The sequence below is a fragment of the Rousettus aegyptiacus genome, unplaced genomic scaffold (assembly GCF_014176215.1).
Source record: "Rousettus aegyptiacus isolate mRouAeg1 unplaced genomic scaffold, mRouAeg1.p scaffold_m13_p_6, whole genome shotgun sequence".
In the NCBI taxonomy this organism is placed as follows: domain Eukaryota; kingdom Metazoa; phylum Chordata; class Mammalia; order Chiroptera; family Pteropodidae; genus Rousettus; species Rousettus aegyptiacus.
In genome coordinates, this window is record NW_023416309.1 from 63,357,080 (window position 1) to 63,428,844 (window position 71,765).

A 71,765-nucleotide genomic window follows, 5' to 3' on the forward strand; every position below is an offset into this window, starting at 1 on the left:
CTAATCCAAAGTCTAGCCCTTAGACTAACCTTAACCCTATAACCGAAATCCTACTTTAAACCCAAAACCTAACATGAAAGCTAACTCTAAACCTAACCCTAACCTTTCACTGAATCATGAACTTAATGCTAATCATAACTCAAACCTTAATTAAACCCAAACTCTCACCTCGAAGTTTAACTCTAATGCTAATGTAGCCCCAATCATAATTTCAACCCTGACCATAACTCTAACCATAACCCCCACTCTAATCCTCTGCCTAAACCTAACCCTTACACAAAACCTAAACCAAAACTAGCCACAAACTTGACCCCTACCCTAGCCTTTGCCTAAACTCTAAACTAAATCTAATTATAAATTCAACACAAACCCTAACCTCAAAACTAAGTCTGATCCTCACCCTAAAACTAACCATAATTATAAACTCAACTCTAAATCAAACCCTATCCCTTAGTCTCACACTAACACTACCCTAACTTAACACTACCTGTAGCCTTATCTTAACTCTAAAAATAACCGTACCCCTAACTTACACCCACACTCTAACCTGAGCTAAATTTAACCCTAATCCTAGACTAAAACCTTATCATAAAATCAAATTTAACCTTATCCCTAACCTTAACTTTAACCTTAACCCAAAACTCCAACTAAAAACCTAGGCCTAACCCTAACCCTAAACTAATCCTAAACTCTATTCAAAGCCTAAAATTAACCCTTACTGTAAGCCTAACCTTAGAAATTAACTCAACCCTAACCCAAACACTAACTCTATCCTAACCTTAAACACAAACTAACCCTAAGCCTAACCTCAAATATAAACCTCGATTCAACCCTAACCCTCAACCTAACCCTAACTCTAATCCTAAACTCAACCAAAACCTTAACCCTGACACAAACCCTAACCCTAATCTCAAACTCGATCCTAAACTAACTTCAGCTTTAACCCTAATTTAAAACTCAACCCTAAAACCTAATCAATAACCTGAACCGGAACATAATTCTAACCTTAAACCAAACACTAATCTTAACATTCACTATCACCCTAATAATAAACTCAAAAATAACCCTAACCCTAATCTCAAACCATGCCCAGCCCAAAAAGTAATTCTATCTAGACTGCAACCTCTATCCTATCCTAACTTTAACACTAATGTCAACCCTAATCCTTACCTCAGTGCTAACAACCCCAAAGGTAATTCTAACCACAACCTCAGCCTTAACCTTAACATTAACACTAACCTTAATTCTACCCTCAACACAAACCCTAAACCTATCCCAAAACTAACCCCAGCACTAACTGCATCCCTGATCCTACCTTAACCCTAAGGTAGGATATAAACCTAACTTCAACCCTGACCCTAACCTCTAACCTACCCTTAACATTAACACTAACCCAAATCCTACCCTCAACCCAAATCCTAAACTTAACTGTACCCCTAACCCTAATTATATCCCCATCCCTAGCCATAACCTCAACTTGAACCCTAATTCGAATGTCAACCCAAACTCTAACCCTAACGCTAAGCCTAAACCTATACCAATCCAAACCCTAACACTAAACGTTAAGCCTAAACCTAAACCTAAATTTAAACTTAACCTTAACCCTAATTCTAACCATGACTGCAAAATTTTCCATCACCCTAAATCTAACTCTAATCCTGCCTCAATTCTAACCTTCCTGGTATCTGACTGATTAGTCAAAAAAATATGTATGTCTCTAAAATACTAACAAGTTATTTCCAAACAGTGTTGTTCCTCACACTTGCCTCTCAGCAAACGGAAACAAAATGTATTCTCTAACCCTGTGGTCTTTAAAAAAGTTGTCCAAAAGATGCTTTAGACACCAAGTAGCACACTGAGATAGCAACAACAGTCTGTTCAGAACACTGCTTAGACAGAAAATGAAATTCATATTTATCTTTTATGTCTATGACTAAGATTATGATGTGACTGTTTTCAGTACTATTGTAATAGGCTAGTTGAAAACACTATTTAGAACAGTGGTTTCTTATTCTTCAAAGTCTTACACACTGTGAAAGTGATTAGTTAAAACTAAGCTCTTACTTGTTGTAAATTCATACCAAACTAGATACTTTCCAAAACGTATCACAGCCTGTTTATTTGGTAAACAGACCCAAAAGCTTTCTGTAATACATGTGGTACTTTTTTAAATACGACATATACTTTCTATATCATAAAAAGTTACTTGCGAACTTTGTTGATCAAGTCTTGTTCTCAGCAAATGGAAGCTGAACATATTCTCTAATCATATGGCCTGTGACCAACGTGTCCAAAAGACATTTTCACAAAGGCCTGATATAGTATATGAGAACCAAGACTGCACTCCAAACAGTGTTTCATCAGAGAATAGATATCACTTACGAGTAATGCGGATAGTAAAGCATTCGACTTGAACACACTATATCCCGCAGGGTTCATTCTCAAAGTGGAACTCAAACACCTCTCATGCATGCAGCTAAGTTTATGATGTGACTGGTTATTGAACTTTTTCTAAACAGGCAGTTATTAAAAGCCTCTAGAATATTGGTCTTTCATCATTAAACACATACACATTGCATAATACGATTAGTTAAATATGTGATTTCATTGGTTTATAATTCGTACCAAATGGGAGAGTTGCAAAAAGTGTTTTTCATAGTGTTTATTTGGTGAATTGATCTAAAACTCTTTCTATAATACAGGTGCTGCTGTGTTTAAATATGATGTGTACTTTGTATGTCATTTTTAAAAAAAGGCACTTGCAAACTTTGCTCATCACTATTTTCTCTCAGCATAAGGAAACTGAACTCATAATCTAATGGATGTAATCTGTGACCAACGTATCCAAAAGATCTTTTGAACAAAGTCCTAACATACTGTGTGAACACCAAGACTGCACTCAGTAGTGGTTACTTAGAGAATGGGTATCACACTCACCTGTAATGTATGTACATAGTAAAGCCTTTGACTTGAGCACACTTTAGTCAACATGGTTCTTTCTTTGATGGGAACTCAAACACATGCTGTCATGCCTAAATCTATGTTTAGAACTAGGGTTAAAATTAGGTTTAGGGTTAGGGTTACTCATGGTGTTAGGGTAAGAGTTGGAGAAGGGTCAGTGTTTAGGTTAGGGTTAGGTTTAGCTTTATTATATGTGTTGATGTCAGGATAAGTGTTGGGATTATTTTTATGCATGTTTATGTTGAGGTTAGGATTAGGGTTAATATTAGGTTTAGGGTTAGGATTAAAGTTATGGTTAGATTTATGATATGGTTTAAAATTAGGGTCAAAGTTAAGTTTAGAGTTAAAATTATGGCTTGAGTTGAGGTCAGTGTTTCCTATGAGGTTCAATATAGGATTGGGGTTAAGTTTACAGTTAGAGTGTGTGTCATAGTAAGTGTTTAGGGTTAGTAATGAGTCTAGGGATAATGGTCAGGGTTAGCTCTAATTTCAGGGCTAAGGTTTGGGTTAAAGTTAATATTAGGGTTTAAATTAGGAATAGGATTAGAATTAGGGTTAAGGTTTCATTCGAAGTTAAGATTAATGTTAGGTTTAATATTGGGTTATGGTTAGAGTTGAGGTTAGTGTGTGGTATGAGGTTAGGTTTAGGATTGGGATTAAAAGAGTTTCTAAAGAGAAGGTTCAACTTGCCTGTTAGAAAGGTACTGATAAGAAGTCACATTATTAGCTTTGCTACATATGGGACTGGATGAGTTGGAGTTCCATTTTACAAAAGAATCCTCCTGACTATAGTGAGCTCGAGTCAAACCCTTTATTACAGGCATTGCAGAAAACCGTGATTTCCATTCACTAAGCACTTTTCTGAACACAGTATGCTAGTACTTGTCTAAAACATCTTTTTGAAAAGATGGTAAAACCAAAGACACCCGAGAATACATTTAGTTTCCAGTCCCTGACAGATAAAAGTGATGCACGGTTTACAAGTAATTTGTTGGTAACATAGAGATTACATATTGTATTTCAACACAGTACTCTCTACATTCATTACAGAATGGCATCAGTTTGATTCACCTAACAAACACTGTGCTGAACTCAGTTGGCAATGATCCCATTTGGTAAAACTAAGTACAAGTTGGTGCCACCCACTTTACTATCTGCTTGTGTAGGAGTTTAATGACTAAAAGACCACTGCTATAACACGAAATCAAATCCTAACCCCAACCTAACTCAAAACCCAAACCTAATCTTGATCCTCAGGCTAAATTTCAACCTAACCCTAAACCTAACACTAATTAAACACAAACCCTAAACTCAAAGCTATCTCTAACCATATTGTTAACCTTAATCCTAACACGAGATCTATTCCCAACCATAACCTGAAACTATCTTTTATGTGACAGTAACCCTAACACTAATGCAACCATCACCTCAAAGGTACTTTAACACTAACCCTAACCAAATCACATACAAAATACTAAACTTAACTCTAATCCTAATTTACATTAAACTCTCACTCCTAACCATAAACCTACCCTAACTCAAAAGCTAACACTAACCCTATTATCCTAAATTTAGCCCTAACCCTAACCCTTACCCTAACCCTAACACTATCCCAACAGCTTAACCTATTTTAACCCAAATGCTAACCTCAAAGATAACTCTAACCCTAATTGTAAGTGTTAACTCAACCCTAATATTAACCTAACCCTAACACTAACTCTAAATCTAACTCAAAACTTAACCCTTCCACTAACCTTAAATCTAACCCTAACCCTAACTAAAGATCTAAACCTAAACCTAACCCTAATCTTAAAGTTAACCAAACCTAGTCCTTACCCTAAATCTAACCCTAACAAGAACCTTTTTGAAAATGCAACCCTTAAGCTCAAATCTAACTCTAACCTTATTGTAAACCCAAAACTAAACTTCAATATAACCCTAACCTACACCTTAATCTAATCATAAACTCAGCCCAAACCCTAACCCTAACACTAACCTTAACTATAGACCTACCGCAAAACCTAAACCTTCCTCAAAACTAACCCTAACTCTAATCCTAGACTTGCTCTAACCCCAACCCTAATACCATCTCTAATTTAAACCCAAACTCTGCCTTCAAAGCTCACCTTACACCTACACCTAACCCTAACAATTAACCTTAATGTAGCCCTTAACCCAATTCTAACCAAACCCCAATCCTATTTTAAACCCAACCCTAATTTCAAAGCTGATTTTAACCCAAACCCTAACTCTATTTCTAAAGTTAGCCTCTGTGGTCGGAACTCCTAGTCACTCAGGACACTTGTCTCAGTGCTGGGCCAACCCATGGGCCCCTCCTTGGAAGGAGTTGAGCTCATGGACCCTACACACACAAGGCTGGTTACAGAGTTCACTACTGCACCTTTAACACCTGCCCATCTGGCCCCAGAGGCTGAGCCCAGCTGTTCTTCCAAGGAGGAAAGGGCATGTAGGGCCTTATTCTGTTGGCCTAAGATGGGGTTATGAGCACCTGTTTGTGCTGAGAGATTCCTGGGAGGGCCAGAGCCCATGGCTGGCAGCCTTGCCAGTGTCTTTAAATGGGGGGTAGGGGGAAGTGTCTTGATGTCACATTCGCCTCGCCTGCCACCCACATCAGTGAGGCCCCCACCTCACACCAGGTGTCCCCCCCTCAACTCACCCCTTCAGTCACCAGTTATCTTCTTCCTCCCCAGCCAGCCCAGCCTCCATGCCCTTCTGCCTTTCCTAGAAGGCTCTGCCCACGAAGTGATGGCTCCCAATGGTGGCTGACTAAAAGGACAGGACATTGTAGCCTTGGGCAAGTCACTCAGCCCCAAATTTCAGCTGCAAAATCCACTCTCTCCTCATCAGAACATGTGATCAGAGGACCTCCCCTCATCAGACCCTCCCTCCTGATCCAGGTGCTGCCTATTTTCTGAGCCCAAATGCAGTCATAGGAAAGTTCTCTCTCAGTACTCAGTCACTGGCTCACCTGTACTCAACAGAAAACCACTGTCCTGATTTCTATCCCCATAGATTAATGTCTATTCTAGAACTTTACATGGATAGACTTCAACATGAACCCTTTTGTATCTGGATCCTTTCATTCAATGCTGTGTCTGTGAGGTTCATCCACATTGTTGCATGCATCAGGGAACTGTTCTTTTCCATGGCTGTGTAATATTCCATACATTGTTTATATACTTGTGTTTGTATACATTTTAGGTATTTGCCCATATATTTGGGGAGCAGGTGTGTATGTTGTGCTGGTATGAGGCTGCACCACCCTTTCAAACTCTTTATAGCCAGTCAGTGGGTTCACAAAAAGTTTTTGGTGTCTGTAGAAGCAGCCCCCATCTGGACCACCTCCTCTGCCATCCCATACTGCATGTTCCACATGTGCCATGGATCCCTCCCCACTGAGCCCACGTGCAACTCCTCCCTGGAGCCCTGAAGCAGTGAGGAAAGGTATGAAACTTCAGAGGTTACCACTGCTGTGATGATTGTGTAGGTTGTCAATGGAAACCTTGAGGTTGTGCAGTATACAACCTGTGCTACTGCCTTGCTCCAGAACCTGGTCTGGGGCCCCTGTCCTGTCCCAAGGCTAAGGTCTCAGAACTATAACTCAGCCTCTGTGCCAAGCCTCAGCAGAGAGTGAGAACAGTCCCAGGCATAAGCATTGACCTCAGCATTGATCCAGGAAAGGAAAGGAAAGGAAGAGTCCTCTTAACACCTGGGCCCACACAGCCTGGTCCAGCACTCAGAACCCTCAAAGAACATCATTCCTCCTATGTTGGATTATATATCGGGAAACTGAGGCCCAGAGAGGGGCTGAAGCTGGCAGAGACAGGGAGGATGGACCTAGGCACAAGGTCACTGATTCACTCCTTTTAGTCCAGACTGATTCTCTGGCAGCCTCCATGTAGTTTCCCAATGGACTTCAGGGTCCTGGGGTAGGAAGCCCAGGTACAACCTAAGTGAACATCTCCCAGGTCCTCCGCTGAGTTCTCCACTTGTGGAAATAGTTTGAACAAAGGAAAGCATTTTTTCTCTGTGGGTCTCTGCCAAAAGGCCATTGAAATCCCAGAGACTGAACCCTTAGTACAGATGAAATTATTTTTTCCCTCAAAATAGGCCTTGTGCATCTTCCTTCCTGCACATGCTGTTACCCCTGCCAGCAGCACTCGTGTGCCCTCCGTCCCCCCACCTTATCTGTCCCAGCTTTTACAGCGGTGAGAACTCCAGCTGCTATCTTGCTGGGGACCTCCCCTAGCATTAAGGGTTCCAGAGTGGGCCTCTAGTCTCCTGCATATGGGAGGTGCGGGTCCAAAGAGATCAAAGCAGTGGTCGAGGTCACACAGCTGGGGAGGTATGACATCCAGTCGTAGTGGGTGGTCTGCAACACTCAGGCAGTGGGAGAGGGTGTGCAGTCATAGGAGAATGAGGGCATGTGTGCTGGCTGAAAGAGAAGCCAGAATCTATGAGGAAGCTGTGTTCTGTCCCCTCTCCCCAAGCTGCTGCCATGTCCCACCCCCACTCTCAAAAGCCCCTATGTCCATCACTGCAGGACACGGATGGCTAATGGAGCATAAGAATGGCTAGCATATTCTGGAGCCAAGTGGGGCCTTTCAAACACACATATAAACATGGTAGCACTCAAAGAGATCAAAATTTACTTAATCTGATCTAGTCTCATGGCCTATATCTTTAGATATTGCTATGTATTGAAAATAACATGAAAATTCTCCAGTTTTGCCATTTAAAATATATTTGACATTCTGTGGCCTCAAGCAGGGCAGACATTCCTTTGCAGGGGCCTCCTTCCCACCAGGGTCCCCAACCCCCACCAGGACCCTTGAGTAGGTAGGGACTGGGAGGCACAGCACCAGTGGGGCACAGGAGGAGGCATGCAAGGGTGCACACACAGACACACCATTCCTTGACATTTGTGTGCACAATTCTCAGGACCTGCACATACTCACACACATATACACTGCCCCCAGCAGCCAGGCACCATCTCCGCTCATGGAAACTGGCACAGCTGCCACACAAATGCACCACACACATGTAATGTACATGTTCACATGGACAAACACGAACATGGCATTCTGCCCACAATCACTTACTGCTGGAAGCCAAGGACTCAAATACATGTGTGTAGATATTACCTCATACACACACACACACACACACACACGGCTTACTCTGGTACACGTACTCTACACAGTCTATATGGACATGATCAGGGCAGAGGGCCAGTGGGACTACTGAGTTTATCTATGCTGATATCCATCGCTGGTGTCCATCCTGAGCAGGGTGTGCCTAGCCTTACAACTTGGTGAATATTTAAATCAACACCCACATATAAAACACGCACACGTAAAGATACCTATGGATAATAAATACATAATTGTGTGTGTGTAAATATACACACACACATACATATCACATATATATGGAGATCATCATATGCATACATCCGTACAACAGTCTCACACATGATGAATCCACATGGCCATGCACTTACAGGCAAAGCCATAATTGAATGTTTCATTCAAACATAGACGAGAATTCCACAAATAAATCCACATACTTGGTACTCGCATTCTCACAGTCACACACACACTGCCAGTACAGCCCACATAAGCAGCTAAATGTCTCAGGGCAGAGAGTGCCAGAGGCCACATTCTTAGCCCACTCTCAACCTCTGGCCTTCCTAGTTCAGGCTATTGAGAAACTTCTTGGAAGCCCCACTGCCTAAGAGGGTGAGGCAGGGAGCAGGTTGGAACACATACCTGCATGTCACACGGACCACACATGACACTCATATACTTGCAGACACACACTCATCACACACCACATGCACACACATGCACGAGCATGCCCCACTCACCTGTGCACAGCACAATCAGTGGGTTAACTAGGTCTCCACACATCGTACATGGGCATACATGCCCCAACACGCACCTCTCAGGGCTCATGTGATCCTTGCTTGGTATACACACAGCTCCTCCTCCCATCCACCCTCCCATTTCAAGTGCATTAAAGAGAGAGACTGTTTTGGTCTTTAGCACAGGCAATAAATAAATACAGGAAAGGAAAAGAAAAGGGCAGAAGAGTTTGTAAATGCAGCATCTGCCTTTGGCAGGGAATGAAAGGCAGCATGGAGTTGCTTGCCCACAGGATCTGGGGGCTGACCTGGGAGGGGACAGCCATGAAAGGAGGTATACCAGGCCACCAGAGATTGCCAGAGCCTTGGGGGTCTGGGGTTCCTGGGCTCTGCTCTAGATAGAGTGAGTGGAAGTCTGGTCCACCCTGCCCTGGAAGGATTTCCAGTTCCTGGGCAGATCTGAGCACTGGCCCCTATGCTGCCCTGATTGTCTAGGGCCACCTTATCCCTCCCTGGCTCAGCCTGACAATCTAGGCAGGGGTGAGTAGGTAAGTGCTCCTATATCAGCTCTACCCTTACCCTCAGCTAAAGCTGAGAACACCAGCCAGGCTCAGGGCAGGGGGCCATGCCAGGCTGGAAGGAGCCCCTCCAGCAGATTCTGAGAGGAAAGAGCTGCCTCCAATTCTTTGAGCTGAATCTTCTTGGCCAGAAGTTGTGGGGAGGTCTGAGGCTAGGACAGGATATGGGGAGTCAGGTCTACCTCAGGCCATGGACTGCTGGGGTGTCTCTGGGTAGGAGCTGATAGTCTATGCCCAGGGCCCTCCACGGCCCCTGACCTCAGGTTGGGTTTCCAGCTACCATGAGGATTGGTGGAGGAGAGAAGAGGCAGAAGACCGCACCCAGGCCCCGGCCTCTCTGTGTCTCTCAAGTACCATCCCCTATTTGCATGACTTTACACTCTGTCTCAGTTTCTCCACTTGGGCCAGAGTCTCTGGTGCCTTTAGGTTGTGAGCTGTCTTGGGGACACAGATTGGAGAGGCCTGGTAAGGCAGGCTGAAGAGACACAGTATATTTCTAATACTGACTTCCTTATGGGCCTGGTCATTTAGAAGGGCAGCATTCTTAGCTGTCCTGGGAAAGGTTCCCAGCTCCATCCCTGCCAGCTATCAGAACATTCCCACATTGGGGCCTGCTTTGGGGCCAGTAGGGCCAACAACCTCTTCCCCAAGAGGGTGCTTGGATGCGTGTCCCACTCCCAGTGACCTCAGCTGACAATTCCATGCCTTTCTTACAATTGCTTTTCTGCCATTCAGGCAGGATATATGCAGGCTGCCACCCACCTGGACTCACCTGTGCTGCCCCAGGTGCAGGGAGAGTACCTGGTCAGTCCAGCTTCTGTAGACAAAAGGGCTAGCAGGGACTTTGTGGTGGAGTCAGGGCAGTGGGAGCGGACAGTGGAGTTTGATGAAAACAGAAACAACTGGGGCCAGACCACTCAGAGTCTCTAAGGCACAATTCACATGGGGGCCCCATTCAGGACGGGGCTGATCCATTTCCTCCTAGTCTGGGAACTGAGCTTCCCTTCCCACAGAGCCACCCAGTCCTGCATTTCCCAACTGCCCGTCACCACGAAAAGGGTGGAGGCCACTGGCCAGAAAAGGAGAAATAAACAAACCCGGAGAATCCGGTGCATTGGGAGAAAGGGGATGCTCCATGGCAGGCAGGTCTCATATCTGGCCCTGAGATACCTCTAAGGTACAAAGTCAAACTCAGAAATCTCAAACTAGTTGTTTCCCAGCCCTTACTCCCACCTATGACATTGGAAAGCTTTTATTATGATCATTAACATGAGCTTGGTTTTTCTATCACAAATGGAATCTAATCCACTCATGCGCATAAAGAACCATGGTGAGCACTGTGCTTGCTGTCACTGCACCACCTGCACACGCCTGGCCTTTGCAGAGGAGAGGCCCGTCCAGCCTTAGAGAGCCTTTTGGAGCCTTGACCAAGCTGCCTGCATCCTGGCAGATCAATGGAATTCTAATTGTCCTTAAAAATTTTTTTAATCATGTTAATTTTTTTTTTTTGTAAACAGTCTTACTCAAGTTAAGATTGAGAAAGCCAAAATCCATTGTTTCTCCCCAAGTTAAAAATCAGCAAGGTGCCCTGTAGCCTGCCAGCTTTCGCCCAAAGCCTGGGCAGCTACTGAGCCCTTTCTGGGCAGGCTACAGCGCTTTCCTCAGGCAGAAGCCCCTAACTCCCATGGCCCGGCCCCCAGGAGGCCACCTCCTTGCCCCTGAGCCTGCTTTGGCCTTTGAGGCCGGGGGCTACCAGCTCCAGCTGCCCACTTCCCCACCAAACTTCCAAGGCCATCACGAAGAACATAAAACATCTAAAGTGCTACTGAGTCTGCAACTGGGACACCTGGCCCATTCTGCTCAAAACCAGAGCCGTCACAGGATGTGGGCCTCTCCTTGGCTGAGTGGATGCTGCATCTTGGCCAACAGAGGCTCAGATCTCAGACTCTCGTCTGTAGGGCCGCTGCTCAAGGGCACCCCCACCAGCTTGGAGTCTGTCAAAGTCATGCCTGGCCTGTGGGCTACTGCTATCCTGGTCTTCATCTGCTTCATCATCCTCATCACGGCTTAGGAAGGCCAGCTCATTCTCATAGCAGAAGGAGTTGGCGCTGGGCAGTAGAAACTTGTTCTCCACCAGGTCCTTGGCACTGCAGCGGGGCGTGGAGGGCACCTCGTAGGTCTTGTGGAAATGTGAGTAATCGATCTTGTACTGGTTTTTCTCCTCAAAGAGGACAGGCTCAAAGCGGTGACCCCACAGGATCTCGTTGGCCAGGTAGGAGCTTCGGGCCTGTGTAGTCATGGCAGTAGCCTCCACCATGCCCTCCAGAATAACTACAATTTCGAAGTCATCTGTCTCCAGGTCCTGCTGGCTAATGCCAAACAGTGGGCTGGCCTCATCGATCTCATGCAGGATGGTGATGGGTGACACCAGGAAGATGCGGTCAAGGCCCTTGTCAAAGCCAACATCAATGTCAATCTGGTCCAGTGGGATATACTCACCCTCCTCCGTGACCCTTGGCTTGATAAGCTGAGCCCTCACATGGGCCTCCACAATGTGGCTCTTACGCAGGTTGCCCACACGCCACATGAGGCAGAGTTTGCCATCACGCAGCGCCACAACAGCATTGTGGCTGAACAGTAGCGTCTGTGCCCGCTTCTTGGGCCTGGCCATCTTGGCCATGATGGCACCAATCATAAAGGAGTCGATGATGCAGCCCACAATGGACTGAGCCACCACCATGAAGACAGCCACTGGGCACTCCTCCGTCACACAGCGCAGCCCGTAGCCGATGGTGGTCTGCGTCTCAATGGAGAAGAGGAATGCTGCCATGAAGCCATGGACCTGCATCACACAGGGCGTGCGACCACGGTCCTCAGCTGGCTCCAGGTCGCCATGGACCACAGCGATGACCCAAAAGATAACTCCAAATAGTAGCCAGGAGGCAAGAAAGGCCAGTGAGAAGATGAGCAGCATGTAGCGCCAGCGGATATCCACGCAGGTGGTAAACATGTCAGCCAGGTAGCGCTGTGACTTCTCATCCATGTTGGCAAACTCAATGTTGCACTGGCCGTTCTTCTTGACAAAGCGGTTTCGGCACCTGCGCCGCGTGTGCACCTTGCCATTGCCAAAGCCATTGGTGCCCGACATGGTAACCAGGTGTAGTCCGTCCTCCTCTGATGACACAATGCTGTAGGGATTGGCCCGGCCGGCAGTGGTCATCCCGGGGATGGGGTGGGCAAGCCAGGCCAGCTCCGGGTGGGATGGCTCCTGCAACAGATAGGACAGCAAGTGTCCCACACTCACCCATGCCTCTGCCCCCACCCAGAGCTCTCAGATGTGGCCGGCCAACATTTGACCCTAATTTACCCATAACCAAGCTCCTGATCTTCCTTCTCACCTTAAGCCAGCTCTTTACCCTCCTTTTCAGATTGGAAAATGGCCACTCCATCCTCCCAGCACCTCCAGCCAAAACCCTTGGATTCATCTTCAACTTCTTTTAACCCCACACCAAGGGCTCTGCTTTGAAAATATATTTAGGATCCAACCCCTTCTCCCACGCTCACGACCTGAGTCCCCATCATCACCCACCTGGATCAGCATGGTAGCCACCTCAGCAATCTTCCTACTCCTGCTCCCACCCAACCTCAGTTCAGCAGCAGCCAGGGGAAGCCTGTCCATCATCTGCTCAAAGCTAGAGTCCCTACTGGCACCTGCAGGGCCTGCATGAGCAGAGCCCAGGACCCCTCAGATCTCACCTTCCAGACTCCTCCCCACTCGCCCTGCTATAGCCCACCATTCCTTAAACCCACCCTGGACTCTCTCTTCCCATTTTCCTACCACCTCCCTCTTTCAGGTCTTGACTTTCATGCCACAAAAACATCTCCAGAGGTCTCCCTGTGCCTTCAGAAGATGATACACCCCTCCTAGGTCCCCACTGTAACCCCGCGGCCCTGACCTCTGACCTAATAATGGTAGTAATAACAACAGCAATGATGCACACGGGGTTGCACCTGGCCGCCATCCCTACCATGAGACTGTTGGCCACCTGAGCACAAATGGCTTGCTGTTTCGCTCAATACTGTCTCACCCCCAGGGCCTAAAAACAGCTCTGTTCCCAAGGACATCCCAAGCTGGGCCCTAGCCACCCTCCTGATGCTCTTTGCCTTAGGTACCCACTCAGCACTCATGTCTCCTGTCACCAGCAGCAGCTAGGAGGGGACCACTGAGTCAGTGCCCAGAGGGGTCATTGACTGGCTGACCTCAGTCCTAAAGCCTCCCCACTCCCACCTTCCTCAGCTCTAAAGAGTACATTAGGAGCACTCAGAAGTGTCACCGTCCTTCGTCTACTCAGGGGACCATCTGGTTGGCCTGCTGCATACACACATACACATACTGGACCATCTCAGCGCATGCCCCATGGCACTGCATCCTCACCAGACAAACACTGCTCCCATGGCTGGTGGTATGTGTCCAGTACCTAGACACACAGGCCAGTGCCACCCCTTCTCCAATGCCCTGCTGGCTCCCAAACAGCCTGCTGATGCCAGCCTGAGGCATCTGCAGGCTGGGGGCCATGGTACCACCTGGCCCTGTGGGCACTAAGACAATCTGGCCATTAGCTTCAGGGCTTTGGATGCTCAGGACCTCAACCTGTCTCAGCAGGGCTGGCCTGAAAGGAGGGGAAGACCCCTGGCCTGTTGGCCTGGCCAGGGCACTGAGGAGTTTGGCCTGTTCCTCCCCACAAGCAGGAGCCCCACACACCCCTAATCCCTACCTAGTCATAGCTAGACAAGGCTGGGAGCCCTTGAGCGCCCAGGAGACAATGAGGCCCCAGAAGAGAAGGCCCCTGGGTGACTGCGCCAGATGCAGGGAGGCAGGCAGCTGGGCACCCACTAGAGGCTTGGAAACTGGAAGTGATATAGCCAGGAGGTAGCAATGCTAGGATTCTGCCCTCATCTGTGTGACCAGGTACAGCCAGAGCCTCAGAGGAGCAATGACCTCTGACCTCTGCTCCAAACATCTGGGAGACAAGTGAGGATGGAGCCCTCAGGCTACAAGGCTGCAAGGCCTCTCAGGGTCTGTCTTGGTCACCAGGTGCTACTGAATCCCCAGAGTTGGCATGTACAAGATGCTCACATGGCACTTACTGCCTGAGTGAACCAGCTCCTCAAACCACAGGTAAAGCAGGTCAAACACATAAGCAAATGCTCTTAAATCATCTGGACAATAGCTCAAGGAGGTAGGTACTATCCTTACCTCTAGCCTCTGGATGCAGATCCAGAAAGGTAAAGTAACTTCCCCAAATCCGCACAGCCAATTAGCAGGAGTGCTGAGATTTGAATCATTTTTGTCAAACACAAGGTCTCTCATTATGGAGACCCAGGCTCTGCAGGGGCTTCTCTTCGCACTCCATCCTCACCCCACAGGTGCTCCAGCTGACCACCTCACCATGGGTCTGAGAGCTGAGGCTGGAGGCCGTAATGAAGAATGCTAATTCTGCCTGGGCCAGGAGGCAGGGAGTTGGCAGTGGTGAGGACCCCAAGGACTTTGCCAAAAGATGGCTCAGACCCAGATTCCTGGATCCTCCAGAAGGAGGTGGTCAGAGCTGAGGTACTCAGGTGCTGGCAGGAGGCTGCCAGATTGCAGGGGGTGGGTTTGTGTGGTCTGGAGGCCTTGAGAGATGTCCAGTGGGTCATGGCTGCTGGGCACCCACTAGAGGCTTGGAAACTGCTCTGCTCTGTATAATACAGAATTATAATAATCAAAGGCCAGAGAGCCCAGCCTGGTGCACTGCTCCTGGCAGCTGGGCAGCCTCACACCTACCTGGCCAGCTCCCAGGTAGATGGGGCTGCTGCAGTGACTCCTGGCATATCTTGAGTTCCAGACTGTGTAACACAAGCATGGGAACTACCTCTTCTGTTGACATTACTCCTAAAATTAACAAGGTCATGTTCACACTCACTCCCCCTTTTCTCAGAGCTGGAAACTTGAGACTCAGAACAAAGTCACTTGTCCAAAGTCACCCAGAAACTAAAGAACACAGAGTTGGAATCCTGTGTACTAATCCAGTCTTCAGCCTCTCATGCCCTCACTGTGCTGTGCGTGTGCACACACTCATGTGTATGTGCATGTGCATGTGTGTATGTGTGTGTGAGATGCTCAGAGTGTAGGGAGCCCCTCATAGACTCTTAGAGAATATATAGCACCGCATAGAAAGACCCAGAAGAGGACCCATGAGTAGAAACCCCAGTACCACAAACTTGCCAATGTCCCAAGGATACTCCTCACACACAAACACAGTCATAGCAAGAAGGCTACACAGCTCTGCAGTATTTAAGGACTCAATATCCTCAACCAGGGATATACAAACCTGATTGACTCTTACTCTTACATATGGTTAAATCAGATAAGAAATGGAATTAGATTTGTTTTCCTAGAAGAGGCCTTAGCAAGCAAAGAGGCCAGCTCCCCTTTTTTATAGATGAGAAAATTGAGGCTGAGGCTTATCCCAGGTCACAAAGCAACTTGTAGACAGGGGTGAGATGGTAAAGATAACAGGACCATCATCAGCAGATGCCCAGATTGGCCAACAGGGGTCCTGAGCATTGCTGGGAGGTAAAAGAAAAGAAGCAATGGGGTGCACAACCTGAGCTAGAAAAGGCCAGAGACAGCAACAAAACAAGCCAACAGGCAGAGAATGGGCAGTGGAGAACAGGGACCCAGAGACCCCGAGAGGTAGCAAAGCTGTCCCTGCTGGCCCCAGTTGCTGTGGACACAGCCTCCTGGCACCCAGCATGTTCAGAACACTGGTCAGGCCTGCGCTAGGAGCTCTTAGAGAGGCAGCTACCACATGACCAGTGGGAGGGGCTTGAAAGTCCCTGGGAGGGGCCTCTTGATAGAGCTGGACACCCCATGCCCAGTCCACTGAGGCTCTGGATACCTCAGGTTTCGATGACTTCCGGGTAAAGAACAGGGCAAAGCCTTGCTCATATTCCCAGATGTCAAAAAAAGCAGTGCCTAGAAGGGCCAGTGGAGGGGGCTCCAAGGGAACAGGACTAAAAGTTGCCTTCCACCAATGCACAGACAGCCTCTGCCCACAGTGAACACCCATGGCCTGCAAACATGCAGAGCAGGCTCTCTGTGCCAAGGCCATGCTAGGCCTGAGGAGAGAAAAGCAACGGCACATTGATATGTGCTGGGGGTGAGGTGTGATCAGTTTGCCATCAATTCCCCAGGCTCTTACCACTCCAGGGCCCACTGCCCAATTTCCAACCACCAACACCAGTCTTTTATGCCAAAAGCTCTCTCCAGTCGCTGAAGAATGCTCTGCCCATGCATTGAGCAGGCAAGGGAATGAATGCCCCAGAAACAGCCTTCAGTCAGTGATCAGCTTCCTGTCCCCCACAGGCACACTCTGGGGACACATTCTGGGGTACCTGCTCTACATTGCCTCCCCAGGTTCCTTGGTCAGACTGAGCTCCAGTTGCCCCCAGCAGGGACTGTCAAAAATACACCCAACAGTGGCTCCTTCCCTTCCTGGTCTCACCGACCACTAAACTACCTGCTCAGAACGTTGTCCCTTGGGCCTCCCTCACAGGCCTCAGGTGGCCTCTCCATGGCAAAGGTTCCTGAACTGGAGCCTTCTCTCCCAGATGACTCACAACACCACATGGCCAATATGGTTCCTCCTCTTCTTCCATATTTCTTTCTCCCCTTTTCCCTCCCTCACCTCTTCTCCTCCCCCTCTTTCTCACCTCCTCCATACCCTCCTCTTCTTCTCACCCTCACTTTCCCCTCCTTCCACTCTTCATGGGGTCAGTTGGCAGTCTTACCACTTCTTCAGTTGTCCCAGCCAGAAGCCTGGCCTTCTCCTTCTCCTTCAGCCCCCTATGTCTACTCCTTCACCAGGTCCTATGTATTTTACCTCCCGAATTCTCAAAGCCATCCAGCCATCTCCTTGCCCACAGCCACCCACCTTCCCAAGCCACTCCTGTCTGGACACAGCGACAGGCTCCTGATGGATTTCATTGTGATGATCCTCTGCCCCATGTGGTCCAACCCCCAAATCACAGCCAAAGGGAATCTTTTAAATCTTCCTATCCATTAGGGTTAAGCTGAAGGCCACTACTTCCATGAAGTCCTTTTGGATTCTCTGGCCCTGGGTTTCTCCTTTTAGGGCCAGGAGCTACTCTATCTTGTATAAGACTTGACCTTGCTCAGGCTCCATCTCTGGCCAACCTTAGAGGCCCAGAGGCTGATGTGGGCCTAGCACAGAGAGGGCATCCAGAAAAGGCTCACTGACCAGACGAAAGGATGAGAAAATAAGTAGCTGAATAGAGAAATGGGTGAGGAGATAGATGGATCAATAAATGAGTAGACAAATATATGTACAGATGGGTGGTCGAGCATAAGGATGGATAAACAGGACTGACAAATGCATGGATGGATGGATTGGTGGTGACCAGAGAGATGGATGGGTTAAGTGGGTGGAAAACTATTAGCTGGGTTGAATGGGTAGATTAGTGAGTGAATGAACAGATGGATGAATCAATGGATGGAAAAATGGATGGGTGGCTGGGTGAGTGGATAAAGGGCTGGGGAGTGGATGAATAGTTGGGACAAGAGTGATACATGGATAGAAAGATGGCTGCATGGATTGGATAGGTGGGTAGATTGGTAGGTGGATAGCAAATGGATGGGGGGAGGATATGTGGAACTAGTGGATAAATAATGGGTGAATGAGAGGTTGAATAAGTGGGTGGATGGGCGATTAGGTAAACGAATACATAGATGAGCGAGAAGGTGAGTACACAGATAAGTGGTTAAATATATGACAGATGCACATCGGTGACCTTAATCTTACCTCTTGAACCCTATCTTCTAAGTAACAGTGCTGAGCAGGCAAGTGGCTGTCTTCAAGGCTGCCTTAGCAGCAGCTGCCATTTCCCAGGCGCCAGTTAGAGAGGAATCAGTCACTAGAAGACCCTAAAATTAACAAAGCAAAGCCAAATTACTGCACAGTGTCACTCTCCTTGGAGGGGCTCAGAAGTCAGATATTTCCACATTAACCCACATTTCTGCTTCCCCCAGGGCTCCATGGGAGATGGAGGTGGCCTCTCATACTTCTGATGCCCCACACCTTCGCAGCCTGTGAGCCTGTTCATAACAAACTTTGAGAACCAGAGAAAGAAAGAACAAGATGGGTCCCCAAAGAAAATAACAGCTGATGATTAGCAATTGCCTACTGTATCCTAGACACTGTGGTAAGTGTTTTCCAGACATCAACTCATATAATGCTCACAACAACCTACAAGATTGGAACCATTGCTGTTCCCATTTCAGAGAGGTAGGTAATTTGGTAATTCTCCTAAGGTCACAGAGGAACTCAGGTCCCTAGCCTGTGCTTCCAACCATCACCTGCGGAGCCTTCCCAATGCCAATAACATTGTGGGTGGATGGATGGATGGATGGATGGATGGATGGATGGATGGATGCATGGATGGATACATGGATGCATGGATGCATGGATGGATGGATCGATTGCTTGATAAATGATGGATGGATGAGTGGGTGGATGAAAGGGTGATGGGTGGATAAATGAATGGATGTGGATACATGGATAGTTGGGTGAGTGGGTGGATGGATGGATGGATGGATGGATGGATGGTTAGTGGATTGGTAAATTATGAATGGTTGGGTGGATTATAGATGGAAAGATGATGAATGAGTATATGGATAGATAATGTATGGATGGCTGGGCGAATTATGGATGGGTTGGGTGGGTGTATAGTTGGGTAGATGGGTGGGTAGATGCACATGTGAATGAATGGATAAATAAATCAGGTGGTTGGGTGGGACAGATAGATAAATGAGTAGGCGAGCAGATGGATGACGACACAGATGGGTACACATCAGTAACTTGTCATAAATATACACTTACCATAAACATACACACATCCTATGTGGTCCCTGCAACCCCCAAGCCTATTATCCCATATATCAAAGGTGCTCCCAGCTTTCCCCTCCCATGTTCTGTGATCAGAAGAGAGTGTGTTGGCTAGGGATTCTGAGAACTTCCAGAGGTAAGCTGACTTGGGATGCCCTTCTCACCTTCCCCCACCTGTCAGCCACTGAGCCCATGGAGCCCACCCTTTTACAGCCAAGGCTATCTATAATCCACTGTCACACTGGATTCTCTGGCAGGGATTAAGGCAACTGTTGATGAGTCATCCACACATCATAAGCCTCTTGGAGCAGTCAACAGCAATGGATTTAGAAGCACGTAAAGCTGGATTCAAGTTCCAGCTATGCCCTTCACAAGCTGTGTGACCTTGGGTGAGTCACTTCCCTTCTCTGGGCCTCTGCTTACTCTGTAGGGAGATAGCCTGGTTGGTTCCTCTTCATCCTCTGAGTTCTCACCTCAAGACTCTCAGTCCTTACCTCCTGCTTTCCAATACCTCATCATTCCCTGAGCAGTTGCCATGTGCCCTACAGTGCCTCTCTTAGGTCTTTCGCTCTCAAAACTGATTGGGAAATTGAGGCTCAGGAAGGCTCCATCATAGACCACTACCCACAGCAAGGAACCTCCATAGCAAGGACTTGTAATCAGGTCTTTGATCTTATGCCTATCCCCTTGAGCGGGCCACATTGTGCCTAGCCCTGTGTGCTCCACTCCTGGCTTCAGTTATTCCAACCTTCACAGCCCCATCTTGACGGAAAGTTGATTGTCCCTACTGGAAAGACAGGGAAATTGAGGCTGAGAGAGGTTAAGTCACTTGCTCAGGGCCACCTAGAGCTGGAACTCTTAGAAGAGGAGGTGTCTATCACAGGGCAAGGGAGCTAAAGGCTAGAGAAAAGGCAGGTCCTGGACCAACACTGGAGGCTTCCTGCACCTTATCCCTCCTGCCCCACCCCCAGCAGAGCACCAATCTGTCAGCCAGGGCTAAAGCTAAAACTGCCAGGGGCACAGGGCAAGGCATTTCCCCTTCCTGAGGCCTAGCTTCCTCCTGTACAAAATGGGCTGATAACTGGCCTCCCAGAGGATGTGCCCATGAAATTTAATGTGGTGAGGGAGATATGTTCTGGGCACAGAGCCTGGCACAGCAGGGCTCTGGGAAGAGGCAGCTGTCATCATCCCCATTATGACATCAGCCATCACTGGAGGGGTGGGACAAGGGGCCAGCAAGTCTCCAGTCCTGCATTTGAGGCCTGGCCACTTCCCAGCTCACTGAAGGCCCTTCCATGGGCCTCATCCTCCTCATCTGCAAAATGGGTAGCCCCTGCATACTTCAGGAGACTGTCAAGAGGGTAAACTGAGGCCCTGTCTCAATGTGTGGCACAAAGAAGACCCACAGTAAGTGCCAGGTCCTCCCAATGTTCTCTGAGAAGGGTTTCCCAACTCTGACAAGCAACACAAGCAGCTCAAAGAAGAAATAGGAATTCCCAGTGGGGTCAAAGCTGGAGAATCCCTGACCCTTCCACACAGCCCCTAGTGATGTGCTCCCAATGCATCTCAACAGGCAACAAAGCAAAAGAGCCCTGAGCTCCACCCAGGCAGCAGCCTGGCTACCTTTCTCCTCTGTGCCTGGGATAATGCCAGCTGGCTGGCAGTGCTCTGTACATGCTGGCCATAGCATCCACAAGTGCCCATGACCCTTACATGGTCTGCAGACAGGGGCTGGACAAATGTTTCCAATCTCCTGAGGTAGGTGGGATCTACCCATTTTGCAGGTGAGGCTGAGGCCCAGGGAAGGGCCCACAGTGAGCTGGGGAGTGACTAGACCTCAAATGAAGGACTGGGGACTCACTAGCCCCTGGGTCCTATCCAATCCCCTGAGAGATAGGCTGCACCAAGTGGCTGGGAGGAACAGACATCTACCCTCTAAGTCCTGAAGGGAAGCCAGGGCAGGAGGTTCTGGCCTCCAGCGTGGATGACAGGTCGGACCAGGCACCAGAAAATGTTTCCGGTCAGTCAGGGCACCAGGGAATGTTTCTGAGGGTATTTTTATCTTGAGAACATCTTCTGCAGGGGGTGGGGACAAAAGGGAGACATGGTGTCCTTGGCCTCAGGCCTCTGGGAGCAGCTGAGGACAGAGTCCTCTGGGCACTCTCTTCTAGAATTGTCATTACAGGCAGTGCCTCATCCCTGGCTTTTGTTGGGTCCCAGGAGCAGGTGGGACCTGTAGGGTTTGGGGAGTTTCATGGAGCTCCCAGCTCTGCTCCAACCTGCTGTGTGACCTGGAGCAGGTCCCTGTCCTACTCTGGGGCTCCTTTTTATAGCCAACCTTTCCTAAGGGCCTACTAATACTGGTCTCAGCTGAGCACCAAGGACTTAGAGATGGACCATCAAGCACCTACCTGTGTAGCACCCCACCAGGAAGGGTTGACAGAGTAACCAGTAGCTATGACAAGCCTGGATCAAGGCCAAGGTCAGAGTCCTTGGAACCCAGAGGAGGTATCTAACCCAGTTGTGAGGCAGGAGGCCTTCCTGAAGGGAGCAGCAGGAGCAAAGAGAGCCCAGCATAAGACTGCCGTGTGATGAGGGGGACTCCAAGCTCCATGGACTGGAATACACATCTGGCTCTGTTCCTCACACACTGGGCCTTGGGCAAGGTCTTCCTGCCACTAAGCCTTACAGTTCCTATCTGCCATCAATGGGGCTGGCCCTTCCAAGCCTGACATTCCAGGATCCTAAGAGATTTGGGGTTGGGGTCAGGGAGAGTAGAGAAACAAGCAGGATTTCTCCTTGTCACCCTAATAACAGAGAAGAAGGTGTATTGAGTACCTTCATGCACAAGCATGGGAGCCATGGCATTACATTGACAGATGAAGAAACTAAGGCTCTGAGAGGCCCTAGATGAATATTAATGAGCTGGGACTTGATGCCAGAGGAGAGTTAGAAAATCTGAGTCAAATCTTGTCTCTGTCCCTTCCTGTGTGATCTTGGGCAAGTCATATAATCTCTCTGAGTCCCAGTTTTCTCACTTGTAAAATGGGATTAATAATGGTATCTGTCTCATGGGGTGATGATGGGTTTTCAGCAAGTTAATACATGGAGGTTACCCAACTGGAAATCTGTCCCCCTGCCACTCACTCCCATCATCACATCTCTGAGCCCAAACCCACAGTGGAAGGATCACAGGCCCTGGAGGCCTCAGCTGGATCTCATTCCAGGCAAAAAAGGAATGAGCAGATGGACAGAATGGAAAGGAACTCCAGAGGGAAGGACCCAGTGAGCAAATGCACCATAGTTTCTATTTTTCTTACAGCGGTAATTTCTCAAGCTCCAACCTAATTTGAGTTTCAAACATTTCCTAAGTGCCAAGTGTGTGCCTGGGAGAGCAAAGACCTGAGATTAAGTAACAAAAAACATCCTGGAACAAAAAAGACTATTAATAAATAGGCTGAAAATTTTGCAACATAATAATATTTGTGATATTGTTTATTAAAACTCACAATAAGCAAAATAAAAGTTATAAATTCTTTGTTTGATGTGTGTTATTAATAAAAGGATCAATGTACTTCAAATATAAAGAATTCTTATAAATCAACAAGAGAAAAGGTCACACTGGGAATGAACAGAAGGCAGGCCTGGGCTCCCCACTGAGGGTATTGTGATCCTCAGTGAGTGAAGTTTCAGGAACATCCACACTTCAGAGCCTCAATGTAAGCTGACCTTCACTGTGGAAGGCCTTGACCTGCCTTCCAGAACTTGATGCATCCTTCAAGCTCAAAGGATGCCACCTCTATGAAGTCTTCTAAGATTTCCCTGGGTCCCCTGCTGCATCTTGCCAAGTCCCCTTAACATGTTTCTTATGCCCCTAGAACTAGTGCCTGGCTTCAGCTGAATGTTTCTAGCATTGTATCAGAGATTGTTCAAGGAGGGGTGGCCTAACCATCTTTGACAGAGAAGGAAATAAGTCAAAGAGAGGTGCACAGCCATGTCCAAGGTCACCAGTCTATGAGCCACATTGCTGAGCCCAGCACCCGGGTTTCTTGCCTGTGGTCTCTATGTGTTCCAGCCACCTCCCTAATGAGCCCTCCAGGCCCACCTTGCCCCCATCAAGGAAAAACCCCTCCTTGGAGGCTACATGTCTTCATGGGCTGTGCCCAATATGAAGCCTGTCTAGGCAAAAGCCAGGCAGGATCAGGGCGTAAGTCCCAGCCTCAGTTCTTCAATTACCCAAAAGCTCTGCTGAGCGAACATAGAAACAGTTGTTTTCTCAACTTCTTTTTTTTCTCTTCTCATTTTGTAAATTTGATTTTATTTTGGGACCAGGAATTCATTGGGAGGGGCTGACAGACCTCTAAGGGCCCTGGGGTTCACCTGGCATGGGCAGGAGTCTGAGCTCAGAGATCAGAGTCCATGAAAATAGGGTGGGCTTTCCATCACTCTACCCTAGGAACCCCAATACAGCTCAAGTCTGGGGTCACTGCCAAGGCCTTGCTCACCAGTCATTCTAAGCCTTTATTCACTCACTCTGCAGATATCTGCCAAGCCTCTACTCTGTGCAGGCATAGTGCCTGGGGCCAACATTCGAATGGGGCAAGACAGACAGAAAACATGTTAAGGAGAAATAAACCCACATAATTCTGGAAGCAGGGTGGGCACTATTCTAGAGGTCAGGTAAGACCTCTCTGAGAGAATATGGGAATACTGTTCCTGGAATAGTCAGGACACTGGCCCTGAGGCTGGAATGTTGCTCTGTGTTTTCAAGCAACTGGAGGGTGGGCAATGGTGCTGAAGCTGAGTGTGCCAGAGAGAGGGGCAAGTAGGTAAGAGGGAGCAGGGACAACTCAAAAAGAGAGACTTATCTGGGGACACACAGCCAGCTAGGCAGATGGGAGCACCTGGGCCTCCTCTTCCTCATGTGCTAGTGACGACAATCCACGTCTCAGAAATAGCGCTTCCTGTCTCCCTGCAGACTCACCACATGCCAGATCCTCTGCACAATTCCCTTTCTTCCTCATTCTCCCTCAAACTCCTATGCATCGTCCAACTCCTATGCATCACTCAACAACCACTTCCAGGTCCCTGCCCCTTGTAATTCCTTCAGTCCTAGACCAAATCATTCTAGGTGGCAATTACCTATCTCTCCAAGTTGTCTCCACCAGGCTTGGAGAGCCCTGAGGCCAGGGCCTAGGTCTGATGCCTTCAGCATGGGGCCAGTTTCCAGAAGGAGGCTAAGGAGGGCAATAGGAATCGGGCCTCATAAGCCCCTCGCGATCTACCCCTGTCATCCAGGAGTACCCTTGAGGCCTGCACTGCAAGAAGGCAGGCAGGGCTGCAATCTGTTCAAAGACCACTCCAGCCTCAACTTGTCCTGGGACTTCATCCTGTCTGGGCCTGTTTCCACATCTATTAAATGAGAGGCTCCTCTGTGTCCTGTTCAACTTGTTGCAGGGAAAAGGCTGTGGCCTGGGGGATGGGGAGTCCCCTACCTCCTTCCTTTATTAACTGCTCATAGCAGGGAGCAGGGTATGGCTGTCACCACTAGAGGCCCCTTGGAACTCTGGGCAAGCCCATAGGGCAGGAAATGTCAGCTTTCTGCCAGGTCAGCATGGGGGCTCTAGACCAAGCCTCGGGGTGCTGAGGGGCCCTGCTGGGAGACATCACAATGCCTGCCTTGGGCATTTCACCCAGGACAGCTAGGTGGGTAGGCTTAAGAAAGCAGCTTCTCCACTGCTGTAGATGCCTGTTGCTGGCCCCCAGACCCCTATGACAGACGGCTGCCCAAAGAGACTGGAGGCAAATCAAGGGGGTGGTATATGGAGGGGTTTGGTGGGCTGTGAGGGGCAGAGCAGGGCTATGTGGTCCCTGCTACAACTCAGCACATTCCAGGAAATCTTACCCAGGGTCCAAGGATGGAATTCAGGGCTCTACGAACTTGATGGAGAAAACATGTCAACTCCTTTTCTCTGCAAAATGTACTGTTCTCTCAGCAATGAATGGAGGCAGCAAAGCTCTAAAGCTTGGCACTGTGTACAGGTGGTATGAGGGCCTCTGCTAGGTCTTGCTGTGGAAGGCATTATTAAGCAACAACATGCTAATTACCATATCACATATTCCAAAATAATATTTTGATAAATATTCACATTTCTGGTTTCCTCTGTGGCCCTATACAGTTTCTCTCACGCATTCAAAAATGTTATCCTGAGCAAGCGAACATCAAAGACATCCACAGCCAACCAGGTTGAGACCAGGACCCAACTTGTGAAATGGTGGGGTTGCCTAGACCACCTACTCACTCATTAATTAATTATTTCATTCATTCCACAAGCATATCTTCATTGAGCACCAAGTCCATGCAAGGCCTCGTGTAAGGCACAGCGTGAACAGGGTGGAAAGCCCCTCCGCCTCGGTGCTCAGGATAGGAGGGGAGAGAGACATCTCAGAAGAAAATGAATAAATGAAGATTTAGGCTGCAGGAGGCGCTGTAGGACCACCTGGGGGCGGTGTGGTCCTGCCAGTTGGGAAAGAGCCAGGGTTTGGAACAGAAAACAGGGCTCCAGGCAAAGGCCCGTGAGACAAGAAGGAGCTTCAGTCTGAGGAAGGAAGTCAGCAAGAGGAAAAGGGGGAAGATGAAGACTGAGAGTGAACAGTTGGTATGGGCAGGTCAAGGTCTCACCTGTGACCAATCTACAATGTCCCAGGTCAAATCCAAAGTCCCTTGGGAGTCTTCCTAGGGCCCAGGCCAGAAACATAAACCTAAGGAATTTTCTGGAACACAGGGAAAAGTACTGACAGTATCACCCTTCCATGCATTACTTCATCTACTCCTGGATAAGGTGCATACTCTTCTTGACAGTTTCAAGAAAAATAAGGTTCAGGGTGAGAAGTCACCCACAGGTAGAGCGCAACTGACTTCTGACTCTACAGCCACATCGCACCAGCCTCACCACCACACAAGCCTTTCCAACCCCAAGGAACTGGAACTGTACACCCATAATGCATTAGGCATGCCCAACACTTGACACATGTTACTTCAGTTCATGCAATCATTCTCAGAAAGGCTCAGAGAGGGAGAGCGCCTTACCCAGAGCCACACAGCCAGTCCACAGCAGTGCTGAGAATCCAGGCTATGGGAACAGAGACCCTGGAACTGATCACACATGCCTGGTCCTAATGTCTCTAGGAGAAGTCAGTCTCTCCATGTAGCTCAGGACCACCTCCTAGAGGAAATTTTCCCTAGCCGCATGGCTCTACCACCTCTCCCTCATGGCTACCTGGTTCATTGGAAAGGCAGGGTCTATAGAGAGCCAGGGGCTGGTCTCTGGACCTTGTTTGGCCCCTGCTGTGCTGTGTGACCTTGAGACACTGGCTCTCTCTGAGCCTGTGCTCAGGAGAATGAGTTAAATTTGGGGGCATTTGTACTGCGGCAAGGGGTCTTACCAACATGTCTCTGCCCTGAGAGCAAGAAGGGCAGCCACTGCAAGTCCCAGTAAAAGTTTTCTCATGCCTCGAGCTTTTATTTAGCACCTACTGTGTGTGCCTCTCAATAACCCTACAAGACAATGCCTGGGTTTCTCCCTGGCTCAAAGTGAACAACTAGTCAGTGACTAGGGGATTGTCCCCTCTTCATGCTAGGCATCCTGGTAGATGGAGCACATGGCCAGAGCTGGGAGGATGAATAAGGGTGCTTTCTACCTCTGTCCTCATACCAGTATCTGCCAGTGGCAGAGAAGGGTGGGTAACAGGGTGAGGGAGGCGTGGATTCTTCCTGTGACAGGTACTGGTCTTTACCTGCCCTAGCTTGCCCTACCCTCACCTCTAAGGCACACATTTGTATGATTAATCCCTAACTCAATTCACACAATTTCCACTATTGGGAATTTAAAAAATTAGGGGATAAAAAGTGCCCAGATTTCAGTCTAGTACACAATAGGTGCTCATGTGTGCACCTTCCTTTCGTGGACACACAGCCTGGAGTATGGTGCTATTCTAGGAGTGTCGAGCAAGTGTGTGCACCTGGCCCCACTTTGCATTTCCCCAGAAACAGACCTTGAGTCAAAGATTTGGGAGCAGGCAGTTTGGGAGGTGACCCCAAGGAAAGAGGTGGGTAGGGATAGTAGCCAGTAACAAGCATATTGATGAGCACCTCACCATGGCGGGCACCAGGGCTTTAGCCTGCCAGTGCCTAGGAACTTGTACCCTCATTATCTCCCTCAGGGACAAGGAAGCCCCTGAAGTGGCCCATGGTGCTGTAGGATGCGGGGTTTGCAGTGGCCTGGTGCCATCCACTGAGGGCAGCAGGGCGGATACAGTTAAGTTAGCCAGAGGAAGTGCTCGTGCAGAGATGAGGGTACCGATGGAAGTCTGAGGTATGAAGTGGGCAAGCTGACAGCTCACGTCTCTCACGCAGCAGTGCGTGTCTGTGTGTTTAGCTTGTGTCAGCTACACAGCCCTGCTCCTTTGTGGAAACACACAAGCACGTGTGCAATGTGCACAGACATGGGCCTGTGTGCTCACAAAGATAAAGCTGTGTCAACATTAGTGCTGCTGCTGGACACCATGGGCTAGGTCTCTATGTCTGCTCTTGCACACATGTATGCAAGCTTTGTGTACCAGGCATGGCACACACATGCATGTGTGCTCAGGCTATGTGCATGTGTGTGCATCATTGTCCCTTGCCCAACCCTGGTTGGTAGTGGAGATGGTCTAGTCCCCTTGGCAATGGAGCAGGAGCTGGTTAAGCTGGGGCAGCTTTGGTTCAAACCACAAAACACAAAGAAGCTGGGAAAAGAAAAGAAACTAGAGGGCTGGGAGGGGGTGAGGCTGAGCCTCCTGCCTCTGCTCTCAGCTGCCCCACCTGCACCGGGGTCTGTCCCATCCCTGCCCCAGTCGAGGGCTTGTATCAGTCCGGGCCACCTGAGCATCCCGGGGATCCCACCTCAGAGGGCAACAAGCATTAATGAGGTGGGCCCCCACCCAGGCTCCAACTCTTCAGGATCTGGAGAGAGCCGTCTCCCAGATTCACCAGCCCCAGAAGAAAATGCCCCAGTCACCAGGCACTTTGTAAACCAGAGATGCTGGGTCACCCAGCACAGAAGTCACCCTCTCTAGACAATAAATGCACTAATTGCACATGCTGTCCCATGGCAGTTCATTAGCCCAAATCATGAGATGATTTTTACTCACTAGCTCCAATCTCCTTCTGGTCGCTATGACCAGCTCATCAGCTTTGCTGCCCATACCAGAAGGCCCAAACCACAGACACTTCCCTATCCTTGCTCAAAAACACTGCATGTTATTTACATTTTATCAGACAGAGTGCATAAGGATGACAGTGCCATAATTGCTGCCCATGAGCAGCCAGGAACTTAATCCCCACATGGGTGCATTTGGGAAGTGGATTCTGGCTTTCTAGGCAGAAGTCCACGATTTCTTGCACTCTTTCAGGGCAGCACTCACCTGAAAGCCTGTGACATGCCCTCTGCTCATATTTACTGGGGTTTTACCTTGACTGCCTCATTGAGTCCTGAGAAAGCCCCGCAGAAAAGTCTACTATTATCTCCATTTGTCAGATGAGAAAACTGAGGTTCACAGAGGTAAAGTGACTTACCGAATACCAATAGCCTATAAGAGGCAGAGGTGGGGGCTAAAGCTAGGTAAGTGGCCCCAGAGTCTGTGCCTTTACTGCATAGCATTTGCCTCCTTAACTGAGTCCCGAAGCGGGCCTATGAGGTAGGCCTCATTATGATCTGTTTTACAGATAAGAAAACCAAAGCTCAGAGAAGTGAAGTGATTTGCCTAGGGTCACACAGCCAAGAATGGAAGCCAGACAAATGACCTTGACTGGTAATGTACTCCAATTCATGCCCTAGGTGATCCCGCTAAAGTGTCCAGGGAACAGCCCCTAGGAGGATAAGAATGGCTCAGTGTAGTCAATCCCCACTAGTACCTGAAGCCACAGCCATATGAGGTCTCCTTGCCTGGCTTCTTCAATGCTTCAACATCCAGCCCCACCCACCTCTTAGACACTGCATGGAGGCCCAGGTTGGCTGACCCTGATAGCTGCAAGGACCCAGCTGTCAGCACAGTGACAAGTGTGAAGGGCCTTAGATCACAGCACTAACCTCTTGTCATCACCCTCACAGAGAAGGGGTCCCTTGCCCAGCTGAACAGGCCCAGCATGTCAACAATGGGCTGGGAGTTCTGAGAAGTCCCTGCCTATCCTCAGGGCATCCTATAACCCTTAGTTTCTCCTGAGACCCCTGGGAACAGAGCTAGCTAGAACCCCAAATCCTTCTAGACAGGTTGGCCCCCTATTTGGAACTCAGTGTCTTCATCTGTAAGGTGGGTGCTGATAGCCACTCCAAGGGTGGGTTTGGACATGTGAGGACTTGGTGACCAGCACAGGGCCTGTAGGCAGTAATCACCCAGCAAGTAGCTGCTGTGGTTGGCCTTCACACAATTTGCAAAGCCTGAGGAAGCACACCTCCTTGAATGCAGACTGCACAGACTTTGCTATGGGTAGGCTCTAGGTTCATTCCAGCTCTGTGACTCCCTGGTTGTATATCTTGGGCACCCAGCTGCCCCTCTCTGAGTTTCAGTTTCCTGACCTGTCAACTGAGGATATCACTCCTTCCCCCATAGGGCTGTGGGGACATAGTGAGCCCAAGTGTGTGCAACACTCATCTCCAGCCTCAACAAGCACTAAGAGCCGATTACTGCCTCTCCCCCATTCCGACTCTAAAGGCAGGGCACCTGGTACCTGTGAGTGACACCCTACTAGTACCTGCTGACCAGGGACCCAGAGTGGCCAGTGTGTCAGGCCTGGGATGGACCCTGGAACAGCAGAAGTGCAGCCCAGCTGGGGAGTGGAAGGTGCTGGCACAGAGGCCCAGAGAGGACTAGCCGTACCTAGGCCACTGAGAACAGGGCAGGGCATGATGGACCCCCTTCCAGAAACAGCCCCACCCACTCACGTGGCTTCAGAACACCTTTGCCCTCTCCCTGGGCCATTCCACAACCCCTGCCTAAACACTGACCATGTTCAAATTGCAGCTCTGCTGCTCAGATGTAGCAAGATCTTGGGCAGGTCCCTTCACTGCTCTGGGCCTCAGTTCCCCATCTATAACATGGGGGTAATAAGATGTGATTGTTGTGAGAATTAATGAATTCATAAATCACTAATAACTGCGCCTGGCATTGGGAAATGTTATCATATACCACTATCATTAACATCATCAGCATATCTGTGCCAGGTATTGGGGCCATAGTATGGGTCTCAGCACTGACCACACTGTGTTCATGGTTTGTCTCCAGGCCTGCCAGCTCCAGGAGTCCTCATGTACTTCCAAGTGCCCCTTTTTTGTGGCTTCAGGAGGTCCTGGAAAGAGCTTCTGTAAAGAAAATGAACTGATGTTTTCTGATGATTTACCTCTGGCAACACTAAACTCCAAGCAGTCCTACTGCCATGCTTTTGCCCAGACTATTCCCCCTCATTCTCCCACCCCCAGGATGCCCAGCTTCTGGCTAATCTCTGGCATGTCTTTCAGCACCCAGGCTGGGTACGGGTTCTTCCCCCAACCCTCTGCAGCCCCTGGGTTTCTCTCTGTCACAACCCTGACCACACTAAGCTTCTTTTCTACCCCCAGCCTTGAGACAGCTTCTAGTCCTGATTCATGTCTGGAGTCACCCAGCACAGGGCCAGGCACACAGCAAGGGTACCACGTCTGCGATAAAAACAACAATCTATAACGAGAGCTCACGTTTACTGAGCAGGTCTGTAAGCCAGGATTCTCTCATGTAAGCCTCCCAAAAGGACTATGAAATAGATACTATAATTTTATAGATGAGGAAACTGAGGCACAGGGTGGTATCCTGAGAACACTGGGGACTTCACATGGGCCGAAGCCTGGACTCAGACTCCCCTCTCTGCCTATGAGGAGGCCAGCACTAGTGACCATAACTGCCCTGCAGTGGAGATGGTCCCCTTAGGCCTAAATTTAGAGGAGCCTTGTTCTGTCAGCCACCAGCCCATATAAGAGGCCCCAGTGCTCAGTGTGGGAGCAGGACAAAAGAATGATGGAGGGGCTGGTTTCAGACTTGTGGGATTGCATCATGCACTCCAGACCCCTGTGGCCTCATCCGTAGAATGAGGCAGAGTAGGTGCTTGGCAATAAGTCCTGGAGAAAAGAGTTGAAGGAGCCTGCTGGCCTTGGTCCACTCATGCCTCCAACCCCTAGTGGTAGGTGAGCACAGACAGGCATCTGAAGCCCCCAGAGGGGCATTGAAGGGCCCAGCACCAGATCAATGGCCCGCAATGAGCAAAACAGAAAAAGCACCTGAGGCCTCAGACAAAGGCCAAGAGCTGCGCAGGCTGTGTGTGCACAGAGAAGGGCAGCCTAGGGGCAGCAGTAAGCAGGCCCAGCCCCAGGGGTGGCCAATAAGTCAGGGCAGACTGTGCGGGGTGCTGATGCTGGGCTTCTGAGGACTGCTCATCAGCCAGAGCCTGACCCCTGTTGATCAGGGCTCAGAAGCACCTGAGTACTAGAAAAATCCCTTAAACCTCTAGGAGCCTCATGTCTTTATCTGTAAATGGGGATAACAAGAGAAAAGCACCTTCTAGGGTTATCATATGAAAGCAAATGTCCTTTCCCAAAACCTAGGAGCCTGTACTCTCCCTCCAGCCAAGTGGAGAGTGTGGGAGTGTTGTGGGGATGAGGACAGGTAAGCCAGAAAACCTGGGAGTTGGGGAGATGCAGGCACCGTAGTAGAGGGAGACAACGAAAGACTCGAAAGACACGTGGACTTAAAAACCCAGCCCTGGCCTGGAAACAGCCTGGGCCTCTCCCCAGAGAGTGGTGCGTTGGGCAAGAGGGGCCAAAAGTTACTGAGGATCAGAGCATAGGGGAGTGGGAACCCAACCAACCAATGTATACCATCCACGTCATTCACACTGCCCTCCTCCACAGCCAAGGAACTCCAGCCTCCACTGCCCATACCTGCCTTCAGGTCTTCCATCCCTCTCCGCAGTCCACATCCATCTACACTGCCCCAAAGCTGTACCCATCACTCTTGGCCACAACCTATATCTATACTGTCTGCCATTCACTCAGCCTGACCCTGTCTAGATGGCTGGTCCCAGCCCCCACTCTCTTAACCAACTTTCCTGAGGAGGGAAAAACAGAGGGGAATCATGAAAACTGCACTTCCAATAGCACTAGCACCCCAAGGCCAAGGGGAGCCAGGTGGCTTGGATGCCCTCCAAATCCAGTTGCTGGGCACAGCCCTGGTCGGGAACTCCTGCTGGCTCTTTAATGTTGACAGGATAATTAGGGAATAGGGGATCAGCTGGGCCAGTGCTTCCCGCCTCAGGAAGCTGCAGCCTTGCGGGGAGCAGAGACAGGACTCTTTTGGAAGGAGACATCTGTCCCCTCCCTTGCTTTCCATCCCCACCACAGACCCACCCTTCCCTGGGGAGTCCCACCCACTGGATTGGCAACCACTGATGACACACACATCTGTATCCATGACCCCCACGTGAGCACACACTGAGCACCTACTGTATGCCAGGCCTGTGGGAATCCCTGGACACATAGTCCTGCTAGGATCTCTAGTAGGTACGTTATTCCCATTTTATACCCAGGAGAAATTAGGCTCAGAAGAGCTCTGTGGCACGCCTGGAATGCTTCCTGCAGAAGTTGCTGCTGTTCAGGGAGCAACAACGGAGAAGAAGCCCCTTCAGGAAGCCCCCTGTGCAGGCTACACATGTGGCCCTCTGCACAAATCATCTGGGTTCACCACCTTAAGGTCCGCCCTAGGAAACAGGTGGGGGTTCTCACACTCACGTTCAGATGAAGAGCCTAGACTAGGGCAGTGAAGCCCTACTGAAGGTGGTCCCCCCAGTTCAGCCCTCCCCTCCTGCTGGATTATTCTAAGCATTTCTGAGAGGTCATCCTCAGCATGAATGTTGCACCTTCCTCTCTTGGGGAGAGAGACAGGGAAGAGCAGAAGCTCGGGGGAAGGTGAGAGCTCAGCTCCGGTCATGAAGGTACCTGCAGACACCTGGGGGAGACCCACATGTGCAGGTGAGTGGCTGAGCCTGGAGATAGGAGAAAGGTCTGGACTAGGGATGAAAACTTGGAGATGGTTGGGGGATGGGCTGAGCCCTGCAGGAGATTGAAGGGGCACCCCAATGAGCAGGCCTTGGGGAGGAAGCCAAGCCTCAGGGCCAGGAGTCCAAATGGAGGCCAAGCCACGCAGGCGTTCCCAGGAGGAGCGAGAATGAGTAGGACGAAGACCAGAGGTAACCATGGACCTGAACAGTTTCACTGGAACCACAGAGGCAGAAGCCAAGAGGAGAAATTGAGGAAAGCAAATGGGGACACCACCTGTGAGTTGTGTGGTTCCTGAGAGCAGAGAAGTGAGGCAGAAGCTGGAGGCAGGTCAAGGGAGGTGCTCTAATGTTGAAAGACGCCTTTCAAAGAGAACATGTCTTCAGAAGCTTAAACAGAGACCTACCACAGGACGCAGCAATTCCACTCCAGGTATACACCCAAGAGAACTGAAGACAAGTGTTCAAACTACATTGTGTACACAAATGTTCACAGCAGCATTATTATTCATAACAGCCAAAGGTGAAAACAGCCCAAATGTTCACAGCCGCTGAAGGATAAACAACTGTTGTGCATCCACACACCAGAACATCATTCAGCCATAAAAAGGACTCGAACACTGACCCATACTACATGGATGAGACTTAGAAACATTCTGCTAAGTAAGAGAAGCTGGACACAAAAGACCACATACAGTGTGGTTCCATGTATATAAATGTCCAGAAGAGGCAAATCCAGAGACATAAAGCAGTTTGGTGGTTTCCAGGAGTTGGGGAGTGACTGTTGATGAGTGCGGGATTTCTTCTTGGGTGATGTGAAAGTGTTTTGCAACTAGATAGAGGTACTGGTTGCACAATAATATTGTGAATGTTCTAAATGCTACTGAAATGTTCACTTTAAAATGTTTAATATTATGCTATGTGAATTTCACCTAAAAAATATTTGTCGTTTTGAGATGACACATGAAAAAGATTTGAACACAACTGCAGACTGACTAATCCAAGCCTAATACCTGCTAAGTACAGCCTCGGCCACCTACCAGAGAGTGGAAAAGAAATGCTTGTGGCTGTAAGAAAGAAACAATACGAGAATGCTACACCCCGTTCCAGTTTCCTGCAAGCTCCCTGCTTGCTCACTCTGCTCCAGCCCCACTGTTCTGTTCTCCAAGCTGGTCCTTGAACCCAATGAGAACCATCTACCTCTGGCTTCTCCCCCCACCCACACCCCCACCCCGCCCCACCCCCTTCAACTCAGGTATCCTCCTGGATCCTCCCTGATTCCATGCAGGTCCCTGCTTGGATCTCTACTTCCCTCTCACATGTTCTATGGTCATTTATTCAGGAGTCTGTGCTCAGTTACACAGTGATGACATGTGAGGGCAGGGGATTGTTGTTGTTTTTTTTCTCCAAGTCTATTTTTAGAGCAATTTTAGGTTTACAACAAAATCGAGGGGAAGGTACAGAGATTTTCCACATACACCCTGACATGCACACAGCCTCCCCCATTATCAGCATCACTCACCAGAGTAGTCCATTTGTCACTGTCTATGAACTCATACTGACACATCATTATCACCCAAAGTCCATAGTTTACCTTAGAATTCACTCTTGGTGTTATACTTTCTAAGAGTTTGGATGAATGGATAATGACACATATCCACTATTATAATACCAGACAGAGTATTTTTACTGCCCTAAAAATCCTTTGTGCTCTGCCTATTCATCCCCCCTTCTCTAACCCTGAAAACCACTGATATTTTTACTGTCTCCATAGCTTGGCCCTTTCCAAGATATCATATAGTCAGAATGATACAGTATGCAGCCTTTTCACATTGGCTTTTTTCACTTAGTAACGCATTTAAGGTTCCTCCAGTGTTTGATAGCTCATTTCATTTAGCCCTGAATAATATTCCATTGTCTGGATGTATCAATTTATTTATCTATTCTCCTACTGAAGGACATCTTAACTGCTTCCAAGTTTTGGCAATTATGAATAAAACGGCTATAAACATTCCTGTGCAGGTTTTTGTGTAAACAGAAGTTTCCAAGGAGTATGATGGCTAGATAGTAAGGATATGTTTAGATTTGTAAGAAACCATCAAACTATCTTCCAAAGTGGCTGTGTCATTTTGCCTCCCTACCAGCATTTAAAGTTCCTGTTGTTCTACATCCTCATTGGCATCTGGTGATGTCTGTGTGTGTCCTGAATTTTGGCCAAATAGGTGTGTAGTAGTATCTCATTTTAATTTGTATTTCTTCCCTGATGACATATGATGTGGAGCATGTTTTCATGTTTACTTGCCATCCATATATCTTCTTTGCTGCAGTATCCATTCAGGTCTTTGCTCCATTTTTTATAATCAGTTTGTTTGTTTCCTATTATTTGAGTTTTAAGAGTTCTTTGTGTATTTTGAGTAACGGTCCTTTATCAGATATGTATTTTGCAAATATTGTCTCCCAGCCTGTGGCTTCTCATTCTCTTGACAATGACTTTCGCAGAGCAGAAGTTTTTAATTTTAAAGAAGTCCAGCTTATTAATTATTTCTTTTATAGATTGTGCCTTTGATATTTTAGCTAAAAAGTCCTCACTATACTCAAGGTCATCTAGGTTTCTTCTTATGTTATCTTTTAGGAGTTTTATAGTTTTGCAATTTACATTTAGATCTATGATCCATTTCAGGTAATTTTTGTGAAGGGTATAAGGTCTGTGTATCTAGATTCATTTTTTGCATGTAGATGCACAGTTGTTCCAGCACCTTTTATTAAAAAGACTGTCTTTGCTTCATTGTATTGCCTTTGCTCCTTTGTGAAAGATTAATTGACTATATTTATATGGATCTATTTCTGCACTCTCTACTCTGTTCCATTGTGCTATTTGTCAGTTCTTTTGCCAATATCACACTGTTTGATTCCCGTAGTTTTATAGTAAGTCTTGAAGTTGGGTAAGTCTCCCAACTTTGTTCTTCTCCTTCAATACCTTATTGGCTCTTCTGGGTCTTTTGCCTCTCTATAAACTTTAGAACCAGTTTGTCGATATCCATAATACGACTCACTGGGACTTTGATTAGGATTGCTTTAAATCTATAAACCAAGTTGAGAAGAACTGACATCTTGACAATATTGAGTTTTCATATCCATGAACATAAAATATCTCTCCATTTATTTACTTCTTTGATTTCCTTTAGTAGACTTTCGGTTTCCCCATATAGATCTTGTACAGGTTTTGTTAGGCTTATACTTAAATATTTCATTTTGAGAGGGCTAATATAAATGGTATTATTTTTAATCTCAAATTCCACTTGTTCATTGCTGGTAGATAGGAAAGCAATTGACTTTTTTATATTAACCTTGTATCCTGCAACCTTGATATAATTGCTTATTTGTCCCAGGAATTTTCTTTTTTGTCAATTCTTTCAGATATTCTACATAGACAATCATGTTATCTGTAAACAAAAACAGTTTATGTCTTCCTTCCTAACATATACAGCTTTTATTTCCTTTTCTTGACTAATCACATAAGCAAGAACTTCCAGTACGGTGCTGAAAAGAAGTGGTGTGATGGACATCCTCGCCTAGTTCCTGATCCTTGTGGGGAAGCTTTGAGTTTCTCATCATTAAGTATGATGTTAGCTGCAGGTATTTCGTAGATATTCTTCTTCAAATTTGGGAGGTTCCCCTTTATTCCTACTGTACTGAAGGTTTTTATCATGAATGGTTGTTGGTAGGGCTTTGTTTTGTCCCCTGGAGTGTCCTGATGCTTAGAGAAAGTGCAGGCCTACCATGGGCCCCTGATGATCACCTTAGGAAGAAACCGGTGCAGGATGTAGAAGAGTGTCCAGCAGAAAGAGGGAACCTCGCCACAGCAATTCTCTTGGGCAGGCAAGAGGGTTGGAAGCCTGGGGCACAAGGCAGGGAAAACATTCCGCCCATAGGAGAGGGAGGAAGGCATGGTAAGGTGTGCAGGCGCCAGGACAAGGGTAGCTGTAGTGGGAGCAAATGGAAGTTTTCTTCTTTGATTTTCTCAGTGAAAGAGGAAGCCATGTTGTTAGCTGAGAGTCCAGGGCTCTGGAGTGGAAGGTGGGGTCCCAGGACTGAAGGGGCAGATTCAGGAATGGGGAGAAAAGAGGTGGTTCTAAGACCAGTGGCCCAAGCTTGAAAGCAGAACCTGGAGTGAGAGGGGTCTATATAAGTCCAATCAGCAAAAGGCTGAGCAACAGAGGGCTGCAGGACTTCTCCACTTCCCCTCAGAGAGTCCAGAAGGGCCCATGGCATTCTTAAAAGACTTTGTGCCTTTGGAGAGAAACTGAGGTCTATCTGTGGGGCTTCTTGGTCTGGGTTCAAATGTAATTTGGCCACCTGCCTCCCTCAGCAGCCTTCTCTACCAAGTACTGCTCCCTACCAGGCCAGGATGTTTTAAGAATTAAATGAGATAATGTTCAGAAAAGCACTGAGCACAGCACCTGGCACTAGAAAGCACTGGGTAAACAGTCATTTTCATTATTAATTTTGAGTGCCAAGTCTCAGCAAAATGTCACATCACTTCCTAAGAAATAAAGGAACCTGGTGATACCATGGGCTGCTAAATTCACCACCAAGGCATGTATTTTGCTGAAGCCCCCAAAATATCCTGATGACTGCCCAGAGCCAAGGGACAGGACAAGGACACCCAGGATTCTGAGGCCACATGGCATCAGGCCAGAGCATGACAGCAGTTCATCAGTGTACCACCCATCTCCAGAGGGACACTGCCTGGCAGGCCAGTGAAAGGGTAGTGTGGGGCTAGCAGGAGTGAAACCCAGCCCCTTCCCTCCAGCAACAGAAAGCTTTCAGAGAAACCAAGAGGCCTAAGGAGTCTACTCTCAGGTTCCAGGTTGCAGAATGGGCTGTTGTGCAGTCTCTCTGAGCCTCAGTTTTGGCATCTATGAAATGAGGCAGTTGCTACCCTTCTGTCCCTGGGGTCAGCCAGATCCCAGGAACATGAGATCTACTAGAATGAGAAAGGGCCCCACATGGGGCAGGTGCATCCCACCTGACTCCCAGATACCTCACCTAGGAAAGGATGAAGGTCAGGGAAATAACTTCCTTGTAGGAGTCAGCAGCTGCCAGAAAAGGCACTGAGAAAGGTGTTGTCAAATGATAGGATGTTCCACCTGGCTCTAACACAAGGGAAATGCTTATGGAGTTACTGAAGTGAAGGTGCCACTCTTTATGGCCAGGACTGGCAGGGTCTAGGTGATGGGCAATGTTGGTGGCCAGCGGGTAGAGGTGGTCCAGCATACTTAACTCCGCCAAGGGGTGGGGAAACTGAGATGACCCCATGGAGGACATAGGAGTGATAGCTCTCAAAGTTACAAAGGCACAGGCCATCTAACACATCAGGGCCATTTCCAGAATTTTTTGCTCAGAAAGCCCAGTCACAAGGACTTAAGTCTGGGTATTCATAGTAGCATTATAGACAGTAACAGCCAAGGGCTGGACAAAGACCTAGAAGTGCATCAGAATAAGACAGGCTATTTAAATGAAAATTCAGCCTCATGCAGGAAATACTAGTTAAATTTTAAAACCATTTTGCTAATTGATGTACTAACAAAAGGTGTCATCTACCACACTCTCCCCATCCCAGGGCTGCATGTCACCTCTGATTGCTCCCATCAGCCTGATGGGGGAAAGAACCACGAATATCTCCATTTTGCAGAAGAGCAAACTGAGACACAGAATAGTTGGGTAATTTGCCCATGTACACATAGCTGGTAAGTAGCAGAGGCAAAGCAGAAAACCCCAATGCTATATGTCTCCAAGATACATTGCTAAAATAGAATATTTCTCTTAAAAAAGAAAAAGTCAGAAAAATTAAAAAAAGAAAGTCAGGATACCGGGCAGTTTATTCAGGTTGATTGTGTGTAATGGGTTGAATAATGTCCTCCCAAAAAAGATATGTCCACCTAAAACCTTTGAATGTAAACTTATTCAGATAAAGGATCTTTGCAGATATAATTAGGCTCTGGAAATGAGATCATCCTGGATTAGGATGGGCCTTTGTGGTGAGTTTAATGATGAGTGTTCCTATAAGAGACAGGGAGAAGACTATATGAAGACAGAGACAGAGATTAGAAAGATGTGTCTATAAGCCAAGGAACACCAAGGATCGCCAGCAGCTACAGAAGCTAGGAGAAAGGCATAAAACAGTTCTCCCTCAAAGCCTCCAGTAAGAAGCAACCCTGCCAACATCTTGATTTCAAACTTCTGGCCTCCAGAATTGGGAGATAATAAATCTGTGTTGTTTTAAGCCACCCAGTTTGTTATGGCAACCATAGAAACTAATACAGGGTCCAATTTGCTCCCCACTGTCCCTGCCTGTTTTCCTTTTTGGACCTGACTAATTGTTCCCCCCCTGGAATGCTGCCCCAGTGCTCCTTCCACACCCCAGACACAATGACAAGTGTATAGATTCATTTAATCCATTTTCCCTCGAGTTCCCATTTCACAGAGAAGGAAACTGAGACCTTAGGCTCATCAGGTCAGTTCCCAGGGGTGCTACTCCCCAACCACTCCCGGTCCACCTGTCCTTGATCTGTGGCAGAATAATGAGAGAACCCCTGGGGCCCACCTACTTGCAGCTGGTCCTGAGGCCGCCAAGAGGACAGCTGGGTCAGGACAGGGCCCAGAGCCTAGTCACCTGGCCCTGGAGCTTAAGGGCCAAGGCATCTGCTATAGGATCAGGGCCAGGCCCCAGGGGTGCCTATGAAGCTGTCACTGGCAGGGCTAGCAGAGGAAAGGAAGAGGCCAGCCAGGGTCTATTCCATTATGCAGCCCTCAATGAGGGTCTGGCCACTCTGTGGCTGCCCCCAGGGACTTCTGGGAGCACCCCCTCTGGTGGTCCTGAAGGCTCCGAGGGCCTGGGGCAGGGGGTTCTGACTGCCCTAGCCAGGCAGGTGCTACAACAGCTTGAGGCCCAGCAGGCCAAGGTGATGGACACAGCTGAGCCTCCGGCTCACAAGGCAGAGGGAGGGGAGGGGAAGCAGGGGGAGAGGAAGCTTCCCTGCCCTGCCCTGCCCTGCCCTGTCCTGCCTGCAGAGCCAAAGCCAAGAGGCAGTGAAAAAGCGGAAACTCAGATTGGGGCTTGGTATTTAGCTCATGAATAGAGAAACAGAGGCTTAGGGAAAAAGAGCATCAGGGGTGATTAACATCTCTATTAGACCTAGTTTATCAGATCCTTTCCAACAGGGACCCTAAGTGGAACAAGGCGGGGACCATCCTGATTTGAATCAAACCAGGTTTCAAGAATGACAGGGTGGTGGGCTCCTGAGATGGAGAAGCTCAGAGATGAATCGAGGATGACCAATTCCCCTAGAGGCCTTCTCCCCATCTGAGGACCATGAAGGAACAAGTAATCAAGGCAAGCACCTTCCCTGTGGTGTTCAAGCAGAGTGGCAGCCTCTAATTTGTCTACACTTCACTGCATGGAAGCTAGATTGGCCCAAAGCGGGGAGGACCTGTCCCAGGGTCAGGAAGCTTTACTACAGCAGGGTGACTTCTCTGCAGGAGGCTGGGCTAAGGGCTGTACTGTTGGGGAGATTAAAAAATATAGCTTCCCATGCTCTATCCCAGGCCCTCTAAACCAGAATTTCTGGGATGGAGCCAAGAGATCTGGATTCTCCAAATCAGGGGTCTGAGGAAGGAGATACCCTGGCAATGATTCAGTACCTCTTCCAGGGCTAAGATGAGCCAATTCTGCAATTCCAGGTCCTCTGTCTCAAAGAGGCTACAACTTCACGACTTGAAGAATTCATGACCCATAAATAGCTCTGTGCATTAAAAGACTCCACGGCTAAGTCTATAATCTGGGGGCTTTGTGACACAGCCCTCAACCCAATGCCCATCAAAGGAGAGAGAATGAAGTCTCTGGGTCTAGATGGCTGGGGTACCAACAGGAACAGCAGGTATGGAATGATCCTATGGATGAAAAAAAAGAAAAAAAGAAACAAAACAGAAAGAGAGAGAGAGGGAGGGAGGAAGGGAGAGAAAGGAGAAAAGGAGCTGTATATGTTGGCTTGTTTATATAACTACATTCACATGTTTGCATAAGCACTAAGTCAATCCAGAAGGTTCTCTAATGATGAACACTTCGAGAACAGAAAGCTTTGGGGTGGGGGTGAGGTGGAGAGAAGGTTTGAGGGAGAGAAATTCACTTTCTACCCTTAAAATTGTTTAATACTTTAACATGAGCATGTACTATTCATAATTAAAAATTGTAATAATTTAAAAAAATATAAGACAAAGTCTATACTTCCTTATGTATTTGTTTACTTCTTTTCTCCTCCCCACCTACCCGGACATCAGCCCCCAGCCCTGGCATGGGGCAGAACTCACACGCTCAAGAGCTAGATGTTGAAAGTGTAAATAACATGAGATCTCTCTGAGAAGGGAAGGGAGGGGCCAGCAAGACAAGAGATGCCTGGGGGCTGATCCCTCGGGTGGTGTGTAAAAGGGATTTCCAGGGCCTGTCCATACCCTGCTTGCACAGGACCCATTTCTGGCCCCCCCCCACCCCCACCACCTGCCCTAGGATCTCAGAACCCTCGGAAGCCCCAGGCGTCCATCCGCCTCTGCCTCTGTGTGACACAGCCAGGCCCTCACAACTCTAGGCCTTGCCAAGATCTAGTCCTATAAAGGGATGGGGCCAGCCTCCTTTGGCCCTCCTCAGTCCTTCTTGGGCCCCCACAGGCGTGAGTGAAAGCCTGGCCTGGACTTGGCTTGGAACCAAGAGCCCAGAAGCATAGGGGCAGGGGCAGGGGGGTGGTACGGCTGCTACCACCCAGAACACCAGCTGCTGGCAGCGATTAATTTTTGCTTTAAGTGCTGGAGAATTGCAGGGCTGGAGCCACCAGCTCAGGGGGCTCAGGCTGCAGCTGGAAGGAGAGGGAGGTGGGCAGGGAGTGGGGGCCACACAACCCTTCCCCGTCCTCTCTTGTCCTTGGTCTTTCAGTTTCTCCATTACACACGCACACAAACATGCACACACAACACACATGCGAACAAGCAAATCCACACATACCTCAGCACCTCCCCATCTCCACACACTCTCTCCTCCCAGCCCCAGCTGCTGAAGTAAGTCTCAAAACAGATTTGATAAGGCTTTGGAGAGCAGAGGGTCTCCTCTGCTGCTCCCCACATTGCTTCTAAGGAGTCATGCCACCTCTGATTGTGACTGTCCCTCTCTGGGCCTCAGGCTGCCCACTCCCACATTGGGGATGTCATGTCACACTCTTCCCCCAGGGCACCCCCTCACAGGGTAGGGACAGGTCAGAGGCTGGCGACAGCCATAGGTGAGCTGGACACGAGTCTGGTTATCATTAGGACCAGGTCCCTTTTATACCCTGGAGGTGAGCCTCAAGAGACACTGTCCTGCCCTGGACACACCCACTAGAGAGGACCAACCAGTACCCGGTAGAGCCCAACAGCCCTGGCTAGGACCCAGCCCCTTGGACCCATCTGCTCGAGTAAGCCCTAACTTGTCACAGGTGACAGGAAGATGAGGAGAGAACGAGACGGGGAAACATGTAGGTTCTTTTTAAAGTGGGAAACTGCTAAAGTTAAAAATGGCCAATACTTAAAAATAAAAAATTTAAACCTGGGAGTCCTGTTCAAAAAAGAGACTGGAAAGAGGAGGTCAAACACACTGACACAAAATACAGATAGCCAACAGACACCTGAAAATGCTTAATTGAACAAGAAATGGAGACACTGAGCCCTGGGTCACCCCGGGCCCAAAGCTGGCCCCCACACACTTGATTCACGGATGGGCGGGGCACAGATGAGAGCTGAGCAGCAGGGCTGCCTGTGCCTCAGCTTGCTCAGACCTGCAGTAGGAACAGCTTCTGCCCCTCACAGGGGTATGGTAGGGACACCCTAAGCTAGAAGCAGACCAAGTGCCAGGGACGTAACAGGCTCAGAGCTTGAAGCTCACAGATAGAAAGAGCTCAACACAGAGTAGGGGCCTGAAATAAAAACCAATTCCCTCCCCCTCCACAGACAGATGGCAAGCCAAGGGCTCAGAACAAAGGTCTGAATACCAGTTCTGCCCCTGACAAGCTCCATAATTCTAGGGCAGTGATGTCACTCTGCTGAGGCTCAGTTTTCTCATCTGGAGAATGGGACAATAATTCTGGCTACCACTGCTACTGAGCACTCACTATGTGTCAGGCACCATGAATGGATACTGAGCACCTGCATACATTGGGCATGCCATAGCACTGGGAACATAGCTGAGAACAAACCTGATCAAAAAGCTCCTGCACTCAAGGAGTTTACATTCCAGGGAGAATAGGTAGTAAACAAGATAAGCAAATAAAACATAAGTTCTATAAAAGGAAAAGAGCAGGAGAGGGGACGTAGGGAAAGGAGGCCATGGTATTATCCAGGAAAGCCAGAAGCCTCATGGAGGAGGCGGAACTTTTGGACAAGACGTGAAGGTGGTGAGGGCAGGGGCTATGTGGAGATCTGGGAAAGAGTGCTCCAGGCAAAGGGAGCAGTAAGTGCAAAGGCCCTGGGGTGGGAGCAGGCCTGGTGTGTTAGAGGCACAGCGAGAAGGGAGGTGGGTGGCTTGAGAGGAAGAAAAGAGTGGTGAAAGTGAGGGCAGTAATGAGGACCCAACTGTGCAGCACCTTGTGGACCACAGTGAGGAATTTGGCTTTTATTCTGAGTGAGAGGGGAACCATGGGAGAGTTCCAAGACCAGTGCTGTCTCAAAACTAAAGAACCCAGAGTATATCGAGTATACATTTGGAGCTCAAGAAACCATGCCATGGGTGGCACTGGCAAAAGCCTCCTCTCTGAGGGCTCTAATTTTTGCTCCGGGGTGCTTCTCCAAGCCTGAGTCCTCCAGAGAGGCCCAAACCACAGGTGAGGGGAGAAAGGAGAGGCTTCATCTGCCCAAGGAGGTGGGAGAGTTCAGTCCAGGCTAGTGAGGGTTGGGGGTTCCCCAGAAGGATCCAGGAGGCCACTACCACTGACTCTGTGGCAACATAAATGCACGGCAGAGCAGACGTGCTCCCTGAGGCCATTGACAAACGGGCTTCCACTCCTATCTGGCCATGAAAATAGAACTGTGTTCAGTGCTGCAGAACAGAAGGCCAATCAGGGGTTGGACCAGGGGTCCGCAAGGTCCCCACAGCTTCACACTGCTTCTGCAGCTGCCATTTCAGCAGCCAAGTAGGAAGACCTGAGCTGCAGAACATCAGTGGGGGAGGTAGAAGAAGTGGGTAGGAAGGGGGGAATGCAGAGAACATAGCAAGAACAGGAATCCAGCATTTAAGGCCTTCTTTTGCTGTAGCAAATCATCTGCCCTCTCTGGGCCTCAGTTCCCTACATGTCATAGGGAACTCTGGACTAGAATGACAAATTTTTAAGGCTCTGGCATCACAAATGCTCATGTCTGCTTTCACAGAGCCCCCTATATATACCCCTATTTCTGTTGAGACCCCTTGCCCAGAGGCACACACAGAGGCTCGCATTTCTACTCTCCAATCCTGGGTGCTCGCAGCAGCCTCCCCAACTGGGGTTTAAATCCTTCTTCATGGACGATAAACTGAGGCCCACGAGGAGCAGTGACTCAGCCACAGTCACACCACAGTCCTTGTTCGCTCTAGCTATCTGCCCAGAAATCTCCTCCCAAACACTAAGATCCTGAAGGGCAGAAGATGGGTCTCCATTTATTCCACACCCATTTATAAGCATCTTCTTTATGCCAAACACTGCAATGGGGCTCAGCTGAGTACTGGGGTGCCAGGGTCTCTATCCCCAGAGCTCACAGCCAGCCACAACTCATGCCAGCACAGCAAGGCCCCACTGAGGGCTCTGTGGCCAGAGAAAGCGGCCCAGACACAGACTCACCAAACATTTGCTGAGCACCTACTGCATGCCAGGCCTTCACCAGTTCCCAGGGATACAACAAGCTAAGAGCTGCAATGGCAGGCAGGCACCAGGGCCTGTGTAGGACCACCCTGTGGAGGCGTGGCAGGAGGGGATGCCATGCAATTCTGGCTGCCTCACAGCCGACCTGGTGCACATAGGCACCTGGCAGGGTGTCTGTGGAATGAGCTCTGTCTCTGGGAGAGTGCCAAGGTTCTGGAACTAAAGGGACACAGATTCCATTCTCTCCCAGTGCCTCAACTCTCCTATCTATACAACGGAGCTAATGCCACCCCTTGCACTGGCAGATCATTAGGAAATTAAATCAGCTAGCAGAGTGCTAAGCCTTCACCCAGTGCCCAGCAGATGCCCAGTGAGGGCTCTAGTCCTGCCCTCCTCCCCAGCTCCTCTGGAAAACCTACCTGCCTTGGCCCAACCCTGCCCTCCACCCCAATTCAAGTCTCCTCTGAAGCCTCCAGCCTCCCTACCCTGCCCATCACCCAGTTTCAGGTGAGCTTTCTTCCATCTTCAGCTTTTGCTCTCTCCCTATCATCCTGCCAATTCCCCTGGTGCAGCTGTCCCATGAGACTAAGCCATACCCACCACACCTTCTGAGTGGCAGACGTAGCTTCCACCCCTCCTGCTACCCACAAGCTGCCTCCCTCCCAGCCTCTACTCTGTGCCAGCCTATGGCAGGGCTCCAATTGCAGGACCCAGGGGAGGAGGAGGTGTACCCATGTGTCACTCATAGCAAAGCCCTGGCAGGAACCCAAAAGCAAATACCAGCTGCACCTGTCAGAGGGGTAGCCCAGCCCAGAGCCAGGCCTGGGAGCAGCAGGACTGAGGGTAGGCATCAGGTGGCCTCCAAGAGAGCAACAGCAGCCCCCAGCCTGGGACTGGCCAAAGGCCACAGAAGTTGCTAGGGGTAACGATGCAGTTGCTTCCACTCCAGACACATGCCAAGGCCTCTGGGGTGCCATCTATGGCCCAGGGCACCGGAGGGAGGCCTGGTTGGGCCAGAGGAAACTGTCCACGGGCAGAACCAGTCCCAGTGCTATAGGGTGCTGCTGTCCCTCTTATTGTTATAACTATTGTCATTGTTATCATTATTATTTCACAGGGCCACCAATGTTACCTTATTCTGCTTTAGGCAGACTTGTGGGAAAAGGCGCCCTCCTGACTTGTTGTGTGGCTTTGGACAAGACCCTGCCCCTCCCTGGACGTCTCTTCCTCCCTGCACAGCACAGCTCACTAAACATCCCTCCACCAGGACACCTAGAGAGGTTCCCTCCTAAGTAACCTACAATCCCCACAGGGGTCTGATGTGGCATTGGGCATGGCAGGAGGGATATCCAGGGACGGGCTGACAAACTCAGGCTCTGCTCCCTTCCCCCAAGAGAAGAGCCAACCCCTTCAGGGTTGGGGAGGGAGCTCTGCTGTGCCCTCACCTGGAGAAGGGGAAAAAGGAAGTAGTAGGGGATTTGGAGCTGTGTCTGCCAGGTCTGTGTCAATACTCAGCATTTAGAGCACTCATTGTATATGCTCAGCAGGGCACCAGTGGAGAAGAGGGACCTTCTCTGTTGTCCAGCACACTTGATCCCCACTTCTTGTCCCCAGGTATACTCAAGTAAGCTCCTGCCCCTCTTCACCCAGCTCTCCCTCACAGGCATTGGCCCAGCCTGATGAGAGCCCTTCCAAGGTCTCCCTCTTTGAGCTGCCAACCTCCAGTACCCTGGCTAGAGGGGAGGGGCAACCAGAAAGCCATAGGGTAGACTGCTGAGAAGTCTCTTAGGGTCCCAGTATGCAGGAGGGAGGGATACTCTTCTCAGAAAAGAAGTGGTAATCCATGAAAAGACCATGAGCCTCTGGCAGTAGTGCCCAAGGCTGGGATCTCTTCCCTAACCCTATCTGGCCACATGGCAGTGGTCCAGGGTCTGCAGCAATCTAGCACAAGGTAAGGCTGAGGTTGGAGCAGGGTAGCAGCTAGTGGCCACCTTTCCTTTGGCACCTCAGGAAGCATGTGATGGATAGGCCCCAGGGCTAATGTCTCTGGGTTTACACCTTCAAGAAGGCAGCTGCTGATTTCAGCGCATAGGGGCACCTCTGTGCTCCCAAGAGATGGAGCCTGAGAACCTGGGTTTGGGGATGAGGATTTGAGGAACAGGAGGTCCTCGGCACTTTATTCCAGGACTCTGGCCTGGCCACAGAGAGCAAGCAAGAAAGTAGAAATGGTCACAGGTAGCACAGCACTCCGGGATGGACATGCCCCCTAGGAAATGGAAAGCAAGTGGCTCCAGGGACTAGCAAGTTCTGGCTGTGGGGAAGCAGAAGAACCTCCCCAAACCAAAGACCACCTCCAAAGAAACACTTCCTGTGACCTTCCATTCCGAACACAGCTTTTCAAGAATTCACAGGGCAGGTGCACATTCCACCCAAACAGACAGCACAGACATTCCCTCGGGCCTCAGCTCCCCTCTTAAGAGCCCCGCCAGGCGCTCTCAACCCCAGTTGCTTTCCAGTGAGCCCTGCCTTCCCAGGACATCCACAGCCCACACGAGCACGTGGGGTGGAACTCGGCCCTGAAACCCGGAGGGGCTTCTCAGCTGCGGGGCCATCTCCTCTGCGGTCAAGGCCCATTTCTAGAAGCAAAAAAGCTTTGGCTGGAATAGTCGGCTCTCTTGCTAGCGGAGAGCACCATTTCCAGAATATTTTTACTTCATTAGAGCACAGAAAGTGAGAAAGAGAACGACCCTAAGGACCCGCAGATCTCTGGCCTGGAGGCATTTTGGGGGCCGCTTGTAGAGCGCGCCCCCACCCACCCCCCTCCCTGATCGCGGTGTCTCGGGGAAGGTCACGCGCAGGGCTGATGCCGCTCGCTAAAGTGCCTCCCACACTCCCTCCCAAGCCCCCTCGTGCAAGTCTGCCAGAGGGGGCCGAGGGCTCCTCAAAGTTTCTCGGAGTGCCCCCAGAACGAAGGTTAGCAACGAGCAAAGTTCCCTGGTGGCGTAGCCGTAGACATGGCAGAGGAAGAAAAGCTAGTAGTCAGCATTTTCTCCTATGGCTCATCAGAAGGGGGCGGGGGGGGTGGACAGAAAACAAGAGGAAGAAAACCTCCTGCCCCACCTTCCCTGTTTCCGCACCACCTCTTGCTCACTTCGGGCCGAGAGGGGTCCTGCGAGTAGCTGGAGCCGGGCCCCCGGGGAATGTGTGCTCAGCGGCCGCACACTTACCTCCGTCAGTGCCCGGGGCGCGGCGCGCTCCGCGTCCTCCGAGCTCCGGGCGGCCGTTCCTGGCCCCGGCCGCCGCCGCGCTGGCTGCATAGCCGCCGCCGCCGCTTCAGGGCAGCACCCGGGGGCGCTCCATGCCTAGGGGCGCGTCGGTGCGGGAAGCCGATCGCCCCGGTCCAGCCACGGGTCGGGGGCACGCGCCTGGACGGCTTCCCAGAGCGCGGGGCGCTCGCTCCAGCCGACGCGGCTAGTCAGTCTCTCAGTTGGGCTATGAGCGCGGCTGGTGCACCCCCTCCCCCGCCAGCTGTTATCTGATCCCGGGCAGGCCGGGCGCGCTCCGCGCTGCCCCGAGCCTCCCTGCTCGCTCGGGCCGCACAAGCTCCCTCACCCTGGGCTACCGTTCCCAGGGAGGCGATGATAGCGGCCAGGCCCGGCGAAGGCGGCGAGAGAGGGAAGGAGGGCAAGGAGGCGACGGGAGGCTGAAGCTCGGCGCGCACCCAGCTCCGCGCCCCGCTGCCACCAGAGCCCAGCTCAGCAACTCCTCTAACTCTCTACCGAGAGCTCGCCCGCCCCGCACCGTGCAGCCGCTGCCCCCGCCCACCCGGACCCAGGCCTAGCTAGGGCACCTTTCCAGTCCCGGGATGTCCCCCACACACACCACCAGCTACTTGCGCACTGGAGCGCGCGCGGGCGCGCGGGCGCGAGCGCACACACACACACACACACACACACACACACACACACAGGCATGTCCTCCAGGGACACAAGCACACACAGGTGCATGGAGAGCGCACACACGAGCAAGGGAATTTTGCACACAGGCATGCACACAGCCTGCACACAAGTTCAGGTGCCTGTATCCACACTTACAAAATGCATGCCCTGACATGCATGATTTTTGCAGGTGCACAGGTGCATACACACTCATATATGCACATGTGAGGTAAGGTCTGCACATGTGCACATGTGCCCACAGATTCCAGCTTGAACATTCCCACAGAATCCTTTCCTCTTGTACGCTCAAATACACACATCATCTTTTCCTCTTAAATAGCACTCCTCCCCTCCCATTTTGTTCTCTGTTTGGCTTCTTCTATCTCCTGCTTTCTCTTCTGTGCTCCTCCCCCTGTCCTCCCTCTTTTCAGGCCTGACCCCCATGTGACCCTCTTCTCTTACCACCCCTGCCTCTGGAGGCTCAGATTTTTTTTCCCAGTCTGTCCCCTTGAGCCCTGCCCTCCCAGCCTCCTGGGGCCTATTGTCTGGGCCTCAGATCTCTCAGTCTCCTGCAGGGCCCAAGCCTTTTATCCTTGTAGACAGACCTGCCCAGCTGGGCCTTGGCCCAGGGAGACCCCATTTTATCACCAGTCTGACCCCTTGCTCAGCCTTGGGGCCTAAGAATTGGGCCAAGGAGACAGGTCTGTGCCTGGAGCACAAGCCTGAAAGGGCTCCCAGGCCCCCTCAGCCTCCAGCTCCCTCTTTAATGTGAAATATAATTATGTGTCTGCACAGCAGGCAGATTGGCTGCAGGATTCTAACTGAGGAGGATCTGGCCAACGCCCAGATTGCTGGCAGCTCAGATAGAGCAGTCTGCAGGCCCTACCGGCCCCTGGCTCCTGCCCCAAGCTTCTGGCCCCGGGCAGCTAGCCAGTAGGTACAGCCTGGCCTAGGCTACCCAGAGAGTTTGCTGACCTTAGGTTGTCCAGAGTTTGAATCCCACCACCTCCACTGACCAGATGTGGAAGCAGCTCTCCATGCCACTTTTCCATTATCAAGTGGGTATAGGGAGATTTCCTATGATCTAGAGCTGCAGTGAGGGTCTAGCGAGTACACAGTCTACCCAGAGTGCCTGGCACAGCTCTGACTGTGTAAAAGACTCCGTGCTAAGGGCCTCTCTAGAATTATTTGTCACTACAACCCTCTGGGGTCACTGGCCCTATTTCACAGGTAAACAAGCTGAGGCACAGAGAAGGGTGTGGTCACTTGCCTTTCAGAGCCAGGCCTCAGAGCCGGGTCTGTCCACAGGATGAAATCCCCGCCCTGTTCCAGGGATGGCTACCTAGGGCTGCAGTGGACAGAGGGGCATCCCAGGAGATTCCAACCTAATGTTCCTATGCTGCCCCTGACTGGCACACAGTGTCCTGGTTTCTTCCTCCTCCTCAGAGACCAGCCTCCCAGGGGACCAAAAAGCACTCAGGGAACTTTTTCTCCTTCCCCCTTGAAGGAGGGAAGTGACTCAGCTCTCTACCCTCCCTGCCCTATTTCCCAGAAATGGAGGCAACAATTCCACCCCAGAAGTAATGGACCCCAAAACACCCCTCCTATGAGGCCCCATCATGGGTCCCCTCAGCTGGGAGACTGGGTCTTTGACAGAAACATTTAGGGTACCTCTGTGTCTAGGATGCTAACAGCTCCTAGGACAAGGGAGTGAGCCCAGGGCAACCTCAATCCTAATACCCCCACCCACCCACATACACACAGAGCTCCCCACCCTCCTGCTTACCAGGTGGGCTAGTGGAAGGCAAGCCAGATCTTCTCCCTGGGCCCCAGGCCTTCCCCAGAGCCATGTCAGACCCCTTTCACAGAGGCAGCAAGTATCTTGCCCAAGGTCACCCAGCAAAGAATGTCGCTGCAGAGGCACAGGCCTTACTCCCCAGGCCACTGCCCTTTAGGTTCCACATCCCACCCTCCTGACCCACTTGCTGTGTCAGAATTCAATTCTCAATCATAATCACATCCTGTGAGCAGCCTTGGATGTATTGCCCTTTGCCAGACGACATAAGGTGCTAGCCTTCTTAAGGGGAGCAAGCCCATGTTCCAGATGCAAAGACTGAGGCACAGAGGGACAGGGATGTGTGCAGGTATCTCTGTAACCAGCTCACACACCTTCTCCAGGGCTTTATGTCTGTGAGCAGAGGGGCTCAGGGCACTGCCCACAGCCAGGGGTTGCATTACTTCTCCCTCTAGTACTGAGTGGAGGTTGAGCAGGGCCAGGTGGTGGTGGGACCCTAGACATGTCCCTTGCTTATGTCCTACTCTGTAACATGGGGGTTATGGTAACAGCCACAACAAAGACAATAATCATGACCCTCTCACAGCCATGGGAGAAGCTGTTAAGATGAAAGAGAGTTCAGGGTCCCCATGTAGTAGGAGTTCTAGCAACATACAATCTTCCCAACCCTTTCTGACTGTGTCTGGTGCCCAGCTTCCTCTTAATCTTAAATTCTTTTCTTCCCCTCCAGGGTGGGGCCCGATCCCTCCCAGCCCTGTGCCTGGCACATAGTTATTCAAGAAACATTTTCTGACTTGGGTATCCCTCAGAGCCACAGGCCAAGAGGCCAAAGAGCCCTTCAGCTCACTTGAAAACATGTCTTCATTTTAGGAAAGGGAGGCCCAGACAGGGGAGGTTGCTTCTAAGGCTACAAAGCTTTTGGGATGTGTGTGTGTCGGGGCGGGGGGGGGGGGACACACTGCTAGCTGGGGTTTGCTGGTCTGAGTAGGCAGCAGGCTCAGAGCTGCTGGCTCTTGTAATATTCATGTTTTAATATGACAATGCTGATGCATTTGTTTCAGTCATAAATAAATCATTGATTGAAATATTAAAACCAGAGTGTCTCACTGGTATCTCTTTAGCCCCACAGGCAGCTACGTCTGTGTGCCCCAGAATCCTCCCAGCATCACAGTGACTTGAGGGCTACCTTCTCCTAGGAGCCCACCCAGGTTTCTCCTGCACCACCTAGACTTCAGCCCAGCACTGGCCACTGAGTCAGAAGACACTTGAAATGTAAAATGAGTTCATGGCCTGCCCAGTTCAAACTCTCCCAGGGCAGACATGAGAACCAAAGTCCCTGAAGCCCACCCAGGACCTGCCCACCCTCATCTCACACAGCCCCCTTGGCCTTCTTGTTCCAGACATTTTGGCCCACCATCTAGGCCCTCAGACACCACCAGCTTAATTCTGTCTCTGGGCTCTTTCTCCAAACTGCTCTTCTTTCAGGGACAGCTCGGGCAGCACCTCTTAGAAAGGTCCACCGGGGTCTCCAATGGCCCATTTTACTTCCTTTCCACACTGTACACGCTCTGTTGGTTTCTTCTGAGGCATATCAGCTCTAGAAGGGCATGTCCTACCCTTACCATGAAGACATTTTCCGCATCTGCCTGGAGTGGTCCTAGCCCAGAGCCCAGCACACAGTAGCCCTGCCATGAATGTCTACAGAATGAAAACAAAGGGGCACGGGATGGAGAGACCCTGGAGATCACAGGTCAGTTCTCAGCAAAAGCCTTGCATCCTCCTCCAGGCTGCTGTCCAGGATATGGGGCTTGTCCTGCCTCTCACCTCCACCTCCATAAGGTGTTCAGAGAGACCTGTACCTGGCTGGTCCAGGATATGCATTTCAGGTGGGACACACAAAACTCTGGCCAGAGGGCAAGAGGTTCAAAATTACACTCCACCAGGGCCAACAGTGTAGGAGAGGCCCCTGATCACTCAGGCAGAAGCTGGGGTTCGGGATTCCTGCCCTTGGCCCAGGCCCTTCCCTCAGCACCATTTTCTCCAAGAATAACAACAATGATGGCAACAATAGATGACACCAATTGTACATTTGGCTTCTGCTAGGCTCTAGGTTTAATGCCCACTGGATGAATTCATCATGAAGGATGACATAATTGCTCCAATTGATAGACAGATAGATGCCACCCCAAATGAAGACACAACCCCCAGATAGGTCTGAGTTCCTACAGTAGAAGAAATTGTATGGGAGGATGTGAACTGTCCAACCGTGGCGGCCTTTTGTCAGAGGTGCTGTGGAGGGGTGAAGGTGCAGAGAGATCAAGAGACTGCCTTGCTTCCTCATGGTCACACACCCTCCCCGTCCCCAGGTGTCCACAGGCCCCAGGCTGACCCTGTGGCATTGATTTGAGGAGATAACTTCAGGAATGGCTGGCGGCCCTGGAAACAGGACACTGAGTCCCTCCCAACCCACCAGGAAGTATGCATTGATCCACTCAGCCTGAAGCTGGCCAGGTGACTTATTTCCCTCATACACAGGCTCTGACGCTCGCCCTACTGCCTTTGCTCCTCTTCTCTATCTCCCCTGGAGCTTCAGCTGTCAGAAAGACGGGCTGATGGAGGCAATGGGGCTGAAGGCTGGGACCTTAGGCCCCAGACTATCTGGCCTCTCCTGGGTGTCAGGAGTTTTCTGGCTGCACAACCTTAGAGGCATCAGTGCTCTACGTCCCTCATTGTTTAGGCCCTTCTTTTGGGAACTTTGCTCTTTGAGGACTCACTTCAATATCCCATACTCTCTACCACATGCTTTTTGGGAGGCTGGGACCATCCCCAGGGCCAAGGGGTGGGCAAGTGACCCAAGCCTGGCTGTGAGCTTTACTGCTATTGGTTGAGGGACTGACATGTGATTGGAACAAACCAATGAAGATAGCCCTAGGACTTTGGTTGCATCAGCTGGAAAAGAAGGAGCTCTGAGAACAGAGGCTGCCGGGGACCCCCTTGCCCCTACATCGTCTGAGCCCCCTAAAACAAGACCTACCCAGAAAAGAGCAGAGCTGAAAAGTTGAGAGAAACAAGATTCCAGACATGCTTCTTTGGAGCCCTTAGATCCACCCGTGGAGTTCTGAGTTTTGTAACCTAGCAATCTCTTTTCTAACTTAAGAGATTTTTGAGATGGTTTCTAATACTTCTCTTCACACTCTCAAAGCACTGCTGGGGGAGGTGGCAGATGTAAAAAGACCAGCAAGGATTCCAAAATGTCCCTCAAACCTCCTGAACTTCTTTCCTCTTCTCTAATGGGGCGCATAAGAGCTGCCTGGCAGAACTGTGCAGGGATAAACACTGGCACAAGCCAAAAGCGTCTTCTCTCTCCCTTCCTTTTCACTGTTTCCCTTCCTCTAAAGGGACAGAGTTTCCAGGAAGGCAGCAAGGCCTGCAGGCCCCAGGAAGACAGGAATAAAGGGCAATAAAGGGAGGGAGGGAAGTCACTTCAGCCTGCTCACAGTTAAAAATAGCTTCTCCCAAGGAGGCCTCCCAGCTGGGATAATTGAGCCATTTACCCGGCCCCCCTCCATCCCTATGGACAGTGCCTGCCTCCTCTCTGAGATCCCCATCAGGTCCCTACATGAGGCCATCTCTCCAGGGATGGGGCTTCGGCCCCCAACACATGCCCTATGACCAACCCCTCACCCTTTTTCCTGATGAGGGGGCAGGGCTGGAGCCCTCAGCCTCAGTCTTCTTTTCTCTGAAGTAGGCCTGACTCTGAAACAGAATGAGGTAGATCTATCTCTAAGGCTTGATAATAATGGAGAGTTAATTGGCCAAGACACACTGTCTCCCCTCCCCACTCACCAAAAAAAGAATCAAGAGGCAGAATAGAGCCTAGTGCATGATCCTATTTATGTTAAGAAAAACTACAGATATATTTGCATCAGCAAAGCAAAATATCTGGAAGTTTGGAGATGAAACTGCCAGTGGTGTGTCCTCCTGGTAGGGAACCTTTTTCTTCATTCACTTTTGTGTGCAGGCAAATGTCTGCACCTGCTTCCTGAGTGTTCTGGACTCAGGCCCACCTGGTCGGATTCCAGACCCTTCAGTTGCCCAGCCAAGGGAGACTTCGGCAGGAGCTCAATTTCTCTCTGAGTCCTCTGCTCGGTGGGATGTGAGGAATGAGAGCAGTTTGGGCACATGTGACACATAAGCATGTCTTACAGCTTCAGGGCTTCTGAAGTTTGTACAATAAGCTTTTTTTTTTTTTTTAATCAATATAACTTGTCAAAGTAATAAAGCCTGACAACCCAGCAATGGAGTGAACAAGGCTTCCTGGTATCCTGAGGTTCATTCCCAGGAATCATGGCGGAAGCTGACATTTATAGGAACACTCACAGCCTGGGCCATTCTCAGGGACAGGGACAGAAAGGAAGGGGACTAGATGTCTGGGACTGTGGTTTTTGCTTTATGCCTCCAAGCCTCAGTTTCATCAACTATAGAACAGGCATGCTGCTCCCTTACTATGGCACCCAGTGCTTAGGACGCTCTAGGGTTATTCATTGCACAAGTGAATGAATGATATAGATCTCGTGGGGTAATGTGTGAGAAGACCCCAGGACAGCCACAGATGCACAGTGAGTGCTCAGTGAAGAAGCTACCTCCTGGGAACCTCCATGGATGCTCCCCACCAAGACTGGGGGCCGCTCCTCCTATGGGCGCACACAGCCTCCTGGGCTGCCCCATCATAGGTCTCCGGGGTTGTTGTTCCTCTCCAATCCTGCCTTTCCTCAAACTGAGGGCTCCTTGAGGGCTAACTAAGGTGGCCTCTCTGCTCTCCCTCCCCAAGCACATCCCACCACTGATCCGTATCTCTCTCTCCACCCAAATCAGCCTCACCTCCAGCCTGGGTCATCTCCCTGCCCACCACCTAAGCCCTGAATTTTGAACCACAATCTAGTGACAGCTTGCCAAGTTAAGAAGGCCATCTCTTTAACCCCAGGAATTCTGTGTCTAGGAATTTATCCCATGAAATGCTTGCACACTGGCAGTAAGAGTTCAGTTACTCTCTTTGTAATAGCAACAACCTGCAGGGAAGGTGCTTCCAGAGAAGGTGAAGCCAGCAACACACATCAGTGTAGCTGTAAGAAAGTAAAGACCCAGACTCCCTAAGAATAGGGGTCTAGCCTATCTGGCTGCATGAGAACATTAAGTAGGTGCTTAATAAATATTTGTTGAATGAATTTAATGGGGAAAGTTTTCTAAGGCATAGTGAAAAATCACAGGGCAGAAGAGCAGGTACTGGATGCCATCACTGGGACTTTTTAAAAAGGGGGATCCAGGCATATGCATGCACCCATGTGTGTTTGGTAGTTTTGAAAAGAGGCATCAAAACTGGCTACTGGGAGATTAGGGGGAGCAGGAGGGAGGTGAGTCGTTCTTGATAAGTCTTTTGTCTCTTTATACCATGTTCAAGGATTCCATGTATCTCCAACATAAATTAATTTTTAACATAACCCGCTGCCGGTCCTGAGCTCCTCCCTTTGCTCCTTTCCAAGCCAGGTTCCTTCCCACTCCAATTCCGCATGGAGCTACCCATCCCCATCCTGTCTGTGGTGATTAATAAACACTCTATGATGACCTGAATCTCACAGAAGCTCCTGGGGGACAGCCTTCTTCTGTGTCGTAGGCCAGGAAGACCTGCTGGCAAGAGGGGCTTGTGTGGCTCTCCCAGTAGGGAGTTCTTACCACCATGCCTTTACCTACTGTTTCCTCAGCCTGCAGGAGTACCCTCCCTACTTGCATCTCTGCCTATTTAAATTGTCACCATAGGTTCAATGTTGGTCTATGTTAAAGAATTTTGTCCCAGAGCTGCAGTAAACTCTGCCCCTAGGCTGGCCCAGCCACAGCACAGAGATAATTAGTATCAATTCCATTTAAAATCCATTATCCTGCCTGTGTAAGGGGATGATACATATAGAATCAATTGTAAATCCAGAGCCCAACACAGCCCCAGAGCTTGTCTCTCTATGAAGGAAGAGAATTCAGCAGTCACCCTTTAAATGGACCAAACATTTATTAAGCCCCACTTGTGTGCCAGGAATTCTACCGGGATAAGGGTAAAAGCACAGGATCTGGAGTCAGACAGACTTGAGTTTAAGTCCTGGTACCAACACTTAAGCTGGGGCAAATTACTTAAATCTCTGTGTCTCAGTTGATCTCTCTGTAGAATGGGGATTACACTAGCTCCTGCCTCATCAGGCTGTGGTAAGGATCAGATGAGGGAAAAGCACTCACACGAAAGGCACACACCCAGTGTCTGGCACAATGCAAGACCTCCATAAAGACCAGCACTCATCCTTTGTCACCATTAGTCACTGAATATGGTATTATTGATGTGGCTGCTCTTGCTCTTCCTGGCAGGGAGTACAGGAGCAGGAGAAATGTCAGGATGGAACTTGGGGTCCATATATTTGAATGGAGGAAATATCACTATTTTTACTAACCTCTAGCTGGAATTTAGTGTTCCCTTCGACTGTGAGAAGGAAGCCCTGGTATCATCAGCAGTGTCTGGGACTTTGTCATCAAGAAAAGTCACAGATGTGTTCGTATCCCACTCCCTGGGTTGTGGCCCTCTCCAAATGTTATTCGTATTCATTTCTGGTCTGAAATTATGGTTGGGATTAACCTTATCATCAATGCATACATAAAGAAGCACATATTTCACTTTATCACAAATGTGCTTTTTACCTATTGTAATAACTGGCCTCTTTGGTATCCTGTGTGCTATTTGATACATGTAAGACCAGGATTCTGAGGAGGGGTTTGAGGCACAGTAAAGAGCCAGAAGGATGGCACCATGATGGCACTGGACCCATTCCTGCCAAGACCTCACAACTCCAATCCTGGGCCTGTCTCCATAGGGCCTTCTTTGCTCTGGGCCTTGCACATCTATCTGCACAAGCTCTAGTATGTCTATGACACTTCAGAGAGGTTAGATCAAGATGGGGATGTCTGAGCCCTTGCTGGGGGTCCGGATAGGATGTTGTGGTTGGAGTTGCCTCTGCCTCCCCTCTCATGCCCTGGGGATGTCTCATGCCTTTACCCCTGGAGCCTTGATGTACAAGTCTGCCTGGAGAGCCCTCTTAACACCAGCTTCAGGTCTCGATCTCTCCCAAGCATCCTAGCCAAGGCTTCTGATGCCTCTGGCACTCCAAAAGCCCCTGCGAGCCCATCATCTCCAGCCCCTGAAACTGGCACTCAGAAGATGAGGAGGGGAGGAGTGACAAGAAGATCTGGGAGGGCAGGACAGGAGATGGGATGTGAGAGAACAGGATTGTCTTCAATAAGAGGCGCTTAAGTAGGGAGGGTGGGTCACATTGAGAAAAGGGCCTTTCCTTGAATTCTCAATGCCGCAGCTTAGCAGCACATGGGTACCCAGAATCCCTTGACTCTTGGAGAAACTCAAAGACCTCAGAGTGTTTCAGTTCATCCTTGGGACCAATGTGCTAAATTCCCTACACAGCCTCTCCTCCCATACCTCCATTCCTCCAGTAAGAGCATTTTGCCATTTTACAGATGAGAGAAATCAAGGCACAGAAATGTTAGGTTCAAGGTCACATATCTATGAAGTGGCTGCCTATAGAATAATGCTCCTAACCACTGCATGGTGTTCCCATCCCAGAGGAAAGTAGTTTCAGGGTTCAAGTTTCCTCCAGTTCTCTGGTACCTGTAAGTCCTATACTACATTTATAATGAGAGAAGAAAGGGCAATAAGCACATAGGGCTGGTTATGGGATGTGTATGTCTAATGGAACCAACGTCTCTTAGAGAGCCCTCTTCATTAGTGCAAAAGGAAGAACAACCTTTTAAGATCTGAGCACATCAAAGCCAAAAATGGCTTCCCTGAGAGGTGGTAAGCACCACGTAGCAAGAGGTATGCAGGTAGCCAAGACCCTCTGTCCCTGGGCAGCAGTCCTGGGATGTGTGAGTGGCGGCTCTTGTCAGCTTGTCCTCTGTGTGTGAGGGTGGAAGGGGTGTGCAGAGATCAGGCCTATCCAGGCACGGCCACAAGGTCAGTGCCAGAGCCAGGGCACATTGTCCTGGGATCCCTCCTGGGCCTTTGGTAGAGCCAGGGCTTAAGCACAAAATGGGTGCAGCGAGGTAAGCAAGATGGGGAATTCAGGGCTGTGTCAGCACATAGCTCATGAAGGGTGAGGCTGGTACTGTTCCTGCCACTGGGCCCCCAACCTAGGGAGGGGCCCCTTTCAACCTCACCAGTCTCAGGGGTTCTGAAGTTCAGAAACACCCCCACTCTCAGTATCATTTGGGAAGGTTGAGAAAGGATTTTTACCATTTTGCTTTTGAAACAATTTCAGTTTACAGCTGGCTGTGCCATACACATCCTTAGGGGTTTCTGCCACAGGAAAAAGTTGGACCATAAATTTTCCGAAAGGAAAAGATAAAGTTTCTAGAGGTGACATTGGCAGTGATATGGGCTTGGTGCCACTCCTGGTACATATTTTCCTTCCCATCTGCAGCCTCCTTCTTTTGTTTGGAGCTGGGAGCCAAGGTTTGGGTCTGGACCCCAAGCTCTTGTGCAACTCATGCCAGACCTTGCCTGGGGCCTGGTCTGGGGCAGCTACTAGTTCCTTGCAGGCTCCACAGGAGCAACTAGGTGTGAATGGAGCAGAGGGTAGGGGAAGGCAGGGCTGAGCCCTTGAAGGGTCTAAGAAAGGGGCTGTTCCACCAGAGACAAATAGCCCCTTCCTCTTACATCACAGCCTTAGGAGCCTGTGAAGACCCTCTGCTCCAAACCCACCCATGACTCCCAGCTCAGCCACACCCTCAAAGTCCTCATTACCTCTTCGATTTTATCTCCTATCCTTCTCCTCATACTTCCTTGATATTCCTCCAACATCCAGGTCCTTCCCACCCCAGGGCCTTTGCACTTGCCACTCTTTCTGCCAGAATGCTCTTCCCCCAGATCTCTGCATGGTTCACTTTTTCCACCAACCTCAAGTCTCTATCAATTATCTCTTCTCAGGGATATACCTTTCTGGATACTGTATTTAAAATTGCACCTTTTCCCATTCCATCATACCTTCCCCAACTTTATTTTTCTATATAACTTATCCCCACATGATATGGTGTACAATTTACTTACTTATATTAATTGCTTTTCCTAAAGACAGGAATATTTGTCCGTCTTATTCACTGCTATATTCATAGGACCTAGAGTGTACCTGGGAAAATATAAAGTTTTGTTTAAAGACTAGCATCTTAAAAAGATTCAAGGCAGGCATCTATTTCCCAATTTTAAAGAGAAGACTGAGGTTCAGAGAGAACTGACTCACCCAGGCTCTCCCACGAGGATGTGGCAGGGCTGGTTGGAATCATCATCAGTAGAATCTTAGCACCAACAACATCCCAAACACTTTACATCCATCATCTCACTGTACATTCCCAATATCCCAGTGAGCCAACTGGGCATAAGGATGTTTGTTGTATCCTTTGAACACTAAGACTCAGAGCAGTGAGGCCCAGGTCTGAGGGGCTGACTGGAGCACAGGCCCTGAAAATCATGAGTCTCACTGAAACGGGCTCCCTTTGTCTGCAGTGAATCATGCCAGCTGCCTTCTTATCCACACCCCCTTCCTTGTAGGTGGGGCCACTCGGTGCCAGTGTAGTGAGGAGGATTACAGGTGAGCTGTTTTCACTGTCTCACTCTTCTGGGGCCAAATGTAGCTGTAAACATCAGATTGGAACCAACAGATCTTCACAAAGGCCTCTTGCCCCACAGGCCAGCTTTGGTGAAGCCCAGACAGGTTGCATGACCCCAAAAGGTGGGCACTCATGTGGTAGGGATCCAGTCCTGAAGAACAAAGGCTAAGCTGACTTGGATGGAAATCTTGTCTCAAACTCTCCTCAGCCATTAGCCTTAGTAAGTCATTTCACATCTCTGAGACTTAGTTTTTCCATCTGTAAAATGGGGACATAAATCCTTCCCTCATAAGATTGTAATGGGAATTAAATGAGATTGAGTATGTGAAGTGCAGGCAGGGCACACAAGACACATGCAATAAATCATAGGTATTTTTATTATAATCATCATCATCATCATCATCTTAGCCATCTGACTGCCCATCTGACTACCCTTCAATTGATCCATTCATTCATTCATTTGCCAATCCACCCATCTATCCATCAACCCATTTATCCATCCACCCATCCATTTGTCTATCCATCCATCCATCCATCCATCATCCTTCCATCCAACTACCCACTCATTCATCTATGTAACCATCTCTTTCCTTTCTTCATCATTTATAGCATCAGATTTCTCACTCATCTCTCACTTCCAGAAATTTATCTAGGATCTGACCCCAATCTTCTAAGTACAAATCTCCTCTCTGACTCCCGCTGCTGACAGAGTCAGAACCAAACATTAAACTTAGCAATTTTAGGTTAGGCCACTAAAGTTTTCATTGAGAACGACCTGAAGAAGGTAAAGGAGGAGCCATAAGGATATCTGGAGGAAGAGCATTCCAGGCAGGGAGAATAACGCATACAAAGGCCCTGAGGTGGGACTTGTCTGGTGAGTTCCAGTAGAAGCCCACATTGCTGAGCAGTAAAATTAAGGGCAAGGGGGTGGGTTCTTGGGTCAAGGCTGACATACAGAGTCTTGAGGCCTTAGGAAAACTTTATCTTGGTCTCCAAGACAGAAAGGAGCCAAGGGGAAGGTTTTGAGCAAAGGGGTGGCCTGAGTGGACTTAGGTTTCAAAAGGGAGGCAGATGAGACCTCTGAAGCAGATAAGTGAGCCTGATTGGCAAAGCCCCCACACCTCTACCCCCAAGACCCTCAGGGTGGCTGGTGGCTGTAATTATGGGTTCCATGCACAGTTCCTAGAAGATATCTGCCTTTCCAAACTGGAGGAGTCTAAGCACAGAGAATGTGTCTGTCCCATTGTCCCCAACACTCAAATGGAATCTGACACAGAGTAGGAGCTGGGGAACTATTCACTGAAATAAAGAAAGAAGGGTGATGTGAACAAGAGAATAAATAAACAAAGGAATGAATGAATAAGTGAGTGAATGAATGAATGAGGACAGAGACTAGGAGTCTCTCCTCTTTCTCCTCTCCTCCCCTTCTCTGACCTCTGAGGTCCCCACTGCCCACCAGTACAATGGGATACTGTCCAAGGGCTGCAAGCTGCAGAGGCCCCCTGGCAGCCTCCCCCTGAAGCCTTTAGCTTCCATTGGCCACAGGACAGCCTACCTGATCCTGGGCCAGGGCTCCAAAGAGGACCACTCCCACCCACCACTTGCCCCTAAGCCATTACAGCCACTGTTGAGATCACTGAGCCTTTGCAATGGGAGCACAGACTTCCCTGCAGGCCTCGTCATCCCAGCAGACAATTGGCATCTCCATTTTACAGATGAGGAAGTAGAGACCCCTGAGGCCAGCTCCTGAGAGCCCCAAGCAATGGTTCCTCATGAGGGTCCCATTTTCCAGCCACTGTTCCATTCCCAGATATACTTGTCAAAGCAAAATCATGTTTTTAAAAATTAGTTTGAAATTTTAAAATTTTAGTAGAAAATGATAACAATAATGTCTGCTTTGCTCACTGGCCCAGACCACTGGCCAAGGGCCAGGCTGTGTGAGGCAGAGATCCTGGGGATGTCTCATCTCTGTTGGACCCTGAGCAGGCTCCTCACAACCAGAAAAAAGAACCTCCATCCCTCCCCACCCCGACATCAGCACCACACGAACATATTTCAGCTTTGCAAATATTTGTGGCTCTCTCCTCACACTGACAAGTTCATTATAAAATCATTGAGCCCCTGTAACAGTTTTCTTCCTCAAAGATCCCAATTAAGACATCATTTTACGTTCATCTTCCCATGAAGACCATCTTTGATTCTCCTCCCTGTTAGGCACCAGAGAGAGGGAGAGATGGAAGAAGCATAGAGGAAGGAATAAAGGGTCCTAGGAATTTGGATTCTTCTTGTTATGCAAAGGAAAGATGTTAGAGGGGCATAACCCAGCTCAGATTTCACAATATTCTTCTAGCTATGCTTGGAGTAGAAAAGGGGCAGCAGGGAAGCCAGTGAAGAGGCTACTACATGTGTCCTAGTAAGCGAGATGATGGTTCTAACCAGGCTAAGGGAGTGGAGAAAAGAGGATGGATTCAGATCCGCTTGGAGTCTGAATCACCAGGAATTACAATCCTCATGAATCTTAGAATTAGACTCCTCTAATTCTAATTAGAACTACGGGGAGAAGCCTCATAGAATCCTGGCATTAGAATATGGGAAGAAGCTCAGGGGAACCTGATCCATCTCCTATGTCCTCAGCAACCCATCCCCATCTCAGCCTCTGCCTGAAACCTTCTACCATTCCAAATGTACCGGCAGACTTAACAGGCCAGCCACTGAAAGATCGCATCCCCAAATGTCCCCCCTAGCAAGAGTGGCCACATGACCTAGCCTGTCCATGTGCTAAGAGCTTCACAATATTACTTTATTTGCTTCTCAGAAGGACCCAGTGAGGTATATACCATTATTCTCCCCATTTTGTAGATGGAGAAACTGAGGCTCAGAGAGGGATGGGATCCTGCCTCCTGTCAGGGCCTGTGCTTGGGGTGAACAGGGCCGGAGAGGAAGGGGAAGACCTGGCAACAAGACTAGCACCTGGCACAGTATTTTTAGCTTGCTGCCTGCCCTGCCCGCCAGGGGACAGGAATCAAAGACTGTCTTCGTGGGAGGATGAACGTAAAATGATGCCTTAATTGGGATCATTGAGAAGAAAAACTGTTACAAAGGCTCAATGATTTTATAATGAACTCGTCAGTGTGAGGAGAGAGCCACAAATATTTGCAAAGCTGAAATATGTTCGTGTGGTGCTGATATTGGGGTGAGGAGAGATGGAGGTTCTTTTTTCTGGTTGTGAGGAGCCTGCTCAGTATCTGTGTCAGGAAAGTCCTTTTGCCTCACAATTCACTCATTGATGAGCCACTGATGGAGGAATTTCAGGCATTGAGAGGGACTCTCTGGTGAAGATCCAGAAGCTGACAAACACTTTCTCCTTGCCCCTGCTAAGTGGGAAAGGGGTACAGATGTTGGGAGTTGGGCCGTTGCAAGTAGGGAAAGAGGGACTCCCTTGGAAGGAGAGACCCACACTTATCACTGTCTGAGTTACCAGCTGAGTTACCACTCCTCAGTGGCTCCCCATTGCCCTCCTGTAACATATAGGGACACTGTGCTTTATCTCCTGCATGGCACTTCCCTTTCAGAAATTGTCCCATGTATTCCTTCACATGTTCATTTTCCACCTCCCCCACTGGAATTTGCCTTTTTCACTGACACTTGCCTTTTTCACTGCTGTGCCCCAGGGTGTGGCATATAGTAGGTGCTCAGTAAATATTTGTTGGCAAGTGAGTAAATTCTCTAATTAGGGTAGTCTAAGTCTGATGTTTGGGGTTTTTTTTTAAGCTCAGTGGATCTTTGTTGATTGACTGACCTGGCAATCTCCTCCTGAGTGAAAGGCACTTTATGTAGTCTGGGGAGAAGAAAGTAGAGATCAGCCCACAAATCTTATTTGGAAAAAGGAGAGGAGGGACTTTGTGCTTAGCTGCTTCTCCGTGGGACACACATCTCTACCTGCCTTCACTACCTGTTCAGTGGGTCCGGCAACCGGCTCACACCTGCCAGGCTCTCCCTCACCTTTGTCTTCCACAGTTCTGACAGCTCTGACAAGGCACAGGCTGACCAGGCCTTAACCATTGATGGGGGCCTCTGAGGCCTGCTGGGGTTGGTATTAGGGACCAGAAGCTCTGCCAGGAAGTACAGGGTAGGTCTTGAGGTAAAGTGAGGACTTGGGGGAGGGAAGATGGGGCTAATGGACTGCTAATGGCCTCACAGCTGCAATCTGGTGACCCTTGGTTCTCCAGGGGCTGTTAACAGATGCTCTTTCCTGCAGCAGGCTCCCCTTTCCTGGTTCAAGGTCCTCAGGGCTGTTAAGTGGATAAGTGGCAGGGAAGGAAGGGAAGAGCAAGCAACCCCTCTTCCACCTTTGTACTCAGGCAGCTTAGGGGGCTATGTTAGTATATGTGAGAAAGCTATTACCCTTTGTCCCCTCATTATAGGTAGGGAATCTGAGGCCCAGTGCATCAATCTGTTCCTATTCATCCCCTCTCTTCCAACCCCCGTGATCATTGGCTCACTTCCCTCTCTGGTCTGTAGGACCCCAATCACAGACCCTCAGGAACAGCTTCCAACCCAGCCCATAGGGGGAAAGCTAGCAACCATGCACCCACTGGGTCCAGTAGGCACAGTGACTAGGGTCCATTAATTTCTAGGATCAACAAGGGGAGAAGTGAGAGGAATGATAAGAGCTACACAGGGCCTTGAAGCCCCACTAAGTTTGAAGTTTGTGTTGCATGTGGGTCAGTAGCAGGAAGTGAAAGGGGGATTTGTGCTGAGCAAGTTATAGTCAGATGCTAAAAAAAAAATCTCTGGAGATAAGAGATAAATGCAGAGACAGGTGCAGTAAATGTTGAAGAAAGAAAACAGATGGACATGTGGAAAGGTAGAGGAGTAAATAGACAGGTAAGAATATGTATGGGAAAGATGGACAATTAAATGAGATGAACAGGTGGGTTGAGAGGAATGAATGGAAGGGTGGATGAATGATTAATGGATAGGTTTGGGATGGATGGATAGATAGGTAGGTAGGTGGATGGATGGGTGAACTAAAATCTTTCCATCACCCCAAAAGAAAACCCCACTCTCATTAAACAGTCACTCCCCACTCCCTACTCCCTTCCTCCCCAAGCCCTGATAACCAACAATCTACTTTCTGTCTCTGTGAGTTGCCTATTCTGGACATTCCATATAAATGAAATCACGCAATACGTGATCTTTTGTGTCTGGCTTTTTTTTTGCTTAGTGTAATGTCTTCAAGGTTTATCCATGTGGTAGCATGCACCAGTACTTCATTCATTTTTATGGTTGAATAATATTCCATTTTATGAATACACCACATTTTGTTCATGCATTCATTGTTGGACATTAACATTGTTTCCCACTTGTGGAGACTGTGAATATTGCTGTATGAACACCCTTGTTCGGATACCTCTTTTCACTTCTCTTGGGACTATACCTAGGAGTGGAATTGCTGGATCCTATAGTAACTCTAGGTATAAGCATCAAACTCTTTTCCACGGTAGCTGCAGGGATGGTCTCTCTGTGCTTTAAACTATCCCCCAGTTACCATGCAAAGAGGATGTTAGATGGGAAAGTGTGGCCCAGGGAAGCTGTGAGGTAGCCACTAATCTAGTCTAGTCAAGCGATGATGGTAACAATGCAGGTGGGGAAGCAGTTGAATTTGGAATTCAGCAGGTAAAACTGCAGGATTTACTGAGAGGCTGGAGGTGGGAGTGAAGGAAAGGGAGAAATTGCTACTTCCTGAGGTAAAAATTACAGGAATAGTCCCACCTCAGCCCATTTGCATTGCTATTCCCTCTGCCAGGAATACTCTTTCTCAAATGAATTCTTGTTTAATCTTCACTCATTTCAAGTCTTTTCTCAGCTTTTGCCTTCTCAGGAAAGCCTTCCTGGACAACTGGATTTAAAAGTATAGCCACTCCCACCCTGGTAGTGTGGGCCCCTCTCTCCTGCCTTATTTTTCCAAGACACATATTGTCACCTGATATTTATCAATTCCCCAACTTAAATGTCAACTCCTCAAGAGAAGGGTCATGGTGCTGTCACCATTGGGTCCCTAGCCCCTTCCATGAGGGCTTAGCACATGGTAGGTGCCCAGTAAGTGTCATAGAATGTGGAAGACTGACAGAGAATGGGTTTGGGAAGCCAAAAGTCGGGGGAACTGACAATCATTCATCAAGTTTATTCATTCAACAATGCCTTTCTCCTTCTCCCCTCAAGCACTTAGTATGTGCCAGTCACTGTTCTAGGCAGTGGGGAGGTAAGCAAGTCAGAAGACATCCCTGTCCTTTTGAGGTCACATTCCAGCAAGGAACCATGGAAAATGGGGTGATGCAGGAAGTGCTCAGGGCCAGGAAGGAAAGAAGCAGAATGACACAGGATGCTGGGGTGACCACCCAGGGCAGGCATGCTCATCGCACACCAGCTGTGAGAATGTACTTTTCTCAAAGATGGGAAGACTGAGGCTCAGAAGGGGAAGCCTTGGGGCAGGGCCTCGGCATTGGTGCTGACCTCCTGCCTCCTATCCTGTCCCCAGTGACCTCCTCATCCTTCTTGGTCAGTGAACAAGGAGATGGAAACCATGACCTCATCCATCAACTGTTCCTGGGCAGCAGGGTGATTCTGCTCACACGTATGCAAGGCCTGCAGACCCCTCTTTACAGAGGACACCTGGCTTTCTCAATAGCCCCTGTAATGCCTCCTATAGTCCCTGTTGCCCGGAGAGAGTGGGATAGTGTGCCTACCCATGATCACATAGCCAGAATAGTTCAGGCAAGAAAAATAGCCCAGCCCCCTGGACTGCAGGAAAGGCAAAGCATTTACTCTCCCCAGCTTGGCTTCTTGCTTACTTGGCCTTCCGGCCACCACCTCACCTCCTGAGCCTCAGTTTGCTCACCTGTAAATGTAGTAATGAGGCTGAGCTGGGAGGGAGTAGTGGGTGGGGTTGGGCAGCCTTTTAATAGCCCAGAGTGGACTTTAGAGTCTCCTAGGCCTAACCCCAAGTAGATCTCCCTAGTCAGGAGACCTTGTGCCGGGTCTTGTCCTCCATGATCACATCTAGAAAATGGGGATATAACTGTGCCACTCATGGAGTTGCTGTGATAGCCCAAAACCACAACACAGGCACCTATAGTGGGAACGGAGGCCTGTGACTAGTCACAGAGGCTGTGATTGAGGGAGGGCACTGGTGGAGGGAGGGACAACCAACACACAAGTGTCTGGATATATTCTCCAGTATGAAAAGCCACACTGGCCTGAGGCTGGCATGAGCAAAGGGTTTAGAACAGAGTTTGGCCCCAAAACATGTCATTTGCCTACTTAGTGTCAGTGGACTCCCTGTTGGTGGAGTTGCGCAAGAAGAGACATGACAACAGCCCAACAACGACCTCCCCCGACAGGGATCCAAGCATCCCATGGGCAGGATCTGGCCTTCCACGTCTAGACTCACACATAGGTTTAGGGAATCAGAAGGTGCCTAGAAATCAAAAAGAGTTTCCATGGAGGGTGGCCAAGGCCCAGGCTGTCCAAGTGACTAGATAGGACCAGGCCACTGGCTAAGCCAGTTCTGACCACCAGGTAGGCATGAATCAGAGAAGGTGGGTAGGAGTGGAAGCTGAGGCTTCCAGCTAGGCCAGGGCAGAGAATACACTTATGGAGGCCCAGAGATGTTAGCCTGCCTAAGCAGGGTGAGGCCCCGGTGGATGGACCCAAGGGGAAGGACAGGAGTACCCAGCATAGGCCTCACACAAGCTCCTCCACCAGTCAATACCCCAGCTCCACTTTAAAGATAAGGAAACTGAGTTTTAGAGTAGTCATGGATGGCAGATCCAAAACAATGAGTCAGACCTGACTCTAGCTTTTAACTCTTGGCTGGCTGGCTCATGACCTTCTGGAGGAGGAAATTGGTGGGCGGAGGGAGACAGGACTGCCCTCTCACGATCCTCCAAACCCCAAAGGCCAGGCAGAGGCAGTACAGCACAAGGAATCACCTTGGGCCAGGGGCACGTGGAGCGAGGGGGGGTGCAGAGAGCCTTGCTGGGGATATGGAGACAGGGGCATCGCTGAGGGAGGGTTGATTCCTTCAGAGAGGACTCTCATGACGTAAGCAGAGAGGAAGTTGCATTCTCTTCCCACATACACCCTTGGATCCTCTAAGGTTCCCAGGACCGAAGGTGGGAGCCTGCGGGGTACCCAGCATGGCCCTGCTGGACCTAGCAGGGAACTCCAGTGCTGTTCACCCAAATGATGTAGTGACACATTCTCATGGAACAAGTTCAGAAGGCAGGGAGTCTCGAGAGGCCAGTCCAAGTCCCCAGCCCACCCCCGCTACCTCTGGGCTAGTGGGAAAGGGGGGGCCAACATGAAGTCAACCCTGCTCAGGGTTGCACAGAAGCTGTGCACAGGTCGGGGCATAGCAAAAAGACCCTCACAATCTGGCCTGAGCCCTCTGGCTGCCTCGCACCCCCTACTCCAGCCACATTGGCCTTCTGGAGCACCCAAATAAGGCACACCTCTGGGACTAACAAGGCATCTCAGTGCCTGCCACCATCTCTGTGAGACCACATAAGGGAGGGCTCACCATGAAGCCCACAGCTAGAGCCTACAGCTTTGCCTCAGAAACATAGTGATGTGATGGTCCACACCTAGTGTATAATAAGCATTCCAGCCATCCTGGGAGCCAACAGAAACCTGGCTTTGAGAAGCCTGCAGGCCCCAGTGATGCAGCAGCTCCATGGACTCCTGCAGCTGTGCTCACTGATCGCATCTCCAAGCAGCAAGTCTCTGCATTTGTCTCCTTGCTTTCTCCAGCTCCCCTCGGCGCCAGGCTTCTTGCTGAGGCACCCTAGTTTTCGGGAAGGAGCCTCAGATGGGTGATCTCAGTCTCATCTGCTCTAGGGGTGGCATAGTCTCATCGCCAAGACCACCTGGAGTTGTCTTGAGGATTAACCCAAGGTGCAACAAGTCAAATAGCAGGAATGCCACAAGCACAGAAATAATAAATTAATACGTGCCCCTTCTGTTTCCTGTCTCCCCTCTACGACACTGCAATGCTGTGTAACCTTGGGTGGATTCCTTCCCTAGGATTTCTAGTTGGTCTTCTGAGAGAGCTCTACCAGGAATCCTGAGGTTCTGGGATTTCGGTGCTACTCACCCCTCCCTTCAGGAGTTTATGCTACAACAATTGTGGTGAGCAGAGAGGGATGGGATTAAGATAGTCACAGGCCCCAGCAGTGCCCAGGAGTTGCCTCTTTCCATGGCCCCAGTGACCAGCATGGGATGGGCAGAGGAGACCTGCAGAGTGTTTGTGGAATGAATGAGAAAGTAGCATTAGAGGTGAACTTTAATGGGGTCCCAGAATGCCCATTTCCCAGAGGCAACCTGGTGAGCACAAAGAGCCTAGGAAAAGCGATGACAGCTAGAGATCGGCTCCAGCTTTGTCTTGGTCTTGACTTGCTTTGTGATCTGGGCCATTACCCGGCACCCATGTTCCTCCATGGGTCAAATGGGAATAACATCCCCCTACCTGCCTCAGGGGCTGCATAGGGGTGGATGGGACAGGGGCAGTAAAAGCTCTGGTTCTCCTCAGTGGTGGGAATCTGATCATGCCACTGCAACTCTCTGAACCTCAGTTTACCCTAATGCTTAGCAGGAATGGATCTGTGGCTTCTGGCCCACCATTTCAAGCCAGGAAAATTGCCCCCCACCCTAAGCAGGGAGAGGGACCTGGATGACTGGGAGACGAGGCCAAGCCCAAGCCCAAAATAGCCTGGGATGGCAGGATGATGGAGGCGGTGCTGGGTTGGGCGGCAGGAGCCAGTAATTGATGGCTCTGTGTGGCCATGAATAAAACATCAGTCTCCGCTCCATTTTGGGTTCATTATTTGCTAAGGGGGACAGGCCTCGTTTGTTAGGGTCACCCCTGCTCACCTTCTCCCTGAGTCCTCCCTTCTTCCTCTCCTGACTTGGCTCCCTAGTGCCCAGAAGACAAACTGAGGCTCTTGACAAGATAGCCTGTCCTTGTCCCCTCCTGCTAAATCGACAACCCTCACTGCTCCTTGAACCTACCTTGACTACCACACCTCCTTGCCTTTGCCTATGCTGTTTCACCTGCCTGGAGTGCCCTTCCTTCTCCTTCTCACCTGAGAAAATCCTTCGCCCATCTCAAGGCCCCACTGAAGTCAATCTTTCAGAAAATTTAGCCTGCCCTCAACACGTACCTGTGACATGTGGAACATGTGAGCTTGGTTAGTATTGCCTATCCATGTGACAACTGATTGTCTGTCCAAGTGTCCCTCTCTCCATCCCCACCGCTCCCTTTTGCCAACTCTAAAAGTACAAACTAAATTCAACCTTCTCGAAGTTGCCATTTTCACCATCCAATTGTCAAAGACCCCAGCATAATACCAGGTAGTGGGCACCACACTCATCACTGGCCTGACAGCCACCCTGGAGGGCCATTTAGGTAAGCTTGGCAGAAATTATTGACCCCTAGATCCACTAAAGACTTTAGCTCATGTATATGCTCACACACATGTGAAGCAACACCTGAGCAAGGATGCTCACTGCAACCTGTTTGCAAAAGAAAAACATCAGACATTAGTATGCCTGTGGATGCAATCATTCTTAGTGACTTCATACAACAGAAGATTACAGAGCCAAGGAAAAGAATGAGGTAGCTCAATGGCTCCTAACATGAGGCACTTCCAAGATATATCAGGTTAAAAAAAAGCGATGTATAGAACAGCATTCACACATGATATGTTTTCTATTCACATTAAGAACCACAAAACAAGATTTCGTTGCAATGCTGTGTATCTATGGAAGCCTCTGGAAGGACACACAAGAAATCTAGTAGCTTCCCACAGAGAAACATGAGAGGCTGGGAGACAAAGGGTAGGAGACAGCTACTCTATATCCTAA

The 71,765-nt window shown here is 49.5% G+C and overlaps 1 protein-coding gene across 3 annotated transcripts; it reads right to left on the reverse strand.

The window, feature by feature from the left end:
- Window positions 1-7,708: 7,708 nt before the first annotated feature.
- On the reverse strand, window positions 7,709-48,705 carry KCNJ12 (potassium inwardly rectifying channel subfamily J member 12). 3 transcript variants are annotated; one of them, XM_016137609.2, is made up of 4 exons: window positions 48,629-48,691; window positions 30,669-30,772; window positions 18,291-18,412; window positions 7,709-12,694 (listed from the first exon to the last, which is right to left on the reverse strand). In XM_016137609.2, the coding sequence occupies exon 4, from the start codon at window positions 12,644-12,646 to the stop codon at window positions 11,360-11,362; it is 1,287 nt and encodes a 428-aa protein (XP_015993095.1). In that variant the 5' UTR covers window positions 12,647-12,694; window positions 18,291-18,412; window positions 30,669-30,772; window positions 48,629-48,691; the 3' UTR covers window positions 7,709-11,359. The 3 variants fall into 3 exon arrangements, with proteins under 3 accessions (XP_015993095.1, XP_015993097.1, XP_015993096.1); XM_016137611.2 differs by lacking the exon at window positions 30,669-30,772 and having other exon boundaries at window positions 48,629-48,705; XM_016137610.2 differs by lacking the exon at window positions 48,629-48,691 and having other exon boundaries at window positions 30,669-30,786.
- Between the last annotated feature and the right edge of the window lie 23,060 nt (window positions 48,706-71,765).

Coding starts and splice junctions, on each gene's coding strand:
- KCNJ12 (XM_016137611.2), bottom strand. CDS start 12,646: ATGACCACTGCCGGCCGGGCCAATCCCTACAGCATTGTGTCATCAGAG.